General features: G+C 35.8%; 2 protein-coding genes and 1 long non-coding RNA gene across 16 annotated transcripts; 1 reads left to right on the top strand and 2 right to left on the bottom strand.

The window, feature by feature from the left end:
* Positions 1-36,442: 36,442 nt before the first annotated feature.
* On the bottom strand, positions 36,443-61,835 carry LOC105225618 (alpha-actinin, sarcomeric). 14 transcript variants are annotated; one of them, XM_029550723.2, is made up of 10 exons: positions 61,720-61,835; positions 51,217-51,408; positions 45,518-45,934; positions 45,179-45,332; positions 43,687-43,772; positions 43,124-43,216; positions 42,708-43,058; positions 42,468-42,646; positions 37,569-38,703; positions 36,443-37,507 (listed from the first exon to the last, which is right to left on the bottom strand). In XM_029550723.2, exons 2-10 carry the CDS (start codon positions 51,328-51,330, stop codon positions 37,349-37,351), a joined length of 2,688 nt encoding a protein of 895 aa, XP_029406583.1. In that variant the 5' UTR covers positions 51,331-51,408; positions 61,720-61,835; the 3' UTR covers positions 36,443-37,348. The 14 variants fall into 14 exon arrangements, with proteins under 14 accessions (XP_029406583.1, XP_029406579.1, XP_011202485.1 ...); XM_029550719.2 differs by having other exon boundaries at positions 51,217-51,538; positions 61,720-61,830; XM_011204183.4 differs by lacking the exon at positions 43,687-43,772 and adding an exon at positions 44,836-44,984 and having other exon boundaries at positions 61,720-61,743.
* LOC125778513 (uncharacterized) lies at positions 52,412-54,162 on the top strand. The gene is made up of 2 exons (XR_007422763.1): positions 52,412-53,138; positions 54,026-54,162. It is a non-coding gene; the product is annotated as an uncharacterized LOC125778513 (long non-coding RNA).
* Positions 58,848-60,061, bottom strand: LOC105225648 (protein ultraspiracle). The gene is made up of 2 exons (XM_019990237.3): positions 59,207-60,061; positions 58,848-59,148 (listed from the first exon to the last, which is right to left on the bottom strand). The coding sequence occupies exons 1-2, from the start codon at positions 60,047-60,049 to the stop codon at positions 59,089-59,091; spliced, it is 903 nt and encodes a 300-aa protein (XP_019845796.2). The 5' UTR covers positions 60,050-60,061; the 3' UTR covers positions 58,848-59,088.
* Positions 61,836-72,089: the final 10,254 nt, after the last annotated feature.

Below are 72,089 nucleotides of genomic sequence, written 5' to 3'. Positions count from 1 at the left end.
TAAAATGATGTCAACATATTCCCGTATATCGGTAGGGGTATCCCAAGTAGCCAATCCTAAATATGTATTATACTACCAACAAGGTCAAATATGACTATCAAGCTATACCACCTCCCCAGTTATCTGCATACATTTTCTTTCAATTTAGAAAGTTATAGTGAGCAAAAAGGAGGGCAGTTTTAACAGGATCTAAAAGTGAGGAATACAATTTTTCAAGGTTGAGGGTAGTGTCACATGACGCCATACTACTGCTGGTCCTTTAAAAATATTGTCAATTGCAATATTACAAAAGAAGAACTCATAAAAGACGTTTTATTGATATATAAAAAATTATTTCGACATTTGTCTCTCTGTTTACTTCGATATAGCCCTTAAAGAAAATACATATATTTGTTATTTGGTTCCTTTTTTGTGGTTTTTATAATATATACTTAACATTAAAGATATAACATACAATGATATAAGGATATAACAAAAGAAAACATTAACAAAGCCATAATACCATTCACAATTACAAAAGGTTTATAACCAGAACAAGATTCCGATTGTTCAATTTGTGTGGCAATTATATGCTATAGAGACACGATCTGAACAATTACTTCCGAGTTTGCACTATTGCTTTAGATAATATTTAGCTCATGATAAATTTTGTGGAGATATCTCGTACTCGCAAAATAAAAAAGGTATCCTTACAAGCACTTGATTCCGATCGTTTAGTTTATTTGGCAGCTATTTGCTATATCGGCGGTTCCGACAAATGAACAGCTTATAAAATTTCAGATCGATATCTCAGAAACTGTGGACTAGTACGCGTATATGCAGACAGACAGGCGTGCATTGCTAAATCAACTCACCTCCTCATGTTAATCATTAATGCATGTTGTTTTTATAGGGTCTCCGACGTTTCCTTTTGGGTGTTACCAACTTCGTGGGAAATATATTTTATTCAGGGTATAAATGTTGACATGTAGGTTGGAAAATTAATATCATTTCATATCATATCAGAACTTTAATTATAATCGATTCTTAACAGCTGTTAACAACTGTGACTATGCCTCTCGCCAGCATAACTAAATTGACGCATTAGGAAAATATATGTATCTGTATGTTATATAGCCGTCCTGATATTACGAGTATATGCCTTTATGTATGACAAATGTGTGATATAAACTGTATCGAAATATATGTATATAAACGATTCAGTAATAGTTTTTAAGGGAACGAAATATTCTTCGGAAGATCTTCTTCTCCCGGGAAATCCAGTTTCCTGTTAAATTACTCGAATATAAGAACCAATTTATTTACATACATATGTATATGTATATAATTACATCTTCTTCTTCTTAATTGGCGTAGACACCGCTTACGCGTGATATTTAAATCACCCCTTTAACACCCGGTTATTTATATTGTTTATTTTATTGTTTGACTTGGACTGAACATTCACACAATTGTAAATATTAAAGAATATCTAACACCGACACGAATTCGACATTATTCAATAAGAGTTCTTATTCACCTCCCTGATTCACATTTTCCAAACATGTTAGCGAATCAATCACTAAATTTTCCCATTTTAAATTTTATAATAATATATCCATAAACATATTTTAACTGTAACTCAATTATTAACACTATGAAAGGGCATTTGTGGTAGGCAGAGACCGACAAGAAAGGAGTTCAAAAAAGCAACAAACAACTTTCAATTATCGTGCCTACCCGTCTTTAACAGTTCAGCTCTTGCATCTTTGTATGCGATAATAAAAAATAATGTCTTGATCATTTTGCATCGTTATGTAAATCAATCAGGCAAATTATAACTCAAAGGCTTGCCACAATAATTAGGTCCACTGGTAATAGCATGCAGAGATCCACACACATGTATACCTTGTTTGTATGTTTGTGAGTGAAAATGTAGATACTGCACGTAAACTTGTTTTCAACATTTTTTTGATCGAGGGGCTGAGCGAAAAATTGGCAGCAGCGTGCGGCGAAGATCGACTACATATTGAGCGATCAAGGCGAGCCCTTGCCTGTTTACGTGCCACATGCTACATTGCTCATTTTGAGAGGATAAAAACAAAAAACTTATCCGATCAATGCCACATACATATAGAGACATATGTATATATGTGTGTACATATGTAGATAGACATTTTAAATAAGTCTTAAAAAAATTAAAGGAGGGATTACGGGGTTTGATATACCCTTAAGTATATGGTATAACAGGACTTGATTTTTTGTATTATACCTTCACGGGTGATGTAAAACCTCCGAAATGGAAGAAGGTTTTAAGGATTGTCATTCAGTACCGAATCACATAAATGGCAAATTAAAATTCCAGACAGTGTGATTGATGCTTAAATATTATTCTAAACGGCCTTACGATTACGAGATTTATTTCAAGGGCCTTCTTGCAAGGCTTTCTTGCAAAAGCGTTTTGACATAAAAATTCTACCACAGGGGATAGTTTTTCATCCACAACTTTTATGAGCTTCCAAAAGTGAATCAAACACAATCCTAGGCTAATATTGGGCATTTCACTCATACAAGCTTTACACAAACTAACACTTCATCGCCACGCTTATTCAAAACTGATTTCAGCGACGATAACTTTCTAAAAAGTTCCGAACAATGTCATTTCAAAAGCGAGCTTATGGGAGAGTTGGAATTAAGTACTATAATTTAATACATTTAGGAAAATACTATCAAAAATGTAAAACTTCTTCTTCTTCTTTACTCCGAATGATCTCTTCAATGGAGTGGAGGTCATCCTCTTCTTAAACCGGCAGATACTGAATCGGAAACCTTCAAAACTATAGTGTTCAGTAGCAGTCAGTCAAGTAGCACCTGTTAGCAAGAGTGATTCTGCGTTGGATTTTAAAGCTGATACTGTTGTTGATGGTGTTAGCGCGGTTGTTGAGGCTAATGGTACGAGTATCAATACATCGGCTGCACACTCTTATAGAGAATGGTACCTCCTCTATTCAGCTCTGCAGCTGATATTTTTTTTCAGCAATATATTGAAAAAGTCACACAATAGAAAGTCTTCTTGTCGAAAACCTCGTTTGGTATAGAACGGCTCGGGGGGGTCCGTCCCGATCTTGATGGAGCTTTTGGTGTTGCTGAACGTCAGCTTACACGGCGGTATTAGCTTTGCGGGAATACCAAGCTCAGACATAGCGGCATTGAGGCAGTCCCTTTTCATGCTGTCGAAGGCGTCATTAAATCGACGAAGATCTTCCTTTCATGCTTCTTATCCAAGATTTGGCGCATGGTAAAAATCTGGTTGATTGTAGATTTTCTAGGTCTAAACCTACACTGATAAGGTCCAATCAGTTTGTTGACGGTAGGCTTCAGTTTTTCCCACAGTATGCTGGATAAAATCTTATATTCGATGTTGAGGAGGCTTATCTAACGGTAATTGGCTCAGATTGTGGGGTCCCCCATTTTATAGACTGGACAGAGCACACTTAGGTTCCAATCGTAGGGCATGCTTTCATCCGACTAGTCTTGCAAAGAAGCTGATGCATGCAACTTGTCGGTTCTTCTCTGCCGTATTTGAATAGCTCGGCTGGTATTATATCGGCTTTGTAACGTCAGTATGCTCCGACCATCAGTCATCTGATCTTTACTTTGGGTTCTACAAGAATATGCTCCGGTCTTGAAACCTTTCTCCGCATCTTTCCTTAGAATTTTCTAGCAGTACCCCTGTCTGCTAGCTTCTCAAACTCTTCGTACTCATGGATTTCGACCTCTTTCTTTTTTTGTCTGCATTTGCGTCTCGCTTCCCTCTTCAACTCTTGGTATCTGTCCCACCCCGCTCGTGTTGTAGTCGATCGCAACATTGCGAGGTATACTGTCTGCTTTCTTTCCACTACGACACCTCAATCCTCATTGTACCAGCTGTTCTTTCGAACTTTACGAAAACCAATGGTTTCAGCTTACAGTTGTACGTAAGGAGCTTAAAATGCCGTGGCAGGCGTGTAAGTCGAGTAGAAAACTGTTTCGTTCTCCTTTGTGCTAGAAGCTTCTCGACACTTCACATTGTTGTACAGAGGCGGGCACGTACTGACAACCATATTTTGGGCCCCTGCGAAATCGATCAGATTCGCCATGGAGGCTGAATTTTGCGAATGTTGTACCAAGATGCCTTCTTTGCCCACCCTGGCGTTAAAGTCGCCAAGCACATTTTTTACATCGTGGCGGTGGCAATCGTCACAAACGCGCTCCGTCTTTGGTCCTTTATTTCCTTTTATTCGGTCGGGCGTGGCTGCAAATCAATGTTATATTGAAGAACTTCGTTTTAATACGGATTGCAACTAGACGTGCCAGGAGTCGGCGAATCCCACACCGAATTTGCGTTTGATAATGTCGCAACGACCTACTCGATTTCGTTCTTGTACCGTCCATCGCATTTTTTGAACGGCGGTGATCTCTGCATTTACTTTTACGGTGGTATCGAACAGCTGGGCATTGGCACCTTCCCAATTTATGGAACGGACATTCTATGTGTATGCCCTTAAATCATAGTCCTTATTACGTTTTCAGGTGTCATCTTTCATCCAAAGCTGTCGCTTTCTTTTCGTTGGGGTGGATTCTAAGTGACGGGTTTTATACACATTTACACTAGCCAGCAAAAGTCTCCGCTCATGATAAACAAATGCTTTTGAAACTTAATAAAATCCAAACAGCTGTTTCAAATTATTTTTTTTCATCGCTCATTTGCTGCAAGACCGGCATAAATCAAAAAACGTGATTTTTGAGTTAATGCTGCAGAATTGTTCGTTATATCATACTTCATGTTGAGTCAAAAATTCATATGAATACCTCTTATATGCTCCGCTTGAGAAGACAATATATTTCCTGTTTTCCATGTAAGTTGGAGTAAGTTGAAAACTTTAAACGCGTTTTCTGGCGAATCGATTTTTTTGACTTATGCCGGTCTTGCAGCAAATGAGCGGTATGTATTTAAACATTGGCATTAAAAGATAACACAAAAATTTATTAATGAGTATTTCGTTTGTTAAAAAATAAAATAAGACACATTTTGTTGTGAATTCTAAAAATAAGTGTCAGAAAAAGTCTTCGCTCATATAATAAAAAGTTTTTAAATCAATACAAATAAAAGTAATTAATAACTGGTAGGTAGGTTTGGGCATCGAATGCACAAGTTTCGTTTTTTCTTCCGCGGATATTTTGGACCATTTTTTCAGCATGACATTTTTCAGCATCTCCTTGCTGGTGATGGTATGAGTGCGGATTCTGCGTTCCAATAGAGCCCACAAATGCTTTATGGGGTTGAGGTCAGGTGATTGTAAAGGTGTATCTAACAACTTTGGAGCATTATAAAGGAGCCAAATGTGCACAATGTCAGCAGTGTGCTTTGGGTCGTTGTCCTGCTGAAAGCAAAACACCCCAGATAACCCCAATTTCACAGCACTTTCTTTCATTTTTTGCTTCAAGATATTTAAGTAAACAAACTTATTCATTATGCAATCAATGAATTCTATTCCCTTACTCCACTTGTCAACATACATATGTACACCCCCACAGCAAAATTCGTCCTCTAGAGATTGTGGACATCCAACACCGTGCCAGGTTTTCTCATACCAATTGCCTTCCTTTTATTCCGAAAATGCAATATTTTGTTTCATCAGACCACAAAACTGATTCCGAAAATGATAGAGGCTTATTTATATGCTCGTTGGCGAACGCTAAACGCTGCATACGATTTTTATACTCTCGCAACAAAGTTGCTAAAGAGAGTATTATAGTTTTGTTCACATAACGGTTGTTTGTAAGTCCTAAGACTAAAAGAGTCAGATATAGGGTTATATATACCAAATTGATCAGGGTGACGAGTAGAGTTGAAATCCGGATGTCTGTCCGTCCGTCCGTCCGTCCGTTGAGTACAAATTGAGATATCATGATGAAACTTGGTACACGTATTTCTTGGCTCCATAAGAAGGTTAAGTTGGAAGATGGGAAAAATCGGCCCACTGCCACGCCCACAAAATGGCGGAAACCGAAAACCTATAAAGTGTCATAACTAAGCCATAAATAAAGATATTACAGTAAAATTTGGCACAAAGTATCGCATTAGGGAGGGGCATATTTGGACGTAATTTTTTTGGAAAAGTGGGCGTGGCCCCGTCCCCTTAAAAGTTTTTTGTACATATCTCGGAAAATACTATAGCTATGTCAACCAAACTCTACAGAATCGTTTCCTTCAGGTATCTCCATATACAGTTTAAAAATGGAAGAAATCTAATAATAACCACGCCCACCTCCCATACAAAGGTTATGTTGAAAATCACTAAACGTGCGTTAACCGACTAACAAAAACGTCAGAAACACTAAATTTTACGGAAAAAATGGCAGAAGGAAGCTGCACCCAGGCTTTTTTTAAAAATTGAAAATGGGCGTGGCATCGCCCACTTATGGACCAAAAACCATATCTCAAGAACAACTCGACCGATTTCAATGAAATTCGGTATATAATGTTTTCTTAACACCCTGATGACATGTACAAAATATGGATGAAATCGGTTCACAACCACGGCTTCTTCCAATATAACGCTATTTTGAATTCCATCTGATGCCTTCTCTTTATAATATACACATTAGGAACCAATGATGATAGCGGAATAAAACTTTACACAAATACGGTATTTGAGCTGAGGAAAAATTCCTTATGAAAAAATTGTGATCGGACTATAACTTTTCAAGGTCCCTTATATCGAACACGAAGAACTCAGTGCCTAACCTAACCTAACGTAATTTTTCACCTCAAATTACGTAAATCTCTCAGAATTTAATTCTAATTAATTTTACAGCAAAATAAAAAAATATGTAAATGACGGATAATGAAATCTCGATTATCACTTTATAATGCGAGAGTATAAAATGTTCGGTGACACCCGAACTTTGCCCTTCCTTACTTGTTTAGGGATACAAACGTCTTTTTACGTGCTAGTCTAGCTTTAAAACCAGCCCTTTTCAAAATTTTTCTAACCGTATCACTACAAAATTTTTTTTTTAAACCGTTCTTTAACATCTTCCGCTATCTGTGCAGACGTAAGGCGGGGATTTCTTTCAACCAAAGATATAACTTTCCCTGTTTCTCGGTCTGTTAATATTTTTGGGCGACCGGAACGAGGTTTTGAAGTAATGATTCCAGTTGTGTTAAAGGCTGTGATAACGTATCTAATTGAAGACTCAGCTCTACCAACTATTACTCCAATTTCGCGAAAAATTCTACCCCTTTCTCTTAATTTTGTAATAATTATTCTTTCATCCATTTCAATTTCTTTTCGTTTATCGTTCATTGTTATTAAAATAAATTATTTAAAAAAAAAAACCTGTTGCAAGACCACAAAATTTTACTTACAGCTTACGAATTTTTAACTCTGTAAATAAGTAATCAATAAAGCAGTTCAAAATTCATATGAGCGGAGACTTTTTCACTCGTTTCGTTCAAGCCTAACGGAAAATATGCCGTTATCTTAGTTTCTATGAAAACAATTTTAACAATATTTTGCATACTTGTTGCTTAAACTATGGCTAACTAATGTTCTCGGAATTTTTGCTCTAATATAATGTTAATAATGTTATTTGCGAAAAATGAAAATTAAAAAACCATGAGCGAAGAATTTTTCTGGCTAGTGTATGTATATAGCCACTTGTTTTAAGATCGAGGCCCGCACCTTTGGTGAACAGACGCTGCAATTAGACTTCAGCGAATCCTTATACCGAATATGTCAGAGTGGCTTTGCTAAAGCTTCCTCCCTTTTAGCCGTGACCGGGTTGGCTACTACAAAAGGGTTACTTATGTTTCCAGGGTGCACGGGGAGGACGCAAGAATAGAATTTGGGTATAGCCCTACGACTGTAGCTGCTTACTCAGAAGCATGACTATGCCCCACTACACTCTACACACAACTTGAAAAAGTCAGAAAATAATTTAAGAACTCTCGAACTCGATCAAACCAACAAATCGACAATATGAAACTAAAATCTTGATAAAGAATTAGCCTATCACATATAAACATCAATACTTTTGATTTGCACCGAAAGTAAATTTAAGAATTTTAGTAATACAACAACCAATAACTTTATATATTCAAAGTAAAAGTGGAGACATGGAAATTGTCTCATACACTCCAGATTAATAAGGCAGGACTGAAATTATCGTGTCGTGACCGAGGGTAGGAGGTGCCTTATTTCATTTCTTAATTATTACGTAATAAAATTATTTAAATCTTAATATTTTAATAGTTGCATTCTTAATTAAAATTTAAAAAATTCCATATTGTTACATATTTTTCAAGTAATAAATATTGTATCGCCAATATATAAATATCAATTCTCTTTAATACCTTCTCATCTCTGTGGCCACAAAGGCAACTGAGTTCGAATGCGTCAAAATTTCTGAAATAAGGAGTTAAAGTCATCGGCTGACATAAAAAACAATTGTAATTAAAACAGTGCACAATCAAATCACCAAGTAAGCGCAAGTATCAGCCCTTTTCATTAAGTGAACAACATGAATATCCGTGTTTGCTTGGGTGTGTACACTAGACACATTTGATAATGATAAAGTGTAGATGAGCCTCTGTACGCATTGTGTTTTTAATTTCAAAGGTCGTTAAACAAACAAACTGAAGTGGAACCAGCAAAAAAGCCAAATCAAATCAGTTTAAGCTAACGGCGGTTCTTGGCGTACGTCGAACGTACGACCAGCTCCTGTCCACCCTCCCTTCGCCGTGGTGAAAAAGCCATGCCTTCATCAAGGCCACTAGCGTTAGGGGAGAGTTAGGCGATAAAACTACCCTCAAATTACCTCTAAGCTAGTCAATATTCTATTGAGTATGCTCCCAAAGGTACCAGCAACTGTGCTGCAGAGCAGTGAATGAGTAAATTTCACAAATCGTATTAAAAAAAGAAAATAAATAAAAAATTTAACAAGCAAAGAGAAAAAAGTGTCCAATTTTTTTCTGATTTTTCCGGGTCACATTTTTTACACCTATTCACCGTAAACGTCAGCTGCCATTTGCGCATATGTACATAATGAGGTAGTTAATCAGTTGTTTGCGTTAATTTTCATGAAATTGTAACGTTTTCTTACAGTTTTTGCATTTTTTTAGGACTTTTAAACATTTTACTAATTTACAATTTTAAAGTAGAAATAATTGCAGTCAAACATAAATATACTAATGCACCTTCATAAGTCATTATAGAAAAAAAGTGTCCGGGTACAAATTTTGTTGTGCGATGGTGGCGTTTAAATTCACCGGGCACGTGCGAACGCAGAGGATTCTCACCCCATTTTTGCTGTACGGAGACTAAACTTGAACTAATGATTGGGTTAATAGGGTGATTGATTAACAATTTTTTGTTTATTTAACGTGTCGAATCAGTGGAAGATTTGTATTGTCGTCTGAATCAAAGGTCGTGAGAATAATTGGGAAAGGATTTTCTAATTTAGTTCACCTAAGTTCATTATGTGTCTAAAATTGTTTGAGCTTTGATAATATGTAGATAGGAAACATTTTCAGAAAGCAAAATTATAACCTTAAGAGAAAAAATAGAGAAATGCTTCTGTTTTTAATGTATGAAAGTACCTGGTTAAAAACAAGTCATGTAATATTTGACAAGAGAATTCCAAAATTTTAATAAATAATTCACCTTAAACAAATTTAGGAAAAACTAAACTTAAAATTAAATAAATATGTTTACAAAAAATTCGTGTGATAGTCGTTCCATTTATTTGGAAATCAGAATTTAAGAGTACATATGTATTCATTTCTGAATCATGTTTAGGGCTCTAAATAAAAATGCCATTTTCATTGTTAATTTCAACTTTCGATTATTTGACGTACGAAAATAATAAAAAGCGTAATTACATACAAAGGTAAAGCAAACGAGTTTTATATTTGAAATTGATATTGAATATTTGAAATTAATATTGAATATATGAAGAAGGCATGCTTGTGTCCCGATTTCATAAAGTTCTAAATTATAGTATAAAAGGCTAGCCACTGAAAAACGCTACTTCCTTCCTTCCTTTTCCTTCCTTATCGGCAAAATGTGTGCACAGTCAAGAACGTGGTAAAAACGCAGAAATCAGCCATCTTTGCTTTGTTTTCATTTGAACAATGTTGCCATTGCCCAATACGCATATATAGTTTTGAGCACATCTTTGTTTTCAATTACAATTTTTTACAATATAAAATATCTAAACTGAAAACCAACTATCAAAAATAGTTTATATATTTATAAATAATAGCATTCGACTCTGATTTTGAGTTATTTTAAGAAAATTTCAAACATATTAGGGGTATTCTCTTGCTCTTGCAAGATTGCAGATTGCAAAAATACTACACCAAAATATACAAGGGCACGAGAGCACCCATTGTAGAATATAGTGATATATGAGCGACTGATTCAGTCAATTTATTGTAAATGACTATTGTGCATGGCTATTGTGAATTAGCGCACCTTCTGCATGCATTTTTAACAAAAAAACTGTAACAAAACTTTACAATTTAAATAGAAATTATAAAATCTAATTAAAATTTACCTTTCTCAACAATTTAACGACGTAATATGTCTTTATGTAAAATGGCAACTACAACAGGGTTGCAATTTTATTTTTGCGTGACATTGCACGCCAATATAGACGGGTTTTGGTCTGACATATTTTGCAAATATTTTTCTGCGTGTATTTGTTGTTGTGCCGTTGTAAATCTGCAATGCTTGCACCGTGCACCGGGTTTTGCAAGAGCAAGAGAATACCCCTATTGAACAAATTGAATTATAAAAGTTGATAATTACTGCAGTATATCGATATTGGCAACCCTGCGTTGTGAGAGAGCAATCAGCTGCGACGTTTGCGACGGCAAAAATCCAAATCATGGATAACATGATACGAAACTCTTTGAATCGAGAGAGAGCTGTCAACACTCGCAATTTTTATAACATTTGCCAATGATGCCACGGCTGAAAAATACTAGAATGGGTAGATAATAATTATACAAAACACTAAACTAAACACTTTGAACATGCCTCCATATATAAATGCTAAAACGCAAAATCATTAATTAATTTACATAAACATTTATTTTGCCAAAATATGTTCGCACAGTTCAATGAAATTTCATTTCACATTAATTTCGTCAAGTAATTATAGCGCTTTACTTCTGGCATCCCGCCTTTTCTGAAATCAACTGTCAAAAATTCCCTGATCTCCATCGCTGTCAAATAATCAGGGAACGCGTTTGACAGAAAAAGAGAGCCAATGCTAAAGTTACGTATCATGTTATCCATGTCCAAATGTCGCGGATTCTCACGTCATTGTCACGTCAGAGAGAAGGGAGTAGCGTTTTTCACTGTTCAGTTACATTGCGCGCCCATAAGATAGGTCATGCCAGCTGACACGACCCACGATTCTGCGTTGTTCACTGACTAGCCTATAAGGATGACAAGACCATCAGATTTGGTTGAAATTGATTGACAGATATGCCTATTGTCAATATTTGTAAACCGATCGTATTCACCTTTAATAGTTTTCAACTTTTGACACAATTTTATGAAATGCTACAGGGTGGGCCAAAAGAAACCAAGGGGTGTAAAAGTTTAATAACTTTTTCGTTAATTAATTTTTTTTCTTTCAGATTATATAGACAACACTTGGAGAATTTATAATGGAGAGGTACACAACTGAACAGAGAACCAGAACAATAGAATTTTATTATTTAAACCAGAGATCAATTATTTTAACGCAAAGAGCATATCGTCGACATTTTAACGTCAGAATTTCGCCCTCTGAAGCAATGATTCGTTGCTTAGTTGATCGTCATCACCAACATGGCAGCGTAACAGATTTGCTTCGAACCGGTAGACCACGTTTAAGTCGCACTGCGGAAAATATTGAACGAGTACAGCAAAGTGTTAACGAAGCACCAGAAACATCTGCCAGAAGGCGTTCTGCTCAGCTAGGAATGTCTCGTACGTCACTACGGCGCATTTTAAAAAAAGATTTACAGTTATACCCATATAAGGTGCAAATGGTGCAAGAATTAAAACCCGCAGATCATCGGCAACGTCTAAATTTTGCAGTTAAATTTCAAGAGTTGGCCAGAAATGAAATCAACTTTATTAAAAATTTGATTATGAGTGATGAAGCTCATTTTCATTTGAATGGCTTTGTTAATAAGCAGAACTGTAGGTTCTGGGGTTCTCAAAATCCAAGAGCCATTCATCAACGCCAATTACACCCCATCAGGTGTACAGTATGGTGTGGGATCACATCTGAAAATGTCATTGGGCCTTACTTCTTCGAGAATGAAGATGGAAGTGCTGTAACCGTAAATGGAGAGCGGTATCGGTTTATGATAGAAAATTTTTTACGTCCTGCTCTTGAAAACAGACCTGGTATGTGGTTTCAGCAGGACGGAGCTACTGCCCATACCGTCCGAGACACAATGGCACTTTTAAGTCAAATTTTTGGAGGGCGAATAATTTCCAGAAATTCGGAAATTATTTGGCCAGCGCGATCGCCAGATTTGACAGCACCCGACTATTTTCTTTGGGGTTATTTGAAGGAGCGAGTGTATGTGAACAAGCCAGAGACAATCCTTGAACTCAAGGCAAACATTGGTGCAGAAATTCGAACGCTACAGCCACAAGTTTTGAAAGATGTTATGGAAAATGCTCTAAAAAGAGCCCATCAGTGCGAAGCTGAAAACGGCGGTCATTTAAGAGACATTATTTTTCATACTTAGTGTAAAAAAATTTCCCTTTTGTAAACTTTATAATATGAAAGAAAAATAAAAAAAAATAATAAACGAAAAAATTATTAAACTTTTTCACCCCTTGGTTTCTTTTGGCCCACCATGTATATATTCATATTTGCTGCAAGACCGACATAAATCAAAAAACGTGATTTTTGAGTTAATGCTGCAGAATTGTTCGTTATATCATACTTCATGTTGAGTGAAAAATTCATATGAATACATCTTATATGCTCCGCTTGAGAAGAGGTGTAAGGTTGGAGTCACCGTGTAAGGTTGTAGTCAGTTGAAAACTTTAAACGCGTTTTCTGGAGAATCGATTTTTTTGACTTATGCCGGTCTTGCAGCAAATGAGCGACTTGTTAACAACATAAATTTCCTATTTATCAGAAGATGATGGTTTCCTTCTTGCTCTCTTTAAAAGTGAGAAGTAATTTTAATGAATATTCTTCTTTTATTCCATTCAACTTAAAATGTAGTCCACATATTATCGATGATAAACCACATACTTTTTCCCATTTATGTATATCTTTGCGATTTGTCAGTTGGAGCATAAAACATTGGTAAATAGCTTCCATGAGTTGTTTTGCACGAGCAATAAGTATTCGCCATTTTCTTTTTTTATTAAAAAAAATATTGTTCTTCGTTTGAAATTGGTTTACTTTTTCAAAATTTGAATTTTAGATAAATGTAAGGGTTAAGTCAATAACAATATACAGTGCATCACAATAATAAGTATGCATTGTGTTTATCCGCTTTGTCGTGAGAAGAAATGCCTAACAACTAACAATAATAATCATTTAAACAGAAAAGATATTAATAATTTATTAAATTAGAGAAAAAAAATTTTATACAGCTAAAAATTATGTATGTCACTAAATTTGTAGCTGTATGCACTAAGGGTTAATTTTTTGGTGGTCATATTACATAATACTGTGCATTGAAAGGTGAATTTTTAATTTATACATCGCGTATTTTTCGAATCGGTAAATTTATTTTGTAAGTTGGTAGTACTGTTAGTGACATCTATGCTAAATTTCACATTAAAATTAATTCTTTAATTTTTACTATGTCTGAATTTATTGAACAAAGAAGTGCGATAATGCACCATCTCATATACTTGGTTATTCGTGATCATTTCGACACATTTTCAACTAATATCTTGCCGCAAACATTCGCCTGATTTACTTTTGTAACTGCTGGCTATTCAGCAAATGCACATGACCACTCCGAGGACACCGTTTTGACTCAATTGAGGATATAAAAGCTTAATCGAAGAAGGCTCTGATGATCTATGAGGATCTATGATAACTGGAAAATTGGTTGGCAAGGAGAAAAAATGAACAAAATTCACCTTTCAATTTGATCGCAGTAGTACGAGTATATACTTATTTAACTTTGTTGAATACATTTTGGTACTCTTTTATGAAATTTCCACTTGTGAGAATGGTATAGTAGATCGCATAGTTCCAATATTGAATAAAATGTTTAAAATGGAGTGCTGGAAAGTGTTTTAAAATCATTTTTAACTAATGTGATACCTAAACACCAATTTGGGTTTCGTCGATATCATGGTACTCCCGAACAATGCCACCGTGTAATCAATCACATTATTGATGCTTTAGAACGTAAAGAATATTGTTCAGCTGCGTTTTTAGACATACAACAAGCATTTCATAAAGTTTGGCATCATGGTCTACTTTACAAATTAAAAAATATATTTTCCTCTCAAGTTTATCTAATTCTCAAGTCTTATTTAATAAGCAGGTCGTTTTATGTAAAAATAAATGAGGAAACGTCTGACATAAAATACATAAATGCAGGAGTACCACAGGGAAGCGTTCTTGGCCCTGTACTATACACCATCTGACATTCCTGAAACTGAAAATGTATTAATTGCTACTTATGCTGATGATACTGCTCTATTGTCGTCAAGCCAGACGCCAATTGAAGCAACTAATTTAGTGCAAAGAGAATTGAGCAAGATACAGACTTGGTTAGATTGCTGGAAAATGAAAGCACACGTGACTAAACCCGTACATGTTTTATTTACATTAAGGCGAAGCGACTGCCCTCCACTGCTTTTAAATGGCAATACTATTCCTAAAAGTGATAGCGTTAAATACCTCGGCATGCACTTGGACAAACGATTAACTTGGAAACAGCACATACAAGCCAAAAATAAACAATTAAAAATAAAAACCAAACAACTTTATTGGCTACTTGGACATACATCGCAGTTACATCTTGAAAATTTTTGTATTATATAAATCTATACTAAAACCGATATGGACATACGGTGTGCAACTTTGGGGCACTGCTTGTAATTCAAATATTGAAATTCTACAAAGATACCAATCAAAAACCCTAAGATTAATTACAAACGCGCCTTGGTTCATAACAAATAAAGCCATTCATTCAGACCTGGATATACCTTTTGTTAAAGATGAAATTAAAAGATTTAGTTCAGCATATTTGCACAGGATAAGTTATCATGACAATCCTTTGGCAGTCATGTTATTAGATGATAGTAATGAAACTATTAGACTTAAAAGGCATCATGTTCTAGATCTCCCATTTAGGAATTAAGTAAATGTTTAATTACATTGAATTAAATGTGTAATTAAAATTTTTTATATGAACATTTGTATTTAGAACATATTGTTATATTGTATATTGTATTGTATATAATATAAGTCAAATTATGGTTTTGTTATCAAATTTGCTTATTATTTACTAAAATAGATTGCAAATTAAATGTATTTAAAAAAATGTTTAACTAATAAGTTGCCTCTTTTTATACTCTTGCAACGTGTTGCTATGTACAATGTATAATATTTTTGTTCAATTGTAGGTAGGTAGGTACTGAGAAATTACTTAGTTTTTATGAAATTGGGCCAAACACTGTTCAGTTATAGTGCGGTTTTGGGTGAAAAATAATCAGAAAAAATTAACACGTTATCAAAAAATTCGCATGTTGGTATTAGGTGAAGAGAAGTGATCTTCTCGACAAATAGCAGCTAGAACTGCTTATAGAAATTCAGCTACAGAGAATAGTGATAACTTGGAGCGTAAAAAGGGATCAGGTAGTTCTCGAAAATCAACTGAAATAACAGACACTTACTGCGGGGGATAAGTTTAAGCGACCGCTTTAAAAGTGCACTTTCTATAAAGCGGAAATGCAAAATTTTCACCAAGTGGATTCAAGAGATGAAACCATACGGCGACTCCTTAGAGATGTGGGTTATATGGAAGACGTCCTGCCAAAAGTCCACATTTAACACAAAAAATTAAGGCTACACTTGCGCAAAAAGTTCCAAAATTGGGATCATCTGATTGATAACAGATTATGTGGTTTGACAAAAGTTTCTAGTACAATTGTGTAGTAAAGAAAATTAAGTTTCCTCAAAGCCATGAAAAAAGACAAGAAAATTACCTTGTTGATGGGATAATTTTGTTGACTCGACTATAATCGCGTAAGCGGTGTCTACGCCAGTAAAGAAGAAGATGGGATAATAAAACGCAATTTATTAACAATACCAAATTATCTAAACTTCCACGGTGACTCAGCACCATCTTCTTCTTCTTTGTTGGCGTAGACACCGCTCACCCCGAGCATACAACAGTGCGAAGTCGTTTTTTCGTTTCGCAATTTGACGCCAATTCGATTTTGATTTGATCAATACATTTAACGACCCCAGAATTCAACGCTTGGATTGGTCAGGAAACTCGCCCTATTTAAACTCTATCGAGCACATATTTTCACAAGTAAAAATCAACTGATAAAGATTTTAGAACTGCTTTGGTACGATCCCGTTATAAGGAAATCAATTGGAGTCTTACTAAATTCCACGCCTTTAAGGCAGTCATTGCGGCTAAAAGAGGAACGACTCGTTTTTAGAAGAGCCTATTGCGAACCCTTTCTTCTAACGTTAGTGGTGTAAATTATTTAGTCGCTTTAAATTGACTTCACATTGTTTTCTTTTAAACAATCATGAATATGATGGAATGTAAATTTTTTAAATTTCTTTAATTAATTAATCGAGAAAAAATTTTGTGTATAACTAATTTACACTCTGTAGGCAAACAAATAAAAATGTCACAAATATTCTAACTTTCTAAACAAATTGCTCATGTGATCTTATTTTAATTACATTTAGTTGCGCGGTTTTATTGAAAAAAATCAGTTGCAATGTTGAGCATGTTCGTAACGCAAAATGACCCGCGGCCTCCTGTAAAGATTACAAGAAGTTTAATAAAGAGGAGGGAGAAAGCGGTCGGAACGGACCTCGGTTAAACTGTACGTTCTCTCAATAGGGATAATATGTCAAAGTTGTATTGAGAAAATTAGGTGGAAACATCTCTCTCCTTCACCGCCCCGCCTTTACAAAACTAAGGCTGAAACAACCTTAGTTGTACAGTGTATGTATTTATTAGAATTAGGTGGGAATCCTGACGATGGCGGAATATGAAGCGGGACGCGGAATAAAAAAGGGACCGATCGCTGATAATTGCGTTAGTTGAGAACACACCTGGATGTCCATCTACTGCTTTCTGCGTAAACATTTCTTCGACGATGCATTCCATGTATGATAGGCAAGTTTTATTTGACCAGCAAATTAAGCTATTAGTTTATTTTATATGGAAGACTTAGCCAACTTAATTATGTTGGCTTGGTCATAAGCTATCATAGCTTGTATGTGAGATCATGTGAGATCGCTCTTAGGATCGACCTCCATATGCCCAATAGAAAAATTTTCCATATTCCGGCTGACTTTATGCCACATGTATCGGGTTAATTTGTGACTTCTGTTAATGAAATCGGTAGAGTCCGCTTTTCTAATAATAATGTATCTTTGTAGGTAAAATGTGTTCTCTAGTATACCTGAGTAATGTTAAAGGCTAATGCAACAAGGCCAGATCGATATATGTTTCTTCGAAGATCATTTTAATAAGATTTTAGATGTCGCAATGAAAAATTTAGCAATAAGACTCAGTGAATCTATGACATATAATTCAACTTAATAAAATTCCAAATTTAGTTGTTAGCAATTTGATCGAACAACGAATATCGAATTATTATGCAAGATTTTGTATTCTGAAGTTTAACCAACACCTGAAAGCTTTGATTCTTGCAAGTTGTAAGAATATGATATGTTCGGGTATTTCCTTTTAACTCTATAAAATACGATTCCATCCAAAAGACGAGAGTTCAATCCATGTTTGTTTTTGTTTGAAATACTACATCTGCCATGTTTTAAATGCGAATATTTCAATGAATTTATTTTGTATTTTTTTCTACGTACGCATCTACATATACATATGTGTGAGTGGAATAATAGTTCCAAACAGTGATTTGCATCAGCTCCCCTTCAAAGGAAAGAAAGTGATAGTAGCGTAATGAACTCAACATGAGTGGATGATATATTTTTATTTATTACACCCATGAGATTTGGCCACTTACTGCCAGCGCTTCAAAAGCTAATCTCCGATATACTATTGTGCCCTTTCATTTACCGGGGATATTTAAATTGTAAATTTGGCCTAAGCCTGTGTGCAAACGATATATATAAAATGTAATAACAGCTTATCTTGCAGTGGTGGATTTACACTAGGGGTAGTCGGGGCTAGCGCCCAGGGCGGCAAATTTTCTAAGCGTGTTTCACCACAGAAAATTATTAGCGTATTTCGCCACTTAACATCAGGGGCAGGAAAATAACAGAACTGATCATTTTCAGTGTTAAATGAGAAAAATTATGCTATTTGCGACGTTAAGGAATGTACGCTTACAGATTCGCATATCTACAATGCGGCAAAGACTCTGCATATCTTTATATACATATATAAATCTTCTGACCGTGTATTTGCATTTGAACTGCTCCTAAACAGATGGACCGATTTTGATGAAATTTTGTGTGTATGTTCAAGGAGACTCAAGAATGGTTTAGATTTACAATTTGGTCTACTGGAAATTATTTTTAAATTATTTTTTCATTTTTAATCAATTATTAATTTTGGAATGTTTGACCGATAGATGGCGCTACCATCGCATTATCCAAAATTCAAACCTTAAATTAGCGTAAACGTACATTAAAGAAAACGATGCCAAAGTAAAAGGCAACATCTGTGGATCAAGTTTTTATATTGTGGACAAAGTTGTTCGTTCTTAAGTAATAATTTGGGTGATTCAATACATCTATGGGTAGCTATAACATTTTTTTCATACCTGCTAACTATTGGATTGCAAAAGGTCTGGCATAAAAAAAATAGCGGCATAACTGAAGTGTTGATAAAAAATTTGAGATATACAGAAATCTTTTCGAAGCATTGCCTAGAGCAATGCAATATTTAAATGGGAACGATGAATACATATGTATATGTTACTGAAAAATAATAAAATTGCTAAATATTGGGAATGGTAGAATAGAACTGCAATCAAATACACAATGCCATGAATTAAAACTGGCTCATTTATCATTCGATGAATAATATACTACGGGCATCCCAAAAGACCGATGCCATAACCTTGCCAGCCGATTTTTTTGTCTTTCCACGCTTGAGAACCGTTTCTTAATATGCAGTCCACCAGGCTGACAATCGATTGGACTCGATTGATTTCACTGATGCACAGCCCAAATTCAATAGTATTTTTACCCCAAAAACCAATTCTTTCTTAACGCACGAAATGCTTTTTGATTCATTTTTGTTGCTTCATCAAAAATACGATTATTCCTTAACTAATGCTTATAATCTAACCAATAGAAATCATATAGATGGTATTAGTAGTACTACCTATGTATCAGCCACAGTAAAACGTAGGCGGGTCCTCTAGTATGTATATATAAATATATAGCCCTATATCTATCTCGATTAGTTTTAGGTGATACAAACTACCATTAGGTTATTATACTCTGTAACAATACGTTGCAAGAGTATAAAAATCTGAAGCATGTACTTTTTCCATAGAAATATTGGACAGTGGACGTGGTAGCGTTCACATTTGGGAGAAGGATCATACATATGTACATATGTATCTCAACTAATCTAATCGTCTAATTTGAACCAATGTGAGCACTTCCATATGCCGCTTGTACACAATAAAATAAAATTTCATTTTTCTGGGTAACTTAATACCATATACTATAACCAATCGCCTTCGTGTACTGTAAATGAATAAAATCGGTTCACGAATTAATCTAACCGACGTACATATATGTATGTATCTAAAACATATATTGCATCCCTATTCCGGTGAACTTTGCGCCGTATATAAAATGAATTTATCATTTGATTTAATGGGTTTGGTGCCTGGAATTTGTGAAATCGGCCCATATGTTTCCATAACACCTATATACCCAATATAACGATTGCCACCCTTCTGGTGGCTTGTTATGAAGTTTTGCTAACAGTATATAGGTACCAGAGAGCTGCAACGATCACAATTTTTTCAATCATACCCGATCATTGACTCAGATTTTTTGTGACGGAAAACTTTGCTTCAACAAAAATTAATGATCGTAAGCGAGCGTGCTCAAAACAAACATTCAGTTCCAATCACTGTTGCTTGTTTCGTAATGATTTTTCTCGATCGAACGCCTTGTTTCAGCAGCAAAGAATGTTCGAGAATGCTGCTTGCATTCAGCTCGATCACAATCATACCGTTTGGTCATACCGGGTGGTTCCTGCCAGCAGCGCAGCCGCTGAGAGTTCTTTTTCTTTAGCTTTAAATATTATAGCTGAAAAAAGAAATAGGCTCGGGCCATGTTCAGTTGATAGCTTATTGTTTTTAAATTCATTTTATAAAAGTTTTCGCGATTAAGATGGAAATCAGAAAAGAAACCTTCTTTTAATTTTAAGTTTTTGTTGATCTCAATGAAGAAGTGATTAAAATCTGAAATTTGTGTTCCCTAATATTTTAAGCATTACCTTTGTTTATTAATTCTAAGCATTAATTGAATTTTAGTTTTAAGCGTTAAAAATGAAGAAATACTTATATGCAGTAATGTTTTGGTTAATTTTATGCATCGCAACTTGTTTCCGTTAAAACACACAAATATGTACATACATATTCGCAGGGCAATTCTCGATCTGATTGGTTCAATCACAATCAATTCAAACGCACACTTGATCGATGTCCGAGTTTTCGTGCATCATTGGACTTGATCGTGTTTTTCTGTACAATCATTTCCAATCATCATACCGGAACCATAAAATCAGTTTGAATCAGTAAGCAGAGCAAACAATTTTGTAGCGAACCGCTGTGCTGAGTTTGACCGTTTTGAGCGAGGCTGATCAAACCGAATCGATCATACTCAATGCAGGTCTCTGATAGGTACATACGGAGCAAATGTCAGATACGCAATTATTAGCTGAAATTAGCTTATCACTATGCTCCACGGATAACACTCGCAATTGCTTATATTGAGACACCTCACGAATCGCCCGAAGTACATATCCCTTGCAAAGCTAACCGGACGGGCGATTTTTGCCATATACTCGTATTCTTTATGTGAACTGCGACGTGTGGAAAGAGTGAAACAGATATGTGTGCCAATAAGGATTGCAATGATAATTGTAGTATATTGTATTAATATTCGCCTCAATTACTTAACATTGTTAGTGCAATTATGGACACTGAGTCGACGGTGGTAGAAGCCGTTCGATGTAATTTTACTGTTTTGCCTGCCAATTTGTGTGAAATAACAGAGAATACCTTCATGCATACATACATGCTAGTGTACTGTCACATATGACTTGTTCCGCCAAACCGTGTCATACGGACATACATACATATGTACATACATATATCTACATGCAATTCTGCCTGCCTATTTGATTGTCATGATAGGGTAGTTATTTAAAATTGTTTCTTAATATGACATATCAATTTGGCAGCAGTCACAGTTGCGCTGACGATTGGCTGAAGAGTTATATAAAAGTATTAAACTACCATACAGGGTGACCGTAAACACAGCTAGCAATTTTATCTCGAAATATTCTTTCGAGTTTTACTCGCGAGTCGTTAATAATGTTCAAATCTTCCAATATCGTTTCTAAAGCAGCACTACAACCCCGCAGTTTGGAATTTACCAACTATCTTCGATTAAATGTGTCATAGATGAAGAAAAGAAGGAATCAGGATGTGAAAATTGTCACTATTTTAAACGACGAAGACAAACATAAATAAGTAATTGGTATGAAAATAAGAATTTAGTCCCTGATGTCTGTCTGCCCGAACATCCGTCTGTCTGCAAGTAATAAAATTGGAAGGGAAAAAGTGGGCTTGCTCTATGGAAGGATTTTATTTTTCCCATATGATAAATTTGGTCTATAAATTGTCGGAAAAACTTTGTTCTTTTTAAGCCTCATATAATGTAACGAGCGTTCAAATATTATACAACACTTTATAAAAGATTGAGTTTGTAACGTCTCGTTAACATATAATACTATGCAGGCAAGGAAGTTTTGCATATAATATTTGTGAGCACCCTGTTTGCGTGATGCAAAAACGAATACACATGAGCCTGGTTAAAGATACGGCTTCACGATAACTAAACATCGCATGCAGCTCAGCCACATCAAAAACAATTTGCCTTGCAATTGTAGGTAATTTACCACAGAACTATTTAATATTGAATTTGAGGCAATTGTTTGCGCACAATTTGAACACGACTCTGTTATTTAAACGATCACTAGGTCTTATATTTGCTTGCACAGAGATTTACATAGATATCAGATAAATAAATGCTTAACGACCCATGTTACCCATATAGTTAAATATATGTACATACATACATATGTCTTATATCTGCAACAACTAATGAGATGTAATATTGGTTCTCTGAAGGAATCTACAACTGAAATTTTTCGAAGAAAATAACGTTGGCCCAGGTCAGCGCATTCACCCTTCTATGTCGACTTCTGAGAAGATTTCAACCGCATACATGAATTTAAAACATGCGATGTGGCTCTGCGGTCTTATAGCGTCTGTCAGTTCACTACTTATCATTGTAGGCAGTGGAGCTTCCTACTGGAAGCATTCATACCTTCTATATAGTATTTTCTTTGATACATTACAAAAGAGTACCATTCGAAAATTAAGTGACCTGTGGACTAAGTTCCCAGTTCCATTGCTACATGATTTGCTCTATCCTGATACATGGTATCGGTTTCATCAAAGTTATATTTGCAATATATATTGTATTGGTGTTGAGATCAGAGAGGGAATACACTAGTACTACAGTACTCTACATGATTTGCTCTATCCTGATACATGGTATCGGTTTCATCAAAGTTATATTTGCAATATATATTGTATTGGTGTTGAGATCAGAGAGGGAATACACTAGTACTACAGTACTAGTTCCAATACTTTTCCTATATAGAAATTTATTGTCAAAGAAGATGTTTAATAGTCTCCTCCTCTTCTACTTCCTGACAAACTACTACAAACAAACTACTACAGTAGTCGTTGTACAACGTTCATAGTCTACTAGCATGTCTGCCAATTATTCAGTGACCTGTTATCACATTTACTAGATTAAATCATTCCTTTTAAATTTAAAAAGTCGGCATGTGTGGCCCACGTTCATTTCCTGCCACGTTTGACTGCCGTTGAGCAAGTCAAGTTGTAGAGTGGTGCCTGTTCTGGCTAGTTCATCTGCTTCACAGTTCCCAGGGATATTACTGTGTTCTGAAACCCATTGCAGGTTGATCTTAAAGTAGGATGCTACATCCACCAAGAGATCACGGCATTCCTTCACTATCTTAGACGAGATCTTTTGAGACTTTAGTTATCTCACAGCTTCCTGACTATTTGTATACTTATATGAAAATATTCCTTGTTGTTAGCACACTGCTTGTCAACACAAGAATGCTTTTTCCAATTGCTGTGATCTCCGCTTGGAAGATACTGCAGTGGTCTGGAATACTGAAGACGATTTTGTTATCTAGTTTCGCACAGAGTACATCACCTTCCCCTTTGCTTCCTAGTTTGGAACCATCCGTATAGATGCTTACTCCTGTGTCCCTGTCCACCACATCCCTTTCTCATTATTCTCTTAAAGGGAAAACAATATTGGGGAACGTAGTTAAATTCAGGTCTATAGGATTTCGAAAATCAGTACTAATGGGAAGAAAAGGGAACCTTTTAAGAATCATAGAATGCCTTTTGTTACTGGCGGCTAACAGGGAAGACTCCCTCAGTCTAAGATCTGACTTCGCAGCCATTTGTTTACAAAACAAGTCTGTTGGCAGTAGGTGTTGAGAAGTATAGTCTAAGAACCAGTATACGGCATGATGTATGTGTCTTACCAAAGATGATATATTTCTGAAAGACTCTCCATACATGACATTGGGAACCACTAAGCGCAACAAAGGTAGCTATGGCGTCAGCAAGGTGTGATAACTCAATAAATGAAACCGCTGACGAAGTAAATTTTGCACGCCAAATTATATAAAAAACCTTTAGCAAGGGGCGTGGCGCTGCTCATATTTCGGTGAAAACTCATATATCGGGTAGTGCGTTTCCAATTTCAAATTTGGCATATACTATTATCATGACATTCCCATGTTACAGTATGAAAATAGGCGAAATGGGACTACAAACACTCCTTCTTTCTATATAACACAACTGTATTCCTTCTAACAAATTTTTGGTTAAGTCAGCACTTCCCAAACTTCCTAAAGCCTATTTCGAGATTCAACATTTTTCATCAACAAAGTAAAGTCTCATCTTTCCTTTATTCAAAAATACTGTATTGGAATTACATTCTGTGAAACATGAAATCCAATCAAGCTTTTTGTCAATGATTCTCCAAGCTGTTCAATTTATGTGGTGTCAATATTTCATGGCTTCCAGACCCAGTAATCATCCAAATATTAGACGATTTTTTAAACATTATTATTACGATATCTGCGTCCTCTAATAATAATATTAGATGAATCTGAATCTGAGATACTCACTTGCCAGGTTCCGAAATTATATACGCAATTTGATCAGCTTCATATCAGAAATATCTTTCATTATCTTTTTTTGATATTAATCAGATATAACATCAATTTTTTGTCCAAGATATTCATTTGTAGATTTGGTTTTGGAACATTTTCTTGGAGTGTAAAATAGAACAAATAAGGAAGAGCTTATTTACTGAATTTATACTTTCGCAACTTCAGAAGATAAAAGAAAAAATGACAAAACACGAGTCAAAACACTTAGTTTGATAACTAAATTTTACTTCCCGTCAAAAATTATATTAAAAACATTCTAAATGAAATGTACATATGTATGTACATACATATGTGACATAGGTAAACTCAACAGAAGAGGCTAAATTAAATTCATTATATTAGGTCTATGAGGTTTAGACCAAGGTCTACACCAACTCCCGTCCTATTCAGCACTTAACCATGTATTTTTATAAAACTTTTCCAATGATCAAAGTTATCGAAGGTAGTAAATCATTACAAAGAGTATATTGCAACAGAAAAAGGTCTTGGATGCTATACATACAGGAACATATTTTTCAAGAATTTTATGTATACAGGTATGTATAAGAGTTGTTAAAACAACGAAATTCCTTATATGGTATGTGAGTCGAGATAATTCATTGACCAATTTTACATATTTTTGGCATTAAGGGATTTGTTTGTTCTTTCAAAACGTCAACCAGGAGCAGTGTCGCGTTAGCCATCGCTGGCCTTAGTGGTTCCAAACTTCATGTAAGATAGGTAGGAGAAACTTTTCTGCAAAATATCAAATTGGTAAAATACATACATATGTATGTACTGTCTACGGCCCACTGGTAGTAAATAGATGGCTAATGTTCCATTGTATATAGTTTTAAAACCTTAAATAAGATAAAAACAAGATAAAAACGTTAACTTCGGTTGCACCGAAGCTAAATACCCTTCACAGGTGCATTTCTGTTAATAACTATGTGTTCAGTTTATATGGAAGCTATATGCTATAGTTAACCGATCTGAACAATTTCTTCGGAGATTACATTGTTGCTTTAGAAAATAATATGTACCAAATTCCGTGAATATATCTTGTCAAATGTGCAAGTTTTCCATACAAGAACTAGATTCCGATCGTTCAGTTTGTATGGAAGCTATATGCTATAGTGGTCCGATCTGAATAATTTCTGCGGAGATTACATTGTTGCTTTAGAAAATAATATGTACCAAATTGCGTGAATATATCTTGTCAAATGTGCAAGTTTTCCAAACAAGCATTTGATTCAGATCGTTCAGCTTGTATGGCAGCTATATGTTATAGTGGTCCGATATCGGCCGTTCCGACAAATGAGCAGCTTCTTGAAAAGAAAATGACGTTTGCAAAATTTCAAAACGATATCTTAAAAACTGAGGTACTAGTTCGTATATATACAGACAGACAGACAGACAGACGGCTCAGCTCGATATGCCAACGAAATTTTTTTTTATTCAAGAGAATTTGTAAAACTTTCAAAAAAAAAATATCAAAATGGCAGTCATTACGACGCCATTTCCGGCAGACCCTCGGAAAAAAGGTGCATCCGCGATGTCAGCAGAACTTCTTTCAGGATCATCTGAAATAAAAATAAAAAATACGTGTTTTAGTAAAGGCAATAAACTAGGTATTGAACGAAGAAAAAAAATGAAAATTGGATTTTTGGAAGACGTTTTTATAAAAAAAATGCAAATTTCGATGAAAATTTCTCGACATTTTTTTTTTAAATAGTTGTAATCCTTCGTTCAAGACCTTGTAAATGATATCTCGAAGACCTGTGTAAAATTTCATGAAGATGGTTGAGTAGCCCGCGAGAAATCTTGAAAACCGACTTTGAAGACATAGTTTTAAGAAAAACGCGTGTAAAGCCGGCGCACTTAGCATAGCTAACATCTAGCGCACAAGTTCTCAAAGCTGTATCTCCGAAACTATTACTCGGATCAACTTGAAAATTTAGGAAAATATTCTAGAGATGTTATAGAATTTAATAAGATAAAAAAAATTTCGATTTTTTGAAACTGTGAAACCCATGTACCCCTTAAAGTTGTAACCGTAAAATTAATGGTTCACCCCAAAAAATTAATCTATTTCACTAATATTGAGCTTAAAATATTTTTAATTTATACAAAAAATAAATAAATATTATTTCAGTTTAATTTTAATTGTCGTTATTTTATTATAGCGATAAATCGTTATCGACGATATTTCTTAATTCTTTCCATAGCATATCGGTTATCCATAGATATATGGATATCGTTTTGTAAACTCCTTTTGCATTCTTGCTTCTGTTCAGTTGAAAAGTAAATATAACTTAATGAATAATTGACGTTACCTTAAACTATAAAAAATACTCTTTGGCAGCATTAATCAACACTAATGATTTTAATATTTCTTATCTCTTTTGTAACATGATGCATAACTCGAACAGAAAACCAGACCTCCCTCGCCCCCTGGAATTTATCTCAACGTACAGCGCTTATAATCCACTTCAGTGTTTCATACAAATAGATAACATAATTTTGATTGTTAAGTTTGTATAGAAGAATCTGATATCGACGGTTCCGATAAATAGGAAGCTTCTTTGGGAAAAGGGCATCTTCGAAATTTCAGGTCGATATCTCAAAACTGAGGGACTAGTTATTACTTAGTTGTCAAACCTTGTATGATTGCTCCTTATGATATTTTCTACCAGCAATACAATATTGTGACGCTTTGTCGCCACGTCGGTCCGTCGACACATTCACTCTTTGACAAAACGTGAGCTTCGCCATTGGTTGTCCGTGTCAACGGAAATTTCGCATGAAGCATTGAGTGTATGTACATATTTGCATACATACATACATATGTTGCATGTAGACAAATTTAAAAACATTATGCGTATGGTCTGTCATATTTGTTTACATGCACACATAATTATATATGATCATATGTGCGACCGCTAGACCTTTTAAGATGATATCAAAACTATTAATGACCAAAGCAAATATATACATACATACATACATATTTATGTAAATAAATACATATATGCCTTATCAAACCTATACCAATGCATATTTAGGTAGAAATATAAATCTTGCTGTATTATATACTTATACATATGTAAAGATTTTATGGAATTCGTCATAAAATAGGTCAATTTTAAGATATATATGTATATGTATATATACTCTGGTGCTTTGAGATCAAATATATACCGATCATTTATAAATTATATGCAAAGTCGTTTGCGCATAGTAAATATGCGAATCTGTAGACGTAAATTTGTTTACATTGGAATTAGCATTATTTTTCTCATTTAACACTGAAAATGCTCAATTCTGCTATTTTCGTGGTGTAACACGCTTATAATTTGTCTGTGGTGAAACTCCTCCATCTCGACCGAGTTAGCCAAAAATATTTTTACGATCTCCGCGCCGTGAACCTTCTCTATGATAAACGTTCTCTGCTATTATTTTACGTTCTCTGCTGTAAGGGTTATTTCACATTTGGGCGCCTAAAAGTATGCAGAAAGTTTTACACGGAAACATATTTGCATTAATGCTACCAGGAAATAAACCTAACTAGCAATTTAACTTTAAAAAACGTATATAGGTAACTAATTTGCTCATACTATAAACGTTAACGGATAAACTGTGTGATATTTCAAAACACCATTAAATATATGTATACATATATTGTTTTATATTAATATTTAATTAATACATATATCGAGCACTAACCGCGAAAAAGACGTAAGCGCCAAAAAACAAATTATACAATATATAATATGTGTATAAAATTCGAAATTGTAAGAAAAAATACTAATGTGGAAAGCATAGCTTTATTCCGATTTTGACCAGCACAGCTGTCACAGTAAAAACTTACTGAAGAGTGAGTTCTTCTTTCGTCGACAATTTTCAAATACTCAAAGACCACAGTGGAAATTTCATTAGATCCTCTTTTTCCGTCAGCTTCTCCCCACAAAAAACAATAACCATTTCTGGTGCCATTTTCATACACGCTTTCATTATAGAATGCACACTTTCGAGAATAAAATAATGTTATGCTTTTTCCATGGAGTGTATTTAAAACCTTTTGGAGATCAAAGCTAGCACATAGGAAGGACGAATTGGCTTTACTTTGTTTTTGATCCTCTAAAAAGATTTCTTTACACTTATCTTTGTTTCTTATGTGTGTTTGGTATTCTTCAGTTTGCTTTAAATGGTTTCGTGTTTCGCTGTCCAGGTTTTTGTAATTTTCACAAGTTACGCATTTGTCTTTTTTAGGCAAGTGAAAACCGATATGAAAACTATTTGTAAAAACATTTCGGAAGACTCTTAAGGATAACAGTGACGACTCCTGATTAATATTATTTAAATGCTTGGTATAGCAATCATATAATCCTTTTATATTGCGAAATTCTTGAGGAAGATACAGCTTGTTACTTTTATTACGACAATAATGCGAGGGAACTGCTGGCAATTGTTCAATAAGTGATTTTAAAAGTGAAACCTTAGACTCGTCAGACTTATTATGAGGCGTAGATTTTTTTTTCCTCACTAAAACTTTTCAAACCACTCGCATTGTTTTTAGCCAATCTTAACTTTTTTCCGATATGTGAAGCGTTTTCAGCAAACTCTGTTGGCACACTTTAATAGTATTATCATTATAATTAATGGCATAATTATATGTATATTGCCTTCTGTTACTATCACCTCTTCGTCTTCGGACGAAGAACCGTGTTATACACGAAAAGAGCCAGTCTTTTTGTCTAATTTTGTTACCGAAGCCCCAAAAATGTTCATTTATTGCTAACCGATCTGACTCGGTGAACTTATCATCACAAAGATTTCCACACTTTTTATTTATACAAGGATTCGGCTGAGCACTAGTATCACGTTGTTTTTTATTTTGTAATCTCTTAGGTAATATTCTTTTGTTTCTGTAACCTCTTTTGCCCACACATGTCTCTTCTTCAATATCATTTTCGGATTCTGTTTGTGAATAAGTTTTTTGCTCAGAAGAATGATTAGAATCAGTATCGCTGTATGGAACAAGAACATTTTTGAATGCAATCTGAAACAATGTTTTACAGCACCAAAATACAAAATGAAATTTATCGAAATATATTTACAAAAACAACCCAGTGTACTTACCACTTGTTGATACAATTCCATATTGCACATTCACTGATAAAAAGTAAAATATTTTGCGATTTTGCCGCTAATCAAAACTAATATGTTGAATCGAAAAAATACGTAAACACCACTTCGTTCTAACAAAATATGTACATACGTCTAAATTGTTTTAGCTGTAAAATCATAACGGTTCATTTTATAGCTATAGTATTTTGTGAGATGATCCGAATGATCGAAAACATCAAAAAACAAAAATGGATAATCATGGTGCTTACGTCTTTTTGGCGGTTAGGGCTCGATATAATATTTAAATGCACTGGAATTTTATTTTAAGCGCCACTGTAAATTCAAAAGCTCTTTAACATGCTGTGATGGAAATATTACCGAAGCGTCATAAATAAGTTTATTACAACAAAGAAAATAGCTAGTTTATTAAACACCTATTCAGATTAAATTGAAATTTGACACCCGATTTTTTGCATATTTTACGGAAGCTAGCCATTGGCCGAAGACTCGAAATCGTTGTTACAGGACGTATCCATAACCACCACATGATCACAGCTATTAATACAAGTAGCTTTTTTCGTGATCTTTAGATTTACCCAGATATCAGTTATCTAACACATAGTATACTTTTGAAATCTCTTACTTTCTAAACATTTTCTTCGTAATTCCCTAATAAAATCTAACAACTCCATAATAACTGAAGTGCTTAGTATCGATACCATCTAAGTTGCATGTAAACTAAGGAAAACGTTGTGGTTTTATAAAGACTCTTCAAATATCAAATTTTGGGGAAATAGAGAAATGTTTTTATTGGCTGATTTGAGCATTAAATTGTCTGACCCATGACAGGTTCTTGACAAAGTCTGATCACATGAAAATTTGCGATATGAACGAATCATTTTATTTTTTCCTCCCTTACCAATAATCAGTATGTCATAGTCATCAGATAAAGGTTTAAAAGTCAAGTCCACCTATTAACAGAAACACAGAAATACTTCCTCGAAGAAAAACGTATATATTATTCAAATTTAGCATAAGAACCACAAATATATCGAAAAAATATTTTGATTGAATTCCAAATCTAGCATGTGCATAATTATGTACAGCCTCAATAATCTTAATTACCAAAATAAGAGTCCTACTTGCGCAAACTTCTACATTTTCAGCACATATGCCTGCGCTTCGCGAGGCTCACGTTTCTCTCCATAGCACTGGAATTATTCCGTCATGTACACCTGTTGCTTAAAAACTTGCAAAAGTTCCTATTGCCCACTATACCGTGTCAAAGACGAAGAAGAAAAGTCCTTTACTACCTTCCAATCCGATGGATGTTCTTTAGGCCACCATTTAGTTCAACTATTCTGGAAAGTGCATCAACAGGGCTTTACACACCTATCCTCTAAGCTTGTAAATCTGAAATTATCTCTTCTCGCCCATATTCATTTTTCGCCATTTAATGTAAGATTGGCCCGATACTCCCTCCCATGCACCATTACGCTTGTCTTTGTTTAATAATCTGCGCTCTGATTTTCTTAGCACTAAGAGTTTGCTGGATCTCCATTGATTTTTGTTTTAGAACTTTTTGTTTACTCTTTTTTATTGTTGATAGTTCCCCCACTTGTTAGAGATTGTGGAGATCTGTACCTGTTACAGAAAGTGACAATACGCTCTCATAATTTAGCAACAAGGAAGGCGTTGATGTAACGTGTCTGTAAATATGACATTTGATATTAGAGATATATTGGACGCCGACCGTGCCGGACGAGAAGGCCGATAGTTATTAATATAATATTATAATTGTTAGTTATTTATATAAATTATAATAAATCGTGAAATCGCAGAATATTACATTGGCGACGAGGATAATTGGGAAGTATTTTACCTAAAACAGAAAGGCCGTATACGATTTTGAATTCAAACGGGAATAGCCACGCTAAGCGCACTCACACACACACAAATTCATACAGGTATTTTGTTTGAATTTGCGTGCAGGGAAATGTAAGAAGAAAATTTTATTCAGCGTTACCTGAATAATGGAATTCATTCCAAATGGAATGAGATTGAAACAACGGAATTCATTCCAAATGAAATGAGATTGAAATAAATTGGAAATAAAAATGTTTAAAATGAGTTGAGAAATTGAAAAAAAAGAATTTGAAATTTGCAAATGGAGTGAGATATTCCAAAAAAAAAAATGGAAAATTTTAAAATTGGGTCTGTAAAGAGTCTATTCCAAATGGAATGAGACAAATGCAAATGAATTGAGATATTTAAAAAATTAGAAAATTTTAAGATGATTCGAAAAATCTAGAAAAAAACGAAAAGAATAATAAGAAAAGAGTCTATTCCAAATGGAATGAGACAAATGTAAGAGCGAAATGAATGATTGAGAATATGTGTATATTTGTATATTTCATATGAAATACAGAAAGAGACTCAATGTAATTAGGTATTGTATTAAGAGACTATATTCCAAATTTAATAACGTTGGAAATAAGGGTGAAGTGATTCAGGATCCCAGCTCCAGGCAGTGGTATATAGCATTCCTGGTGCTTTAGTACCTATGGTGAGCAAGCGAAAAACGATGTGTTTACACCTTTGATAACAAAACTCAATGAGTATTTTTCGCCACAACGGAATTCCGCTTTTGAGAGGCACTTGTTTCGTTCTATAACACCACTGGAAGGATAATGTTTTACGGAGTTTTTGATGAGATTACGCCGCCAGATAGCAAAATGTTCATTTGGTGAGACCAAAGAACAGATTGAAGAAATATGTTTAAAAGATAAAATCATCGATGTCTGGGCACCGTTAGGTTTAAAAAAAAGGTTACTTGAAAACGAACTAACTTTGGATGAGGTCATCAAAACATGTAGTATTGATCAACAAGTCAACAAACAAACGCAGTCTATGACACCCCAAGGTAATCCAAGCGGCATAAACAAAATTGTACAGCAAAGTATAGAAAGCGAGTGTGGAAGATGTGGTAAAAGGGGACATCGCGAAAATAGTATGGAGTGTCCTGCCAGAAATATGAAATGCAGGAAATGCGACAGAATTGGACGTTTTTATCGGAAATGCCGCACAAGGTTGCGGAAACCCAATTTCAAAGTAGATGAACCGGATAGGAAACGCTGGAGACGAAGAGATACGGTGGTACAGTCCATAAGTAGCGAAATTGGAAATGGACACGACGGTTCGAAGGGATCTGGGTTATTCAGAGTGGAGAACGAGTCGTCACAAGAGGGGGAGATCCCGTGTAAAATAGGAGGTTACATAATTACTATGATCATCGACTCGGGCTCTAAATTGAACCTGATCAGCCATTCAGATTGGCAACGATTATGCGAGGAAAAGGCTGTTATGTTTAACTCACGTACTGAATCAGCGAATCATTTTCTGGCATATGCTTCAGATCGTCTACTCAAGGTATTACAAGTTTTTGAGGCTCCAATTTCGGTACAAAACGATCCGGAACTGATTATTAAATTTTATGTAATCGAAAATGGTAAACAATCTCTATTAGGACGGGACACAGCTATCGAACTCAACGTTTTAAAAGTAGGTTTGGACGTGCGTAGAGTTGAGGAAGCAGAAACGTGTGCCAAATGGCGGGATGTTTCTGTCAAGCTGTCTATTAACGAATCTGTGGTTCCCGTGCAACAACCTATGAGACGTGTGCCGACGGCGTTGGAGGGCAAAATAACTGAGAAACTGGAAGAGGCTTTGAAGTTGGACATTATCGAACCAGTAACTGGTCCAAGTCCCTGGATATCGCCGGTGGTGATTGCCTTTAAAGATGATGGCGATTTTCGGGTATGTATAGATATGCGCCGGGCAAATAAAGCAATACAGAGAGAAAATTACCCTTTACCGATTTTTGACAACTTTATAACCAAACTAAGGGGAGCTAAGTATTTCTCTCGACTTGATTTAAAAAAGGCCTACCATCAGTTGGAGTTGGCTGAGTCCAGCAGAGAAATTACTACATTTATTACGCAACGGGGTTTGTTTCGTTATAAACGTTTAATGTTTGGGGTGAATTCGGCTCCAAAGATATTTCAGAGGGTAATGGAGGAATTAATATCTCCTTGTCAAAATGCATTGAACTATATTGATGATGTAATCATTTTTTGGAAGCAACATTGAAGAACATGATAAGGCACTGGAAATGGTTAAGACAATTTTTAAAACAAATAATGCCATACTGAATGAAAAGAAATGCATAATAAGAACTCAAAGGCTGACATTTTTGGGATACATCCTGTCGGATGAAGGGATTGAGGTTGATCCCGACAAAGTAAAAGTGATCACAGCATTCAGAAGAATAAATAAAGAAGAAGTACGTAGTTTTCTTGGTTTAGCTACTTATGTGGGTAAGTTTGTAATTGACTTGGCTGACAGCACTGAGCCTATAAGGAAACTAATGAGGAGCAAAGAGAAATTTGTTTGGGGCAAAGAGCATGACGACGCATTTCAAGGAATTAAGGCGAAAATTTCCGCGGTATCGAAACTCTCATACTTTAATCCACAGGACAAAACGTCCGGTGGCCCTGGGTACCGTATTAGTGGAATTTGATAAGGCAAATACTTCGCGGATCATTTCATTTGCCAGTAAGAGTCTCTCACCGGTGGAAAAGAGATATTCCCAAACCGAAAAAGAAAGTCTGGCCTGGGTGTGGGCTGTGGAAAAATTTTATTATTATTTCGCAGGGCTACATTTTGATCTAATAACCGATCACAAGCCACTAGAAACCATATTTAAGCCAACCTCACGACCCCCAGCGAGGATCGAAAGATGGTTGCTAAGGTTACATTCATATCGTTTCCGAGTGATATATAAACCAAGGAAAGAAAATATTGCGGATTCGCTATCAAGGCATTCCCAAGAAAACAACGCTGATCCATATGATTGGGCCGGAGAGCAGCATATTTTTCGAGTAGTGTTCACTTTGATACTGAAGCCCATATTATCCATTTCGTTTGGAGCTGTCTATAGTTGATGATATGCTATTACGGGGAACTAAATTAGTAATCCCACGAAAGTTGCGAGAAATAATTCTAGGCCTCGCACATGAAGGACATCCAGGAATAACTGCAATGAAACGGAGATTACGCTCCAAAGTTTGGTGGCCTTGTGTGGACAAAGATGCTGAAAAATACGTCAAGACTTGTCCAGATTGCCTTATAGTGTCAATGCCACCAAAACAAACTCCGATGGAGAGGCACACTTTCCCGAATGGACCCTGGAAATGCTTAACAACCGATATTTTGGGTCCAGAGACATTAATTTGAGTTTAAAAGTTTTTGCAGTACCAACGGCATTCGGCTAATGACCACGCCCCCTACTGGCCTCAGGCTAACGGCGAAGTAGAAAATATGAACAGGTCCCTAGTTTAAAGATAGCTCTTGCAAACAACGACAACTACTAGAAGGAAATTCAGAAGTTCGTTTTGATGTACAATGTTACTCCGCATGGTACCACGGGCGCTCCACCGACAGAACTAATGTTTAACAGAGTTATAACAGACAAAATTCCCTGCATTCAGGACCTTGTGGGGAAACAGTTGACTGAAAAGGCCAGGAGTGCGGGAGATGCTGACATCCAAGTTGGAGATACAGTACTCTTAAAGAATGTAATATTTCCACATAAGTTGACACCCAAATTTGATACTACCACATATAAGGTAGTAAAGCGAGAAGGAAATGTTATGCAGATTTCCGTTGGTGGTAAAACATACACCAGGAATTTTGGTCATTTGAAAAAGATTGTAACCACAAACCCAAAAGTCTTAATTATCATTGAACAGGTATGTCACAAAGCAAATCATTTGCCTAGCATTCTTAAACTCATGAAACGAAAGGTGGGTAATTGTCAAAAGCACAAAATATGAATATACATATCATCACCTAAAATGCAAAATAACGTATCATCAAAAAATTCGAAATTGAGTATCCTATTGATTATAATTCACTACTTCAAATTACATACAAAATATTACATATGTCCAACGATTTCAGGTTCTGCGCTCATGTATGAACCAGTTTTAACCTATATTAAAATTTGTTTCACTCTTGTTCGATTTTATTTCGTGTTTCATTCACGCCACTGTAAATTTTCGATAATGTTGTTACGTTATTTTGCATTTTAGGTGACGATATATAAGAACAAAAGCTGTACTCACTCTTACTATCTTACTATCTTTATAGGTTAGGTTAGGTTCCTTAGGACATTCCTTAAACACACAAAGTAACAAAATCCTCTGCCTGTGATTTGACAGAGCAATTTCAAATGTATACAAATAACCGCATTTCTTCTAGTATTTAATTGTATACGTTGTACAATTAAAGGCAGGAAACCAACACTACACCCTTTTCTAACTTATCAGAATTGCGGCAGTCCACACAATGAACCTCCGCAAGCAAATGAAACCACTTTTTTCCTTGTATGTAAAAAAAACTACGGAGTTGCAGAAGCTATACTAAGTAACCCAAATTCGAATATAAACCAAAAACAAACAAGAGAACTTCTATTTTTTATCTCTTTCATGTGATTATTTTAAACTCACAAATTTATGTATGTATAGTTGACAGAAGATCTAATATACAAAAGTATATTTTTTGACTTTAATGGATGTTTGATGGATGTTCTTCATTTTGATATCATCGGAACATTCTATAATCCTTACAAATTATCATATAATGCCCTCTATTCTCTTTTTCTCAATCATTGTAACATATACTAAGTTTATATAATAATTATATAAAACGTATTTAGAATTAAATAAAGAGTTATGAAATCATTATAAATAATCTCAAAATAAATATTAAATTAATATAACAAAAATTTCCAAAAAAATAAATATATTTTATATTATTCGCCCAAGAAATGTATTTGAGAATTTTAATTGATTTTATATTTCTTGCTTTTAATTATCCTCATAATCATCTATTTAATACGCATCGTCGTTGTCCAAACAACAGTCCAAGTTCTTTCAAATATTTTATCCCGTCTAAAACGTATATTCAGGAAATTTGTATATATGTATAATCACGATTGAATTTAGGATTTTAAACATGGCAATGGCAAGCATTTTGGGCGAGTGTACGTACATATATATGCATTTGAATGCACAGAGTTATTGTTTTGCCCTCATTATCCCAGGTATTTAGATATGTACTTCGATATGCACAACAAAATTTTACATTATTGAATTGAACTAAGAAAACCGTTCTGATGGTTGTTAGTAATGATAGTTAAAAAAATTGTCAGAAATCCGGAAATATAATGTATGAAAACTACACTTTAGGAAACGCTTTCATTTCACTGCTTTGCTGGTTAATGACTTCGTGGCTTCGCAATAACATGAGTACTACCGATTTTGCGTCCTGTCGTGAATTTTCGATGTTTCCGGTATTGTTGACACCTCTCTTTTACAAATCAGTTTCGCCATACAGTGCGGTACTAAAGGACATGTAGTCAAGAGCGCCGGGCACTCCATTTGGTCCTTTGTATGGTGGCATTCTCTGGATGCAGTATTCCGCTTGATCTGGAGGGAGTTCACGTCGAAGTTCATCTGGTAATATGTATGGCTGAAATATGAATTTTTTTAATAATTATTAATTTATAATTGTTAATATGTGTATATCGTACCTTGTCGGCTGCGAGGATTCTGAATGAGTCAATAACTTGTTCAGCGGTATCGGTATCTGTGCTTTCGCGTGTCATGAAATCAAGGAAGGCATCAAAATGCACATAACCAGTGGAGTTGGGATCGACAACAGCTAAAATTCTTTGGAAGTCCATTTCACCTTGTCTGTCTTTTCCTATAGAGTAACCCAAGGAGACAAGACATGATTTAAACTCTTCAGGTGTAAGTCTGCCTGTACGATTCTTGTCAAAGTGATTGAAACTGGAGCGGAACTCATTTAATTGCTCTTGGCTGATTCCCTTAGAATCACGTGTAAGAATTTGGTTTTCCACCTCATTGATATTACGATTGATGGAAGTCAATAATTGCTCCCAGCCAACTCGCAATGTTTCCATTGTGTAATTAGTGTAACGATTTTCGAATATCATCGATTCTTGTACAGCCTGGTGGATCTTTTCTAATTCTTCAATGTTAGGTTTGTAAGCATACACAGCCTGTTCATACTCCTTAAGGCGATGTAATTGGTCTTCAAGAGAACCTTGCAAGCCCATTCCGATAGCAGTAACAGCATCCATCTGTCGTTCAATCCATGGTCCAACAATATTGGCCTTTTCGGCAAACTGTCTTCGTAGCATTTCATTGTTTTGTTGCTTACGCAACTCGTTCGCAAGAGTTTGATCGCGTTGAGGTACCAACTGACGAACGTCACTCCATTTTCTGGTCATGTCATTGGCAGTAAGTGTTGTGTAGGGATTCTCCAGTCCTCCAGGAATTTGATGTTGCTTAACGATAGACTCTACTTCACGTACCAAATTCACAATCAAGTTGAACTCCTTGTCAGCTTCTCCCAATGTGGCTTTGAATTGATCGTGCGCCTGTATGAGACCTTGAATTTCCTCCATTGTATGTACAATGAACATATCAACCAAATCTTCACGGGTGCCATCCAACCAGTTATTGAATGGAGCGGCTCTCTTAGCGAACTCCAAATGCAGGATATCAATTTTCTCCAAAATGCGTTCGGCCTCATCCAAAGCCGTACGACGACGCTGAGTGAGCGCACCCAAGCGATCCCATTGATCACAGATACGCTGGCAACGAGCATTAACAGAAACACAGTCATGATATTCCAGAGTGCTAAGAAACAAAAGGAGATAACATTAATTACAAAAACTATATTATCATTCAATTTTTGCAATTTGCGTTAATATTTTGAATTTTTTTTAATTAATAAATTGCTTAAAGAGTTCTTATGATTTCGTATTCTATAGAACGACCCATTCGTTCTTCTTACGGCCACAAATCACTCCCACGACACTCGTTTCTACATAACTAAAACGGACTAAGTCACGACTTTAAGCGTTTACTAAATACGAGTAGTTTTCGAACAATTTATAACCTCGCAAATGATCAAAGCCTGGGTAATATGTATTTGCAGGTGTTGGATAACTGTATAATAAAATTAGTTGCGTAGGATTTAAACATGGATTATTCGAAGAAACCGATTGGATCGAATTATAAGTCGAGGACTCACTTTGTTTCATTACAACATTTTGCTCTGTGTTAGCGATCAACCTATTTAATATCAATAAGACATAAACTCAATGAAAGTGCTAAAATTAATAAGTATATTGGGGGATATTTAAGGAAAAAGTCAAAAACATAATCGGAGTTTATTATATTAGGGAAATGGAGTTTAGTGCAAGGTCTAGACCAATTATGTAGAAGTAGTGTTAGTTACACAATTTATGTGTAACTAATGAACGTCTGAACCGATTTGGCTGAATATTGATGGGGAAGTAGCTTAGAACCAGGGGCCGGGCATAGGCTTTTTATGTTAAAGTTAAAACAAGTCATATTTAAAATAATTTTATTTCAAATCATAAGCATGTTCAATAGTCTTGTAAGAACCATGAGGATAATTTTTTTACTTAAAAAAAATGTAACATACAAATACAGTAATTTTTCTTTACATATGTATATAAGGTACCTAAATATATGGATTATACGATTGTTTTTAATCAACAAGGAGGTTCATGTGGAACCGGCAAGGCATTTATAATATCACAGCGGAAAATCGTTTTGGCAGATGCATCGCCAGGAATTGCGGTTGCTTTGTTTTATGACGAACGACGTTCAGGCATTCATAACAAATTAAAAAGAACATAAAACATAAAAACAAAAAACAGAATAGCTAAAGTGTTGAGAAAAAGTGCAACGAATACATATTTGAGATGCTTTCATACATTTCCGGCAATAAACTTTAATGTATCCAATATTAAACCTTCACTTCTGCTAATATATCTTTCATATTGACCGATAAATATGGTAAAAATCAAACCGAAAGTTCGAAATGCTTATGTTAGGTAATATTTAACTCAATATCTGTCCCGATTAGTTTTGGGTGATACAAACAACCATTAGATGAATAAAACTACATATTATATTGCTAAAATAAAATTAAACTAAAATACCCTTCACAAATAAAAAAGTTTTCCATAAAAGGACTTGATTTTAATTGTTGTTTGTATGCAGCTGGTGGTGGTAAAAAATTTCCTTGGAAATTGTAGGGTTACCTTGAACAACGATCAATGCGAAATTTTAAGAAAACTTTTCAATGTCAAATCCTTTGTATTGTGGAAGCGTTTGGATCAATCTGTTATATCACATACTATACTACTTTAAACACGACTTTCTTGAAACTGCATTTTTCAGACGGGGTAATGATTTTCTTTATATAAACAATTTACTACTCCGCATTTTGATAAAGAAAATTTGGCAATTTTTAGAATTCCCCAAGTTTCCGAAATTGATCTCAGTACACATGTTTAATATATCCAAAAATAAAAAGAAATTTGATTGCTTCTTGCTTACTCTCAGAGTAATTTGCCTTTTTAGGTATATAGGCTGACCTAAACCAATTACACTGGGGAACAATGTGAAACAAAATTTTTGTTGCTTTCGATTTTACAGCTGTTTTAGAGCTATTTAGGCATATTAAATTCAAATCCGAAGTCAGTATTCTTCTATCACGTCAAGTTTTTTTGCTACAGCTTATAGTAATGGGACCACTCCCTGCAGTGTGCTGCTTAGATCATAAAACGGTACGCTCTTTTATAGACGGAAGTTTAATTTCTTTTATTTGGAATACGTGAATATCGCTGTAGGAGAATAGCAGCAGGTTCTTGCTTGTGGCGAAAATCGTCTAGACGGTAGTTGGGACATGTATGAACCTGCCGTTGGTGACCTACGGCGTCATTCTCTTCTTCCCATACGAGCAAGTTCAGTTTCGCGCGAGATTGTGTGGTGAGACGTTATTTGTGTACGTTACGTCCGGTTTTTTAAACAAGGATTTTTTTACATTTATTTCTGAGAACAACTTCTCTTTCCTTTAGATCATGTCTGTCTCTGGCATTTCACGTCGAAGGTGTATAAACAGTGCTGTTCGTTTTGCTATATTTGTGGCAGTTTTACTATTCCAAGTCAAAGGAGAAACATTGGTCCATTTGTCAGGCAAGCCTATTTAGCGTATTTTAAAATGAAAATCGGTGATCAGGATAAAGCTTGGGCCCCTCACAAGGTGTACAAGCAGTGTGTCGAGAGTTTACGAATGTGGACTAAGGGACCACGTGAATAAATGTAAGATAGAGTATCCTAGATAGAGTATCCTAGTTTACTATCGGCTATACGCCCAGTGCCTCATTCAGCTGAAATCCCAGTGCCAGTTTTCGAAGGACTACCCCTATCAGAAATACATGAAAGCGATGATTCAAGTGACTCCAACGATGAAGACTTTGAAATTGAAGACGACTCTGCTCGAAAGGGATTTGATCAGAATGAGTTGAATGCTTCCTTCTTGGTCAGCAACGAGGATACACGAAGTATTCCTGTTTTTTGTGTATGTGGGACAGCAGAGCTCGTGAGAAGCATTGGGTGCAGTCGAATTGGCCGCCAAGTTCTGAGCTAAAACCTGGTGATCCGAACATTCTACATCAACCACTTGTCGACAGGAAGAACATTGTATTCCCACCTCTACATATAAAGCTTGGGCTCATGAAACAGTTTGTCCTCTGATTTCCTGGACTGTCTTTTGAAAAGATAAAGGCTGGTGTATTTAATGATCCACAGATTCGGCAACTCGTTAAAGATGAACATTTCATCGAAACAATGACAGAACTCCAAAAGAACGCTTGGATAACATTCAAAACCATTATCAAAGAGTTTCTTGGAAATACTAGAGCAGAGAACTACATTGACATTATCAACCAACTCTTGGAGAGTTTCAAAAGGCTAGGTTACAATATGAGCATCAAATTGCATTTTCTACATAGTCATCTCGCCAATTTCCCCACAAACCTTGGTGCGGTCAGTGATGAGCAGGGAGAGCGTTTTCACCAAGACCTGCAAACCATGGAGGCTCGGTATCAGGGAAGATGCGATGAGCACACGATGGCTGACTATTGTTGGAGCATCAAGCGAGATTGTCCACAAACTGAACACTCCAGAAAGAGTTATAAGAGAAATTTTTACCGTAATATTGATGTCGGGTTTGAGAAAACCATGTTATCCCTTCTACAATGACAATTTCACATTACAAAAAATGTGATTTAATACCATTTGTTCTAATTAAATTACAATTTTTTAACAGTATATTCAGTATAATTTTTCATCTTTACTTTGTTTCGTAAGGATATTTTATATGACTATTGGGAAAAAGAGTGTATTCTGTAGCTTAAAAAGTTGATGTGCTAGACAAAAAACGAGGTTATTTTTGGATTCAGAGGCCAAATGTGACTCAAAAACAAGTTTTAAATCGAAGTCAACAAAAATTGTGTTCCCCAGTTTTATTAGTAACACTAATAAAAGTATTAAAATACGTAATAATTCTAGGTTCTACTCACTTCAACTCTTGAGCAATTGCTGCAATTTGTTCTACTCGATCTTGGTGAGCGGCTAAGTCGGATTCAAAAGCCTCATGCTTCTTTTTGAGCGCCTTTAACTCATTCAATTTACATTGACGGAAGTCTTGAGACTGCAACATCTCCTCCTTACCCCGTGTCCAATCTTCGTGGGCATCAGCCTTTGAAATGAAAATAAATGTAATTTGTGGGATTTTCTACAGGATAACACGACATATGTACCTTGTGCTTGAACTTTTGAGCCAAATGCTCCAAGCGTTCCAAGCGCATCGTTTCAGCCAAAAGCCACTCTTCGAAAGCTTTCTCGGCTAGTTCCAAACCTTTCCAGGCGTTTGAAATATCGCCGACGGTCTTGCCCTCAGTTGGCAAGTAGGCTGGACGGTTGGATAAACGGAGTTTCGTTTGTAAAGTGTTGAAGTTAGTTTCGAGTTTTGCTTTTTGCTCAACACGTGGCGGCTTGTGTTTGCGACGATAAGTACGGTATTCTTCCAATTTTTTTTGAACACCAGCCAAAGAATTATCTGCCTGGCGGGAGTTTAGCCATGGCATAGTCCGGCGTATCCATTCCAAAAGCTGCAAGTACGAAATCAAATATGAATGCAACATGCCTTTATTATTGGACTAAATATATTACTTACATCGCTTGCTAGTCGTTCATACTCCTCCATAAGACGTTCATTTTCCTGGTTCACCTTAAGCACTTTGCAAATACGGTTAGCTGCGGTTTCCGCCTGGCAATTGATAAGATACATTATTATAAGCATTTATCTGCATTGCACACATTTTCATTTATTTCGTATTAGAATGAACGCTTTCAACATAACTTAGAAGAAAATGTTTAAGTTTAACAAAGCAATTAAAATTGGGTATTCTAGTACATTATGTACATACCATTCCAGTTAAAATTCACTTGAATGTCAATTAAAATACTCTTTAGGGGGACAACACTATCAGATTGTAATAATTCAATTAAATTTAAATTTTGATTACTCAATCCCTGACCAAGCAATAAAGTCTGCACAAAATTTGTAGGCTTTTATGTACATATATTTTATATATGATATGTACGTATACCGCAATCAAGCATTGCATTCAGAAATAAATCGTTTTATAGTTCTAATTAGTGAATCCGCTAGTGGTTTTTGAGAGTGTTATCCCCATAGAGGTTAATGGTTGCAAATATGTTGTAACGAGCACCGACCTTTTGAGCGCCACTAAAGCAATGATAGTACGATGACACGTACGTCATAACTGCTCGTTCATCTGGCAGCGCAGTATTCTGCAAGTCTGTTAGGAATTAAGTAAGAAAAGCAACAAACAGAACACAAGTTAGTACATTTATTTCAAACAAAAAACAAGCAGCATTTTTAAAGAATTTGTATTAACAAAATCATCATTGCAAAATTATCAAAGCAACACTTCGTGAGTAATCGCAAAACCTGTAAACTTAGTAAAAAATAACGCAAATAGCATGCAACTTATTGTTAGAAATGTGTGCACTTGTAAAACAATCGAAAAAATTCATTCGAACATTCAGGCAACAGGTGACATGTAATGAAGCGATGATCGATGGTTACGGATCAATACAATGACGATACCTGTACTAGACTATAATCGTATTAATCATATCAAATTTGCCTCAATTGATTCACTCGATTGAGTATATGTGTGTGTGCATTTTAGAGGTTACGGAAATTTCGAATTTAGTTTGAGAGCAAAATAATTTTAACTTTTGCTCCAATTAGCATGCACACACAGATTTCCTTGGAAAACATTTAATCATTGTTGATCCGTTTTTGTGTTATGAGTTTTTAATTTGCCTTTTGGAAAAATAATTGTTCATTAAACAAAGGATTGTCTTTTGTTTTCTTTAGTATAAAAATTAATTTTCGACAAATTTTTAAAGATATATAAGCCCCAACTGCTATTAGAACTGCCAATTAGTTGAAGTGTTTTATTTATTCTACTCAGTTCTAAAATTGGCAGAACTACTTCAAACTGTATATATGCAAGAACAAAAATAAATTTCGTTATGTAACAAAATTTTGAGAAGGAAAGAGATTTTTTGGTTCTCTGCGTAGTTTTTTAAGCCACATCACAAGAAGTTAAAACGAAATGAATAAGTTAAAGAGAAAATCAGTATCAATACAAAAAGTAAAAGTAGTGAGCATAAGGAGCGAGTAGCGTTTAGCGCGCAGCGTATTATGCTAAGTAGTTACTAAGAATTTTCCACAAATATGTCTAGAGCGCCTAAATGCTATTTATAATTTATGCATAAAGGTTGCATTTTCCAAAAAACAAACTGTAAAAGAACAAAATGAATAAGTGTATTGATGTGAAGTTTAGTCACATTGTAATTCGGGACGTAGGTGTATTGTCTTGTGGGTTCGGGTACATGCGTCACATTTCCAACCTGTTGGGCTCCCTGGAAAGCATGATAGTAACAGGACACGTAAGTCATAATAGCGCGTTCATCCGGTTTTGGAGTGTTGATCAGATCTAACGAAGTGTTTCGAGGTTTTTGAAAAGTTATAAAAAAACAAAAACCAGTTTAAGTTTAAGTCTTAAACGTTGAATACTTATAATGATGATACTTATATAGCACAAATAAATGTCATTAAAAAATATTTGCAGGGTGATTTATGTATATGTATGTAAATATATAATGACTCCTGAAAACTCCATCTACTTACCATCTGGATCTAACATCCTTGGAATATCAAGATATTTCTCAGCAACATCAAAGGCAGTGTTGAGATTTTCCAATGGATTGTCTTTGGAGAGTTTGGAATAATCAATCAAGTCAGGCCTATGACGGTGAATCAAGGCGCAGAATGCTAAACCGTCCTGTATAATAAAGCATATAAAATATCAACATGATGCGGCACTATTGCGTATATACATATAAATATATATCCTCCTATCGCACCTAACTCAGTTATACTAGTATGTATGTATACATAACTTAATAGATATACATATACTTGTATAACTGAATTAGTGGACACAATTATGCATGCATTTGAAGTTACCTTGAATGAAAGGTGGAAGTTTTGGACATTGACGTTCTTATAGGGAGCAGTTTTGCGTTGACACCATAGCAACAAGCCTTCTTTAGCGGTCATCTCTTCAACGGAAATATCCTGAATAGCAAAACGCAGAATAATGGTCCAAATCATGCCCAAAGTCATCTTCAAATTGCCATCGACAATTTCTTCAGCGCCAATCGATACCAAGTGCACACCTTTCGATGCGATGAAGTCCAGCGCCTTATTGACATTCGCGATCTTGTGGAAACGCATTTTGCCACGATCGGGTTTTGGCAAAGTTTCACCGGAAATCACTTCCAACAACAACATCAACTTCAATCCATTACGGAAGTCCTCGTCAATATTATCGATTGATGTTCCAGCCTTACGCAAATGACTATTGCACCACGCTGTAAATGTCTGTGTAAATGTAAAAACAACAAAAAAAATATAGTTGTTTTATGAATAAGTATGAAACTGTTTGATGTTTACAGAAATTTGAATTTGAGTTCGGAAAGCTCACTGCCTTGAATATTTCTTTATCAATCGGAGTAAAATATATAACTATTGTCAGTGAACGAGTAGAGCTCGGTAATAATTCTTCCCAGGCCCGGAGTTTGTAACAATTTCCAATGTATAGCCTCCAATTTTCTCTTTACAGCCCTTAATATTGGGCACATTTCAAATATTTAAAGGACAAATTTTATTATAATCACTTTCCAAGTAAAAGATACATATATACATATATATGTATTTATCGCCACCTAAATTATTAGGTTTGGGCAGCCGGCTATAGACACATAAAGTCCGTATACGGCTGTTCTAATGCAAATCCAAGTCTCGTATTTTTCCATAAAAATAGTAACGTTTTAAAATTAATTATATGTATTTAAATGTTTCATAGGCCGAACAACAAATCAATTAAGTATGTACACATCTGGGTACAAGTAGAACCGACCTTTAAGTAGTTTCCTATATTGAAATTAATATAGAACATTTTGTTTTTAGATGCGGAAAATGGGATCTCTCATTAGCAAATAAACTCAAATGAAAATCAAAAGAACAAAAAATTAAAAATCTTAAAATCTGCAAAAATGTCGCAGAAATGTCGCAGAAATGTCATGATAACGATCGGAAAATCAACTTTTTCATTATTATTTTTTGTTTGTTATGATTTGATAAGAACTTTGTCGGCGTAGGTTACATATGTATATACATAGTATATAAAGTATATTATTTGAAACGGCGAATGTATGAATATTTTTCGTATATGAAATCATAACTTATAAACTCTAATTTGGAAGTAATGAAAGTGATTTGGCAATTTGAATATTTCTTTATTTGATCCAAAAGAGGAACGTATGGACTTTTTTATTTCAAAAAAAGTAATATTTTTTTTTTTAAATATATTTTATTCTACACTGTTCACTTGGTAAAGAGCAAAATTATTATAAAAGCAATATTTTCTAAAAATGCCATTCACCCAGAATGAAAACATTTGCGTCCATATGTATCTACATATGTATACAGATATTCTGAAGTAAGGTAACAAAACAATCAGAAAGTAGTTTGCATATACATACATAGGTTTTCATCGATGAAATCGAATGGGTTATTTTATTTAACCAATGCCTTTGCTCTAACATTGAATTACATTTTTTGGTATGTACAGGTTCTGACCAAAACTTGACAATTTTCATCTTGTAGGACATAAACAGGAAATAAATTAGCTCGTTGTATGGCCAAAAAATTGGGCTTATTGTTCATGTAAAACAGTCTATATGCGATTAGAAATATTTGTACATATGGAATGTATACCTATACATGTACTTAAGTGCATGCATATGTATGTACATATGTATGGGAATAAAAATATTCCAACTTCAGAAAATTAATTCGAATCTTTTGTAGATTAAACAAGATCAAATTAAATAGGACTGTTAGAAAACGGTATCTGCGTATCTAACAGTTGAAGAAAACGTACATACATGCATGTGCATATAACACATCAATACAAATCGAAACGAGTTGCAGCCGCAGCCAACACAATCCGTTATGCATTGATCTCAATTGCATCGCCGTTTTGCACTATTCATTGACATTGTATGTACACACACACTGATGCAAAGGCATGAATGTGTCCGTGTGCCAGTGTGGCTATGAGTATGGCTAGCCATAGTTGTGAGGTGAAAAGACGCAACTGACTAATCCCGTCTAATGGCTTACACCCAAACCAATATTCTTGTTTTCTCTCTTCGCGCTATTGAAATGCAACAGATTTCTTTCTTTTGATAACGACAAAATGCAGCATTCAGTTTATGGCTGTTTTGCAGCACAACTGGTATCTTATAACCATTCACTACGTGCAACAATAACAATGAAAACAATTATGCACCAACATGAGGCCAGACAAGCTTCAACACCATATCTCGCCGAGTCTGAACCAATTCGACAACAATCCGGTTTCCTAAGTTTACCGTTTTGGTAAATTCAACCAACAGGTTCTACCTCCATTGAAGAGCTGATAGTTTGAATTGGCAACTCATTTCACTATACGGCATAATTAAACAAACTCTTAAGTATAAGTTTGTAAATAAAATAGATATACCGTTTTATAGCCAACTATCGTAGGATAAAGTGTTCTATATATGGATATGTAAGTAAATGTATGTATGTGAATAAATGGTATAATGTGGCAATATCAGTATGCATGTGCGTATTGTACACATATAATTTTCGTTTACACACATATTTCCGAGAGGGTTGACTAAATTATTGCATTGTTTGTGGGTCTATTGATTATTAATAACCCTCCAAAACGACTCCTTCATTTTTATTTGAAGGGTTTTCATGCCACCAATATACGCTACGTACTATATGTATGTCCACTACGCAAGACTTGGATTTGACCAAAGTTCCCACCAGCATCTCATTAAATTCAAATTCGTAAATAATGCTACTGATAGAAAGCATCCCTGACCACTTAACCACAATAAAATATGTCAGCTTTTGAACTTTTTTTACCAACTTTTTTCTTGCTCCTAGGAAAAGGTTCTAAAACGGCACAAATTCGGTAGATGGAGCTAAAATATACGAATCATTATCGAACATACTAATTAGTACTCTGTAGCAATATGTTGCAAGAGTAGAAAAATATATACATATGTATATACCTTTTAGGTATGACTTATTCGAACTATCCCATATAATACATGTGCATTCAAGATTAAACCATTTTCCATAAACCCTTAGTCTTAATCTCGTCTCCAAAGATTAGATAAACATTTGACAAATTGTATAAAACATTTCTAGATTTAAAATATAATTTAAAATTTATTGTTCTTTAAATAAACATCTGTCACATAGACATTTTGATCCCCGGCAACAACTGATAAAATTCGAAATAATAGAAAATTATACATTCTATGGCAAAATCTTATAACTGAAAGGACATTGAAGTTTATTTATAACGTAGACATTTCTGCGGCATGAGTAGTGTACGTATGTATTTTACTTATATATTAGAATAATAAAATGGCCAAGTATTGACGAGACGGAACTCAGCAAGACCTAAGCTCTTTAATATCTTAATAAAATGGGTAGTCTTAATTTCTTTGATTTAATTACTTATATCTCGCACTTTGTTACTTTGCATACACATACAGTCTTCATTTATATTTCATATGGACATACATAAATTGGTTTTTACATATTAAGAATGTGATTAGTACAGAACGGAAACAATTCAGCGGTTGCTTTTATCCGCCGTTCGAACCATTCACTCTGCATTACCACGAGACTCTGATTGACCACACCGTCTCCTATAAATTCCTGCCAGCATACGTTTATAAATTGGCAACCTACTAGTTACGCGCATGCGCAAAAAAATCAAATTTTGAGCAATATTTTCGAATACTCTCTAGGAAAATGCGTTGATGTGCTTTAAAAGCTCAAAGCTCGAACCGTCGCACACTTCTTCACCGCAATCCATTTTTGGGCGAATGAAATTTGACGCTGCTCATTGAATTTTCGTCTGTCGCAGTTGCTACAGCTGGCGGAGATGATTAGACAGCCACACAATTCATTAATAATTATTATGCACATTATGCTTCACCACAATTATACGGCATTCGCGAAACTATTCTAAGACTATTGGCTTTTGAGCAGGTGCTACATGTGCAAAAATGTTTAAAGTGCATGTCGATAATTGTGACAAATGTGTCCACTCTCTCCCCTCCCCTCCCTGTATATTCAAATTTCACACTACGATATGCACTCGATTGCGAAATTAAAGGCAAAACAAAACGGAATGCAATATTTAATATAAATAGTATCATTAAGATCCACAACAAACAAAGTATTTGAATGCAGCTGCTCATTGAAACCAACGACATGTGCAAGCACCACCTTTATTGCAAAATTTGTAAAGTGCTACAAGGTCATGGTAGTTCCCTTCCCAGTCACGTAAATCTATCAAATGTATGGCAAACAAATAGTTTTCTTAGCATCCATTCACCACACCATTGACATGAGGTGTTCAACCATGGAACAATTTCTTTGCCGCAAAAACACCTCAACTGCTATGCCACATTTACTCGTATCAAATAATACGGCATGTGTGAGCGCGCAGATATCAACTGTTATCAGTTCAAGCGTTTTTGAGTTGTTGGTTTACTGTGTACACTGAGAAGTGATTATCTTAAAATTGCTTCTTGTAGTTGGTACACATATGTATGTACGGATATGCGAACATTGTTAATGACAGTAACTAGTCAACGTCAAACAACACCGTTATATTAAAAGCGTTGAAAACTTCCATCTTGGAGACCTACTTATCTATAATCACATAGAGTTCAGAATCAAGCATTGCAAGGGTTTAGAGATTCTTAACAAATTACATCGACTTTAGTTTGAAACACTCAACTAATAATATTGACAATTTAGAATTTTTAATGAAATTTTTTGTCTTTTACACATATTTTATTTGCGTACACTCATACATGCTCATTCGTGTGTCTTTTCGCGAGATTATATATAAGGAATGTGGTGAAAAATAATATTTTCGAGGCTAATAATATTGAAGAAAAAAGTGCTAGGTGGTCTCGAACACATCTAGAAGGCAGCATTGAAAAACTCATAAGCTAAAAATTAAAATTTATGCATAATTTTGAGATTTGGTGATTTTATTTCAGTAAGTAAGAGCCCCAAACACTTGTATACTAGTTTATGTGTCGTGTTGAATCTATTTTTAAAAATAAAAAGCTCTTTTCGTTAGACTTTATCGGAATCGAAACACAAAAAATAAGAATAATATTTCTAAACATATACATTTGTACAACTTCATATGTGTGTTGTTACATACATATATTCATATATATAAATAAATGGGCTTATGAAATGAAATTTAAAAAGAAATACATTTTTTATATATTGAAAAAATGTTGAAAAAGTGTAGCGAAGACAAACTATGTGTTATTTAAAAATCAACTCTGTGTGAATACTAAATCAGTCGATACTATGTAGGATGAAAAATCTATTTTAAAAATTTTTGAGGTTATTTTTAGAAAAATGGTCATGCTTAAAAAACTAATTAGATTTCAAGAAAATCGATTGTTGTGAATGATCTCATTTCGTGATGAATTCGTCTGTGCTAAGTAATTATTCTTAAAGCTTAGTAGCATCTACAGAATATAGTCACTTACCTTCTTCTGTTGTTTTTCCCACGCGGGATCTAAAAGTCCTTCGCGTTCCCATTCTTCCTCCTGCTCCATATAGCCATCTCCATACTCCATGGAGAGTCCGTTCTCCATCATCATGTTGCTTGCTTTTTACAGTGATTATCCGTTAAATTTCGTATCGAAGGTTTTTGATTAATAATTCTTAGTATTTCGTTTCTAGAATTGTTGATTTGTTCCAATTAGCAAAATCATGAAAATTTTATTTTTTAAGGTTGAAATTTAGAAGGGTGTAAGAAGGGCGTTCTTAAAGTACTTTAATTCGTTCGGAGTATGCTTAATATTAGATCTGAAATCCCAAATAAACAAAAAGTATAAAGAATCTTCTTTAGCACAATACAATAATCTACAACTTGGGGAAATATTTTTTAAATTAATTATTAATTTTTTCTTTCTTTGAATAAACACTACAGATATTATTTATTTAAACATTTTGACACAGTTCGTCCACAGTTTGGAATAATAGAAAAAATGGGCAGGAAGGCCCTGTCGTTGTATAACACTCGTTAAAAATAGTTCCTCTTTTTCGAATTAATTTTATTTGTTATTTTTATTTAATATTTATACATATGTACATATGTCTTTATTTATATAAATGCATACATAAATATTGTATTTGCATGCATAAAGTATGTACATACATTTATGTATAATAAGTAACATACGCGTATGTACATATGTATGTATGCTTGTAATACAAATAAATAATAATTATTTTTTATTTGCTTCAATTTGAAATATCCACAAAGACATTTTGTATGTATATATGTAACTATGTATGTATGTCGTCAATAAACTAAGACAAAATAAAATGATATAAGTAAAAACCGTGTCGGATCAGTACGTTTCGCTTGAAAAGAGAATGACCCGCTCGCGTTGGTAGCCAACTCAAAACTAATGTTGCGCCAATGATCTGCGTTTGGACAAACTGCGCCCCAAAGCAATGAAAAACGCGCTGCAGCCGCACCGCAATCTTACCGATGCTCAATTATACTCGTTCATATGTGAATATTTTACTTACATACATATGTTCATATGTATATAGGAAGGTGCATACCTTTGTATGCTTATTTCCAAGTAAACAAACGGTATAACGAGTAAAATACTCGTGCTTGTGAGAATATGAAGTGCTTCAAACAAGACTGAGGTATGTAGATGCTATTTTGTTTTCGCAAATGTACACACCTACATACATACAATACAAATCTACATGTGTGCCTACTTGTAAATAAATTTAAAAATGCCGAAAATGTGTGGGTGGGCGACGAACTAACGGAGAAATTAAAGTCCAATGCCAACTCCAGATTGTTTCAGTGGTAGGAAGATGAAAACGTTTTTACAATTCACTATTTGTATCTTTACAGCTCCATATGTACATATGCACATGTATGTAAGTACACGTAGCCATGTAAATATGTATATTCACTTTTTGATACCATTTCATGACTCCGACCACTGGGCGACTCGTTAGGCAAGTGCAGGAGATCGCACTTTGAGGCCCAGTCTCTCTTTTGAGGAAAACGAACAAATACAGGAGAGACTTGACAAGCAAGTACTTATGCATACTGCAAAAATGTACAAACGTATACATATGTATGTCTTCTATACGTACAAAACAAAACAAATATTTAAGTGTATGTAGCTAAAAATATGTAAATACATACATATGTACATATGTATGCTTATATCATAAATCTAGATATGCAATTTTGACACTGTTTGTATTGTTTGGTAATATTTTTTTTCGTAAAATACCACTTAGTCGAAACTTAGTGCATATAAAAATTTAGAACTATTACCATCCTTCCTGTGCTATGGTAATGTTTCTTCTTGAAAGCAGTGCCACGATTCATGGATTGAACGCTCTGAATAATATCAGCAATTCTTAAGTACATACATAAATATTATATAAAATAAGTATATTCATCTTAATACCTATACACTTTTAATTTTCTTTAAAATGGTTCACAAGTGAAATATTTCTCTGTGCACCATATTTATTTATAGGTAAACTGTTTCATAACATTACCACCCACTCGAATCAATCTCGCTCACATACATAGACCTGCTATGGTTTGAATATGCAATTTTTATTTATAAACATACATACATACATATGTATCATTTAAAAATAAGTTTCCCTTATTTAATACCTTTAAACATACATATTTATGTAGCATTTATGACAATGCAAGGCTATGGCCATTTAAATTTATATTGCCTCCAATAATTTCTGGAAAATGCTTTCATCTATTTTTTGAAAGTTTGTACAAAAAAAAAAATATAACCGTGGGCGCCGCACAGTTGGCTGAATTACAGATTTAGTTCAACAAAAGTCACTAAAAAGTTTAAGTGTTTAAGGGGGTATTTACTATAGAAATTTGAAAAAAATTTGATATTCAAAAATATCTCCCATAAAGAGATTTTTCAAAACTCAAATTATTTTACAAGTTATAGCCATTTTAGTGACGTGGCAACTAGACCGGTTGAGCGAATATCGTATAACGTAAAACTTTAAACACGTTTTTCTCAAAACTCCTTTTTTTCATGCGGTAGCCACAATATCTCAAGTTCTAATCAGTCGATTTATTTGAAATTTGGCATGAATATAGAAGCAACAAAAAATAAAAATTTGAAATTTATAATATTAAAAAAAAAAATCGACAAAATTGAAAAATTAGTGAAAAAATCTACCTTTATGAAAAAATATTTTTGCTGCTTCATGACATAGCGACATTCGTACTCATTAAAAATCTGTCATTGTTTTATTTTTCAGATGACGACAAGGGTAGAAATCATGGCGATGAGGACACGGCCTCTTTTTTCCCCCCTTTTCTTCAAGGACGCATAACTCGATGAAAAAAAATTTTTTTTTTTTGAAATTTAATTTGTGTACTCTTCTAAGTTTAATAAACATACATATAATAAAAAAACGGATAGTAAAAATATTTAGTGCTTCTTTTTTATTAATTGTTGAAACAGCTCGAAATTCGTGCCTCTAGACTAGAATACCCCCTTAAATTAATTCTTTTTCGAACATTTATTTTTAAATATTACATATTTTATCCACTATTTTACCTTGAATTAAAATAAAACTCTTAGTAATTTCAATAAATTGAATTGAATGAAATTTCAATAATAATTTCAATAATTTGAACCAACAAATCGATGCACCCATTATAGAATTCAAATTAACACTATTTTTTCGAACCAATAGTTATGAGAAAATTTCTCCCCCTTTTCGATTGTTAATTTTAGACCTTTATTATCTCCAAATATATAATTTTTTCTCAAATTCGGATATTGCGCTCGATATTCGCTAACAATATTGGTCAGCTTTGTACTAATTTAATTTTTGACAATTTCTATTTCTGGTATGGTGCATCTATTTCTTTTACTCTGCAGGCCGAATATTTGCGCGCTTGTGGTAAACCTGTGACCTTGAAATTCTTTTTCTATTTTTCCGGCATCCCTCCCCTCTCCATTGATATATGTACCATCGCTCTAGCTTGTTTGTGTCAGGCTCACAATGGTTTTCTCCGCGCGCCCCCCGCCCGAAAAAAGCTCGCATGAGCAAGTCGAAGGTGAAAACGATGATTATTGTCTTTTTTGATAGCCGTGGAATCGTCCAGAAAGAATTCGTTCCACCGGGGAAAACTGTGAATCAAGTCTACTATTGCCAAGTACTCGAAAGATAACGAAAACGTATCAACGCCTTATTCGCCCGAGATGTCACCCTGTGACTTTTTTTGTTTCCTAAAAGAAAATCGGTGGTCAAAGTAACCTATTTTGAGTCGAGTACGGACATCCAAGCGGCCGTAACGAGGGTTCTTGCGGACATCCCAGTCGAAGCGTTCCAGAAATGTTACCATGGAAAACGCACTGGAATCGCTGTATAGCTGCCCAAGGGGACTACTTTGAATGAGATGGCAGAGTTGTAGAATAATTTTCAAATATACGGTTTTCATCGAATCAGGCTCATTACTTAGTTGTCATACCTCGTATTCACAATCAAAGCTTTTACGAAGAGTTAAGCGTCGATGTTCTAGAACCCTCTAGGGCCCTTTAGTCAATATAACGTAGCCGTTTAACAAAAACTTTCAATAAAGCGTTAAAAGCATCAAGAAATAAATTGGTTGTACCTTTATGCAGCTATGTTCAATACAAGCCTTACCTTTAGAATTATGCTCTTGAAAATCTATTCTAGGTAGCAGAGTTGCAATCTTTTAAAATTATGTTTAGGTCACAAATCTAAAATTGACGACCGGTTGGCACTACAGTCGTTTTAGATGAAAACAACCTTAACTTAGGCTGCACCGAAGTTATAACACCTTTCACATGAGCATTTTTAAAGTATAAAAGGGAATAAAAAGAATGATAGCTATATGGTACACATGGTCCGAACTGAACAATATGTTCGGAGAATGTAGCCTTAAAAAATTCATTTGTTAAAGATACCTTGTCAAATAAACAAGTTTTCCATACAAGGTCTTGAGTTTAAGCGGTCAGTTTGTATGCTTCATGCTCCAGTTGTCCGATATCGATGATTCCGACAAATGAGCAGCTCCGCCTCCTAGAAACATCAAGAGGTTATTCCTTAATTACGTCGACGACAACGAACAGTACGCCGACCGGACTACGGACGCATCTAACTTCTGACAAGTACTGACCGCCATTCACAGTGGAGCTATCAACACCTTCACCGACTCCCTTCCAGTGAATGGAGTTCTTTGAATCAAATCACCACCCATTGCAGACGAAGTGCTCGAGTTGCCGCGAGAAACGCGAGTGACCCTTGCGCAGCTTCGTTGTGGATACTTTAGCTGGTTAAGCTCCTACTTATCCAGAATAGACCCCGACATATCCAACATATGTCCTGCATGCAATAAGTCACTGGCACCTCCTCTTTGCATGCCCCACTCATCTAACACCCCTTTGGCTTTGGCCCGACCCGGTCAAAACTCACGTTTCATGGGCCTCCCGCTAGATGACGTCAACGACAACCTAGATAACCCTTATCATCCTGACGGGGACTGATAATCGTTGGAACAACAACAAATGAGCAGCTTAGTTGTGAGAAAAAGAACGTATGTAAATTTCAATCGATATCTAAAAAACGAACTGATACAGGCTGATCATTTATATACAGTTATGGACAATAAAATAGAATCAAAGGTGTTGCTTTGAAACAATATCATAATTTTTTTGAAATTTTTCATCTATGTAGTAACTTTTCGGCATAATAACAAAGGCAATAATATGTACTTTTAAAAAAGAGGAAAAGATAGCATTGTCGAGTTTTACAGTTAACTGTAATTTAAAAACTGTAAATAGCGTGCCTCGTGCTTAGTGACAAAATAATAGAATCAATAGCGAAATAGTTTCATAAATGAAAAATGTTGAATTTAAAAAGCGTAAAAAGTAGTTATATTAACTTAATTAGATCTGTGGAATGAGATCTGAAATTGATACAATTACAATTATGAATTTATTTAAAAAAATGGGTCGAGCAAAACATTGTTTATAGGGGGAAAGATTGTGCGTCCAAAATTTGCAAGGAATGGGTCACGCGTAACGGCAAATTGCAAATATATGAAATATGTCTCAAATATTTGTGTTTGATGCCTTAAAATGTCTGAAAAAATAGCCCGATCACAAAAAAATGACTGCGCAAGTCGTTCGAAATATTGCATTATTGCCGATGCGCGTACCGTTAAAGGCCTCTGCAGCCATTCAATAAGAATTATTTGCAAAAATTTCTTCGAGAACAGTAAGAAGACGACTTGTGGAGAAAAATTGCTTTGTCACATGGTCCCGAAAGGTGCCAATGCTGAGAAAAAGGCATAGATACAATCGTACTCAGTTTGCAAAACGACACATTAATTAGAGCGGAGCTGAAAATTAAGAAAAAATGGTTCGACATTTTATAGTCTCAATGCAAAATTAATATGATAGGAAATGATAGTTATGCATGAGTCCGACGTCCAAAAAACAAAGAAATGCGCGTCCGCTACACGACTAGGTCTTTCAAACGCTGTGGGGGCAATATAATGGTTTAGTATTGTTTCTCATATTGTGTTCCGGGACCTATATTTTGAATACAAGAAAACATAGACCGCCATATACACGTTAAGGTTTTAGATAATCTCATATTCTCAAATGCTGACTGGAATTGGCTTTGCATTTTGGCAATTCCAACAAGAGAGCGACCCGAAACATATTTCGGTTCTTGCCAAAAAGTGGTTTTCAGATCATGGTGCTAGCGTTATGGTTTGGCCAGAGTAATCAGCAGATCTGAATCTCATCAAAAACTTACGGAAAATTGTTAAAGAAAATATTGCACCCCTTAAACCGAAAAATAAAGCAGAATTCTGAGAGAAGGTACAAAGGTCTGGTATTCTGTTCCACAGAACACTTTCGGTAGCCTAATTAGGTCTATGCTTAGAAGATGTGCATCTATAATAGACGATTAAGAATACACTACAATGTACTACCAATTTTTCTATTAGTTCCCTTAAAAAAATATTTTTTTTTTATTGAAAAAGTTTTTGATTCTATTTTTTTGTCCATCGAATTTTTGAAATATATTGTTTACCTTTGTTTTTGTAATATTTATGAATTCTTTTGTTCCAATATTTTTACTGCTACCAATAGCACTTGATATGAAGTACATAATAAAAATATAACTTAGTTGAATTTAAATCAAATTCATAATTTTTTTGAGAACGGAAAATTAGTACCACGGATGATTCTATTTTATTGTCCATAACTGTATGTACATATACATTTTATACAGTTTCCGACGTTTTAGTCTGGGTGTTACCAAATTCGTGGTAAACTTTACATACCCTATGTAGGGTTAAAGCTGTAACGGCTTCAAATGCATATTAAATTAAAACACTCGAGGAACAAACTCTTAAAAATATAAATTCACCTAAGCCTTTTAAAAAATTATACATGTACATACATAGTATATTCTTAAACACAAGGTAGAACATATGAAGATGGACTGCTAGGTCTGAAAATGTTAGTTTATTGTCATACTTTAATACTATATACATTTTTCCCTTCAGATATTAACGATTTTTTAACATTTTACAAGACATTTATTCATTTTATAATAATACAGTTACTTGTCAAAAATTGTTTACAATAAATAGTAACTTATTAAAAATAATTCTGTTAAAAAAAAAACATGAAGAATGAAGCAGATAGTTAAATTTCATTACATGATAACAATCACATCTATCAGCTGGAAAATAGTTTAACATTCATTGTGAAATTTACCAAGTACTTCAATAGATAAAATTTTAACTCCCTAACACATTGGTGCGTCAAGCTGTTCATAGAAAAGTTGATCTAACTGCTTGTCACCCATAATTCTAAAGAAAAACAAATGATCCAAACACTTAAGGCTAATGGATCGTAATGCCGGCAACCGAAGTAAAAGTTGTGCAAATCGGCTGTCATCTCCGGGATGTTCTGTACGACAGTGTTCATCAAGGCAAGCATAAACTTGTTCTCTACAAACTTCTATTTCATTTCGTCCTTTTAAACCACGTAAGTCAGGATTAAAGAGAATAATAGCTTTTAAGCATGATAGTTCGGAGCGATCAATGTTAAGCCGCTTCATTTTAACGCTAAGTTCTGATAAAATTCTGTCAAAAATAGTTGCCACACCTGCTTTTATTGCGCTGTTCCGATGATAAGAAAAATTATGGTTAAGAAAAAGTTGCTGAGGTTGACGTATAGGAGAACGCCTTCCTGACGAAGTATCATGACCTCCAGATGTAGCGTAATCAGAATCCAATGAATCAATACTACACCATGCCACGTTTGCTAGGAGTAATTCATTCCAGCCTGCCTTGAGCAAAAGCACCTGATCTTCACGCTGCAATTCTGCAAAATGTGGCATTTTCCGGGCATATTCAACCATTTGATAAAGTTGTTTATTTACCATTTGACAAAGATGTGAAACAGCTCCTTTATAATCAGGTTGTACCATGGAATTTGGTCCAACCCGAAGGAATGGTATAGCATTATCTCCACTAAGTTGTTCACTTTTCTGTTCTGCCTCAATAATACGTTCTATTGTTAAATCACGGACAGAACTACTAGGATTAAAATCATCGCTCGAACGTACGTTTTGTGACCTTGTGCCACGTTGTCTTTCTTCTTGAACAGCTTCGCGCTTCATTCCACACGCCAGACATTTTTGATACCGGCAATATTGACAACGATTACGTTGCCTTTTATCTATGATACAGTTTCTATCTTCACGACAAGCGTAAGTCAAATCCTTTCTTACTGTACGTTTAAAAAACCCTTTACATCCTTCACAGCTGTAAACACCATAATGTTTTCCACTTGCCCTATCACCACAAATGGAGCACAAATGTTTAGATCCACTTAATGGGTGATTTGGAGGATATTGCTGTTGCTGTTGTTGTGTACCATGTTGTATCTGGTTAGGATTATGGCTCGCTACTGTCGCTGCTACTGAGCCAGCATTTGTCATATTCATTGATTGCAAACCTATTACACCAAAAGAAACAGGACTTGCTGATTTTGGTGAGTATCCCCCAGTATTGTTTTCATTCAATATAGAAATGTCTGGTTTCACTTCTTGTGGTGATAGTGGTCCTAAACGGAAACTCTGCTCCTGTTCGCCACCGTCCATTTTGTATGTTAATAAAACTTTATAAAAAAAAAATATATATTGCCAAATCGTCTGAAAGAATACACTAATGAGCAACTTTCGGTGTCGACATTTTATTTTCGCAAACAAAATTTTCACCATCACCAAAGAAACTCACCTTTTACTGCGTTCGAAATTTGTTGTTACATTATATACATAGTAACTTCCAATACCAACTACCAATATTCAAAGTCTGCACCAATTAAAGTTATAAAAAGTGTTTACATGTTCAACATATTTTAATTTTTATTTATGCAAAAAATTTCAAAAACTATTCCGAATTATAAGAAATAATCAAGTAAGGAAACGCTAAGTCTTGGTGCAACCGAACGTTTTATACTTTTACAACTTACAGGAATCAAGGTCAGGAAAATACCTTACAAGGGTAAAATATCAACCAGAGGATCAGATCCAAGCAACTCCAACGCTGACCGACATATTCGGCATAAGCTTTGTTAGAAAAACAAAAACCATTAATGTTTGGTTATGACACTTTACAGGTTTTACGCATACGAGTCTCATCAAGATTTCTTAAGTTACAGCTTGCACAGACGGACAGACAGGCATTCACCCAGATTAATACTCGTCCCGTCAACCTGATCATTTATACATATATGTATATAACCCAATATTCATTTCGATTAGTTTTAGGTGATACGTACAATTGTTATGTGATCAAAACTATTATAAAGTGTAGCAACATGTTTCAAGAGTATAGAAAAATTCACAATTAGTTAAAGAGGAACAATTATCAGAACTGATTGAAAAAAATTTGAGAATGAAACTTTATAAATATTAGTTTCATTTCTATTCTTATTAACCGCTTTTATAAGCCGAAAGTAAATTCTAAAACATTGAAATATAAAATTTGTTTTTAAAGCTTAGTATCCAGCTCTCATGAAATGTAAAAACTCTATATAAAAAAACGCTTAGGAAATGGTCAAGAAAATTTCTAGCGGTAAATTTTCTTGTGCTGGTATGCAGCTCTAAAGAAATCTTGTACTAATTTTTATTACTTTTTTTCAATAAAATCCAAATATGTCAAACCTGGTTTTGTGAAGAAACATGAAATCAACAATTGTTTCTTGAAAGAAATTCAAAATAATAGTTAAATTCATACTAAATTAGTTAAAATCATTATTTTGAAATATATTTCATTTTGAAATGTTGTTGTATAAATTTGCCGCAGGAAATTTGCTTGACCATTTCTTAAACGTTTTTTTATATGAAGTGCGTATTAACCTCAAAGAAGTCAAGGACTAACTGAGTTAGGGATAATTTTTTTTAGAAATTAAATAATTTGAACAAACGTTTAAACAAATTGACAATGCTTGCGAAATTTAATTCAAGGTCCATAGTAAAATCACTTTAATGCATTAATATGTGTATACATTAACGAAACTTTTGATTATTAATTAATATTTGTTGTTTTAACGAAATAACAACAACATTCTGAAAATAATCGTACACTGCTTTTATTCCGAAAATAAAAACGGATGACTTTGATTACTATAAAGATTGAGATACAAGTGACTTAATTACGGGGCCACAAGTGTATGCATCCAAAGTTCTTGTTGACATATAACACTGATTTACATAACACTTATTTACAAACACAGCACTTCAACCAATTCACCAAACTTAAAATGCCGACTTTGGTGATTTTTAGTTTTGTTAAATTTTTGTTTATAACCATTGTCTGTTTATGTTTATGGAAAAAAGACAATGTATTCCAAAATAGTAATTGTACAGACTGTTATTTAATAACTTACATTATTGAAATTGTTGCGTCTCACAATGTCTAAAGAATTATTATTATTTATACGGCTTCTCAACCTAACCGATCAAAACAATACCAAACAATTCGTCATTCACCACTCATTGCTTTGATATTGCGATAGTATTGCATACACAGTAACAAAGAAACGCTAGGACAATGCACTACGTGATAAAAAGAGACAACTGAATAAATTACTTTCTGCATCGTCTTTGGACAGTCTACAATTGCAATTCGCACATTCAGATCTACCGACAAAGAGTGTGCATAACAGGTTGCCACATAAACATTTTCATTACAATTAACTGTAATGCAAGGCATACACTCACCAATTATTGTACCAATTTCATCGAATTGTACAACTGATTGTTACGTACTATATGGGGCAGTTGTATGAGTAGTACCAACTGATTGGATGAACATCAACATTTTTTGATATTTTGTCAAGTTGGTTGTGTTAGTTGGATCGTGTTTGGGTTGGTCGTGCGATTACAAACGATTTCGCCATTTTATTTCGGCTTAGGGATGTCGGAAATGGAATAAAGTATCCATATATATTGTATCGGTAATTTTTGAATATATCAATATCGACATTGATATTTTTATTTAAAAATAACGATATATCGGTATGATATTGTTACGAATTTACTGCTTGCTAGTTTACTTTGTTAGGTTCGTATCTCTGGATTGACAAATAAAATCAACACTGTTTAATTTAATTCAACAACTTTTTATTTCACAACTCGTCTACACTATAGCAGTTTACTCTTAGCACTGATTGATTACGTTGGCGCTGCCACGGCTTATATAGCCACGCACTTCTCGCTGATGCCGACGTGTCCTTCTAGAATATCGCGTCTGGAAATTACCAGAACATACGACTATACGGCGCCAGACGCAAGCAGACAGTCGCGGCGCCAGACTCAGCAATTGTTTACCTAGACAAGCAGACAGTGCGGCGCCAGATGTCTATTGTTTCGACAAGCAGACAGCCGTGGCGCCAGATGTCTACAACAAGACAAATGCTATTCCATATACCTACAGCTATTGTTCATAATCAGGGATGCATATAGCAATACAAATAAAACTTAATACTACTTTTTGTAACACTGCCCTCCGCTAAAGCCGAATCGTCCCGATTAGGCACAAATCCTCTTGAACCAAATGGGGCGAGCCTCTCCAAATGTACTACTTTCATTTTACATCGTGCTTTTCCATTTCTTTGTATGCGGTATACCACGTCATTAAGTCGTTTCATCACCATATAGGGTCCTTCCCAGGCTGTCTGTAGTTTCGGGGACAAGCCTTTCTTTCGAAGTGGATTGTACAACAGGACCAGATCACCTTCTTCAAAACCTTTTGAATTTGCCGCTTGATCGAACCGGTCCTTCATCTTATTGCTCATCAGATGCGTATGCTGTCTTACCATTAGATGCAATTCATTCATTTCTTCCTTTAAGGCAGAACAATAATCTCCATCATTTCTTACAGCTGTAGGATTCGTTCCAAACTTAAGATCAGCAGGGAGTCGCAGATCAGATCCGAAAATAATCTTTGCTGGCGTGTTACCAGTTGTCTCGTGCTTCGCTGAACGATACGCCAGCAGGAACATCTGGATGCACTTGTCCCAATTCCGTTGGTCTTTATCAACGATTTTCCGCAGATGTTCTTCGAGCGTTCGGTTGAATCTCTCTACCATCCCATCTGATTGTGGGTGTAACGCTGTTGTCCGTGTCTTGTGGATGCCCAATAATGTACAGACTTCTTGGAAAATGGAAGATTCGAAATTCCTGCCTTGATCTGAGTGTAATTCGACGGGCACTCCGAACCTTGTTATCCAATTTTCTACAAACGCTTCGGCTACTGTCTTCGCTTCCTGGTTTGGTAAGGCATATACTTCTGGCCATTTACTGAAATAGTCCATGACAACCAGTAGATATTTGTTTCCGGCCGTACTGGTTGGGAACGGACCTGCAACATCCATTGCGACTCGTTCAAATGGTGATCCCACGTTGTACTGTTGTAGCCTACCGCGACTCTTGGCTTTAGGACCTTTAGCTGCCATGCACTCTACGCAATTACTTATCCATTCTGCTATGGAATCTCGACAAACCGATCCAGTAGAACCGTTGTTTAATCTTCTCTATAGTTTTTGTAATCCCAAGGTGCCCTCCACTAGGTCCATTGTGATATTCTTTCAATACTTTCGGGATCATGGACTTCGGTACTATGATCAGCAGACGAGAATGTTTGCCATCTTCGCTTTCCCAGGTACGATGAAGGTATCCATTAACGAGGTTTATGCTGTTCCATTGGGCCCAATATGCTTTTGCAGTTGGACTCTCGCTACTTATTTCTTCCTTTGGTGGTCGTACCCCATTTTCTTTGGCAATTACCAGCTTTGCAAGATCAGGGTCCTCCAGCTGATTGATTCTGATGCGGTGAGGAGTCCAATCATCTTCAGGTTCTATATTCAGTAATCGCACGTCGATTATACCTTCTTTTCCTTCTGATTTGGAGCAATGTTTAAATTCCAGTGGACAAGGGCGATGTGATAATGCATCCGCATTTTTGTGGTGAATCCTCTTTCGGTGTTCTGTTGGTTGTTTCCATTTTGATGGGTTTACTTTTATCTTGCAATTTCGGGCAAAGTGACCCGCTTTTCTACAGTTGAAACATCTGCCTGTTGTATTTACTCGCTGTGCAGCAATTGTCTTCAGAGTCTTCAATATTTCTTCCATCAGCGCCGGTTGTTCCATTTCAACCCTTTGTACTTTGGGTGCTGGTTTACTTAGTAGGGAAGCTGTTTCCTGTGTGAGGGCGTGCGAAACCGTTTCAGCAAACGTTCTTTTTGGCATTGCATATGTGGCGCGTTTGGTGTCCACATCACGATTTCCATTTATGAAACATTGAATTTTTACCCTCTCAATGTAATCCACAGGTGCATCTGCATTTGCCAAATGAGCCAGTCGTTCTATTTCAGTTGCGAACTCTTGCAATGACTCGTTCATCTTCTGACCCCTATTTTGCAGTTCGATCTGGTATATTTGTTTCCGGTGCTCACTACCATAACGTCTTTCTATCGCACTCATCAATGCCTCATAGTTGTCCCGTTCACAGTCTGGAATAGTCTGAAGGATTTCTGCCGCAGGTCCTTTCAATGATACAAACAAGGACGCCACTTTGTCCGCTGCATTCCAGTTATTGGCCAATGCTGTCTTTTCAAACTGAAGTTTGAAAATTTGAAATGGAATACTTCCATCGAATGTGGGTGCCTTCAATCTTGGATTATTTGTTGATGGTGCAGGGCCATGCAGTTGCAGTTCTCGCATCCGATTACTCAAATGAAGAACTTCTGATTTCAAATTTTCTTCGTCATTTTTTAACGTGCTTAATTCGTCTTCCAATTTTGAAACTTTCTGTTGCACTTGTGTATTACTTTCTGTAATCTGTTGTACCAAACGCTTTTCTAACTGCGTATTATTTTCAGTCATTTGTTGTGTAAGGCGAGACTCTAACTGTGATGTATTTTCAGCTATTTGCGTCATTTGCTGTGCCAGACGATTTCCTGTTTGTACTGCATTTTCTGCATTTTCAGCTATTTGCGTCATTTGCTGTGCCAGACGATTTTCTGTTTGCATTGCATTTTCTGCTATTTGCTGTGCCAAACGATTTTCTGTTTGCACTGCATTTTCTGCTATTTGCTTAATAGCCACTAATAGCATGTTAGTGTCTACACTTGATGATGTTCGTTGTTCTTCTAATTTTTCTTCTACCTTTGTAGAAGTTCCTGGCCCATCAAATTCGAACTCGTCCACATTAATTCCATCCGCTTCCATTGCTTCACGTAGTCGTGCCTGCAGATCCGCCTTTTGCCCGCTTATCGGCAAATTACGCTCCTCCAGTTCCTTTTTTAATTGCTGAATTCTCAATTCTCCGAATTTAACCATCTTGAATTTGGATTATTTGACAATCCCACTTCTGACACCAATTGTTACGAATTTACTGCTTGCTAGTTTACTTTGTTAGGTTCGTATCTCTGGATTGACAAATAAAATCAACACTGTTTAATTTAATTCAACAACTTTTTATTTCACAACTCGTCTACACTATAGCAGTTTACTCTTAGCACTGATTATTACGTTGGCGCTGCCACGGCTTATATAGCCACGCACTTCTCGCTGATGCCGACGTGTCCTTCTAGAATATCGCGTCTGGAAATTACCAGAACATACGACTATACGGCGCCAGACGCAAGCAGACAGTCGCGGCGCCAGACTCAGCAATTGTTTACCTAGACAAGCAGACAGTGCGGCGCCAGATGTCTATTGTTTCGACAAGCAGACAGCCGTGGCGCCAGATGTCTACAACAAGACAAATGCTATTCCATATACCTACAGCTATTGTTCATAATCAGGGATGCATATAGCAATACAAATAAAACTTAATACTACTTTTTGTAACACTGCCCTCCACTAAAGCCGAATCGTCCCGATTAGGCACAAATCCTCTTGAACCAAATGGGGCGAGCCTCTCCAAATGTACTACTTTCATTTTACATCGTGCTTTTCCATTTCTTTGTATGCGGTATACCACGTCATTAAGTCGTTTCATCACCATATAGGGTCCTTCCCAGGCTGTCTGTAGTTTCGGGGACAAGCCTTTCTTTCGAAGTGGATTGTACAACAGGACCAGATCACCTTCTTCAAAACCTTTTGAATTTGCCGCTTGATCGAACCGGTCCTTCATCTTATTGCTCATCAGATGCGTATGCTGTCTTACCATTAGATGCAATTCATTCATTTCTTCCTTTAAGGCAGAACAATAATCTCCATCATTTCTTACAGCTGTAGGATTCGTTCCAAACTTAAGATCAGCAGGGAGTCGCAGATCAGATCCGAAAAAAAAATTTGCTGGCGTGTTACAAGTTGTCTCGTGCTTCGCTGAACGATACGCCAGCAGGAACATCTGGATGCACTTGTCCCAATTCCGTTGGTCTTTATCAACGATTTTCCGCAGATGTTCTTCGAGCGTTCGGTTGAATCTCTCTACCATCCCATCTGATTGTGGGTGTAACGCTGTTGTCCGTGTCTTGTGGATGCCCAATAATGTACAGACTTCTTGGAAAATGGAAGATTCGAAATTCCTGCCTTGATCTGAGTGTAATTCGACGGGCACTCCGAACCTTGTTATCCAATTTTCTACAAACGCTTCGGCTACTGTCTTCGCTTCCTGGTTTGGTAAGGCATATACTTCTGGCCATTTACTGAAATAGTCCATGACAACCAGTAGATATTTGTTTCCGGCCGTACTGGTTGGGAACGGACCTGCAACATCCATTGCGACTCGTTCAAATGGTGATCCCACGTTGTACTGTTGTAGCCTACCGCGACTCTTGGCTTTAGGACCTTTAGCTGCCATGCACTCTACGCAATTACTTATCCATTCTGCTATGGAATCTCGACAACCGATCCAGTAGAACCGTTGTTTAATCTTCTCTATAGTTTTTGTAATCCCAAGGTGCCCTCCACTAGGTCCATTGTGATATTCTTTCAATACTTTCGGGATCATGGACTTCGGTACTATGATCAGCAGACGAGAATGTTTGCCATCTTCGCTTTCCCAGGTACGATGAAGGTATCCATTAACGAGGTTTATGCTGTTCCATTGGGCCCAATATGCTTTTGCAGTTGGACTCTCGCTACTTATTTGTTCCTTTGGTGGTCGTACCCCATTTTCTTTGGCAATTACCAGCTTTGCAAGATCAGGGTCCTCCAGCTGATTGATTCTGATGCGGTGAGGAGTCCAATCATCTTCAGGTTCTATATTCAGTAATCGCACGTCGATTATACCTTCTTTTCCTTCTGATTTGGAGCAATGTTTAAATTCCAGTGGACAAGGGCGATGTGATAATGCATCCGCATTTTTGTGGTGAATCCTCTTTCGGTGTTCTGTTGGTTGTTTCCATTTTGATGGGTTTACTTTTATCTTGCAATTTCGGGCAAAGTGACCCGCTTTTCTACAGTTGAAACATCTGCCTGTTGTATTTACTCGCTGTGCAGCAATTGTCTTCAGAGTCTTCAATATTTCTTCCATCAGCGCCGGTTGTTCCATTTCAACCCTTTGTACTTTGGGTGCTGGTTTACTTAGTAGGGAAGCTGTTTCCTGTGTGAGGGCGTGCGAAACCGTTTCAGCAAACGTTCTTTTTGGCATTGCATATGTGGCGCGTTTGGTGTCCACATCACGATTTCCATTTATGAAACATTGAATTTTTACCCTCTCAATGTAATCCACAGGTGCATCTGCATTTGCCAAATGAGCCAGTCGTTCTATTTCAGTTGCGAACTCTTGCAATGACTCGTTCATCTTCTGACCCCTATTTTGCAGTTCGATCTGGTATATTTGTTTCCGGTGCTCACTACCATAACGTCTTTCTATCGCACTCATCAATGCCTCATAGTTGTCCCGTTCACAGTCTGGAATAGTCTGAAGGATTTCTGCCGCAGGTCCTTTCAATGATACAAACAAGGACGCCACTTTGTCCGCTGCATTCCAGTTATTGGCCAATGCTGTCTTTTCAAACTGAAGTTTGAAAATTTGAAATGGAATACTTCCATCGAATGTGGGTGCCTTCAATCTTGGATTATTTGTTGATGGTGCAGGGCCATGCAGTTGCAGTTCTCGCATCCGATTACTCAAATGAAGAACTTCTGATTTCAAATTTTCTTCGTCATTTTTTAACGTGCTTAATTCGTCTTCCAATTTTGAAACTTTCTGTTGCACTTGTGTATTACTTTCTGTAATCTGTTGTACCAAACGCTTTTCTAACTGCGTATTATTTTCAGTCATTTGTTGTGTAAGGCGAGACTCTAACTGTGATGTATTTTCAGCTATTTGCGTCATTTGCTGTGCCAGACGATTTCCTGTTTGTACTGCATTTTCTGCATTTTCAGCTATTTGCGTCATTTGCTGTGCCAGACGATTTTCTGTTTGCATTGCATTTTCTGCTATTTGCTGTGCCAAACGATTTTCTGTTTGCACTGCATTTTCTGCTATTTGCTTAATAGCCACTAATAGCATGTTAGTGTCTACACTTGATGATGTTCGTTGTTCTTCTAATTTTTCTTCTACCTTTGTAGAAGTTCCTGGCCCATCAAATTCGAACTCGTCCACATTAATTCCATCCGCTTCCATTGCTTCACGTAGTCGTGCCTGCAGATCCGCCTTTTGCCCGCTTATCGGCAAATTACGCTCCTCCAGTTCCTTTTTTAATTGCTGAATTCTCAATTCTCCGAATTTAACCATCTTGAATTTGGATTATTTGACAATCCCACTTCTGACACCAATTGTTACGAATTTACTGCTTGCTAGTTTACTTTGTTAGGTTCGTATCTCTGGATTGACAAATAAAATCAACACTGTTTAATTTAATTCAACAACTTTTTATTTCACAACTCGTCTACACTATAGCAGTTTACTCTTAGCACTGATTATTACGTTGGCGCTGCCACGGCTTATATAGCCACGCACTTCTCGCTGATGCCGACGTGTCCTTCTAGAATATCGCGTCTGGAAATTACCAGAACATACGGCTATACGGCGCCAGACGCAAGCAGACAGTCGCGGCGCCAGACTCAGCAATTGTTTACCTAGACAAGCAGACAGTGCGGCGCCAGATGTCTATTGTTTCGACAAGCAGACAGCCGTGGCGCCAGATGTCTACAACAAGACAAATGCTATTCCATATACCTACAGCTATTGTTCATAATCAGGGATGCATATAGCAATACAAATAAAACTTAATACTACTTTTTGTAACAATATAAAAAAAATATTTGGCCTAATCTACTTTAATCTCTTACCTTACTAAACTTACTAATAAATACTAACCAATAGACATAATTTTTAATAAATCAAGAACAACAATTAAAACATTAATTATTTATTAATCAAACCAATATTTATCTGATACAGACATAGGAAAAACTCTTTGATTTACGTGCTCGGCTGTAAGCCGACTTCTGTTAATGGGTACTGCGAGATTCACAGCAGACGCCACTCTCTCCGAGGAAACCGAGGACGCAGGCGATATCAAATACTTTAGAGCTATGTCGGAAAGGACTGGAGTAAAATGAAGACAATCAAACCAGAATTTTGTTGGATTCTCTTTTCTGGGTATTATAGGCTGATCTAGATATTGCTTTAGTTCGCTAGGCATACCATCAATGGTTGATGTTGAAAGTAAAGAGTTTGCTGAAGCTGCAGCAATATCTATCATAATTTTTTCATGTCCGGACCACAACGACGGCGAAGATTTTTCGGAATTTGGAATTATGGTAGTGTGAGTGGGTCTGAGTTCAGGCGAAAGTTGTCCTCTACGCTTATGTTCTAAACGTATTTCTTTTGACAGTTCCGTTATTGCAGTGGAAACAGCTAGCGCTGAACTAAAATGAATACGCTTAAAGCGTGAGTCTAAAATGGTTGCTTTGGCCAGATGTAAATGTCGCTCTAGTGGTTCTAGTTTTGCAATAACTAAATTTAGCAAACTCTCCTGAACAGCAATACCAAATTCGGTGAAAGGTTTTACTTGTTCAAGGCCTCTCTGAAGTAAGTTTGCGATGGGAATCACCAAACTTGAAGTCACGTACTGATCGCCGCTAATTTCTTCAGTAGCTTGCTTAAATGGGGTAAGCAATATTATCAGATCTCGTATGACACCTAACTCTGAAGAACAGTGTGCCCACAATCCTTTTGTAAAAAACGCGGGAAAAGATGTTTTCTTTTTCTCCTCCTTCGCCTGTTGAGTGAAGTTGGGGCGGTTGATATTCCTCTGCATTACGCTTCTATTACTTTATGTAATTTGTGGGAGTAATGCAGAGGAGTATTTGTTTGGATTAAACTTCTTCTTCTTCTTTACTGGCCTAGACACCGCTTACGCGATTATAGCCGAGTCTACAACAGCGCGCCAATCGTTTCTTCTCTTCGCTACGTGGCGCCAATTGGATATTCCAAGCGAAGCCAGTTTCTTCTCCACTTGGTCCTTCCAACGGAGTGGAGGTCTTCCTCTTCCTCTTCCTCTGCTTCCCGCGGCGGGTACTGCGTCGAATACTTTCAGAGCTGGAGTGTTTTCATCCATCCGGACAACATGACCTAGCCAGCGTAGCCACTGTCTTTTAATTCGCTGAACTATGTCAATGTCGTCGTATATCTCGTACAGCTCATCGTTCCATCGAATGCGATATTCGCCGTGGCCAACGCGCAAAGGACCATAAATCTTTCGCAGAACTTTTCTCTCGAAAACTCGCAACGTCGACTCATCGGTTGTTGTCATCGTCCAAGCCTCTGCACCATATAGCAGGACGGGAATTATGAGCGACTTATAGAGTTTGCCTTTTGTTCGTCGAGAGAGGACTTTACTTTTCAATTGCCTACTCAGTCCGAAGTAGCACCTGTTGGCAAGAGTAATCCTGCGTTGGATTTCCAGGCTGACATTGTTGGTGGTGTTAATACTGGTTCCTAAATAGACGAAATTATCTACAACTTCAAAGTTATGACTGTCAACAGTGACGTGGGAGCCAAGTCGCGAGTGCGACGACTGTTTGTTTGATGACAGGAGATATTTCGTCTTGCCCTCGTTCACTGCCAGACCCATTTGCGTTGCTTCCTTGTTCAGTCTGGAGAAAGCAGAACTAACGGCGCGGGTGTTGAGACCGATGATATCAATATCATCCGCATACGCCAGCAGCTGTACACTCTTATAAAAGATTGTACCTGCTCGATTGAGTTCTGCAGCTCGAATAATTTTCTCCAGCAGCAGATTGAAGAAGTCGCACGATAGGGAGTCGCCTTGTCTGAAACCTCGTTTGGTATCGAACGGCTCGGAGAGGTCCTTCCCGATCCTGACGGAGCTTTTCGTGTTGCTCAACGTCAGTTTACACAGCCGTATTAATTTTGCGGGGATACCAAATTCAGACATCGCGGCATAAAGGCAGCTCCTTTTCGTGCTGTCGAAAGCAGCTTTGAAACCGACGAAATTGGTGTGTGTCGATTCTCCTTTCACGGGTCTTTTCCAAGATTTGGCGCATGGTGAATATCTGGTCGGTTGTTGATTTGCCAGGTCTAAAGCCACACTGATAAGGTCCAATCAGTTCGTTGACGGTGGGCTTTAATCTTTCACACAATACGCTCGATAGAACCTTATATGCGATGTTGAGGAGGCTAATCCCACGGTAGTTGGCGCAGATTGTGAGGTCTCCCTTTTTGTTGATTAGGCAGAGCATACTTAAAATCCAAGCTTTGGGCATACTTTCGTCCGACCATATTCTACAAAGAAATTGATGCATGCTCCTTATCACTTCTTCGCCG

This window comes from Bactrocera dorsalis, chromosome 4 (genome assembly GCF_023373825.1).
Source record: "Bactrocera dorsalis isolate Fly_Bdor chromosome 4, ASM2337382v1, whole genome shotgun sequence".
NCBI lineage: Eukaryota > Metazoa > Arthropoda > Insecta > Diptera > Tephritidae > Bactrocera > Bactrocera dorsalis.
Note: the sequence above shows the minus strand (reverse complement) of the source record. Positions and strands in the feature narration are given on the sequence as shown.

Bases quoted from the DNA above. Each gene is read 5' to 3' on its own strand.
- LOC105225618 (XM_011204183.4), bottom strand. From the start codon at position 51,330: ATGATGATGGAGAACGGACTCTCCATGGAGTATGGAGATGGCTATATG. The intron at 45,935-51,216 runs GTAAGTGACTAT...ACATTTACACAG, and splicing joins GGGAAAAACAACAGAAGAAG to ACATTTACAGCGTGGTGCAA. The intron at 37,508-37,568 runs GTACGATATACA...TTCATATTTCAG, and splicing joins GAATCCTCGCAGCCGACAAG to CCATACATATTACCAGATGA.
- LOC105225648 (XM_019990237.3), bottom strand. From the start codon at position 60,049: ATGGTGAAAATTTTGTTTGCGAAAATAAAATGTCGACACCGAAAGTTG. The intron at 59,149-59,206 runs GTAAATAAACAA...CACATTTTGCAG, and splicing joins TTTCACATCTTTGTCAAATG to AATTGCAGCGTGAAGATCAG.